Here is a 72,089-nt window from a genome sequence, read left to right as displayed (position 1 = left end):
GAAACAGGAGGGGAGGATTAGCATGTCTTTCATAAGACATCTGCCTCCTTTGAAGAATGAAATGCTAATATTCGTTTTCTTTAACATTTAGTGAAAATTTTCAGTCCAATGGGTAGCACACAATAAAATGCTCATAACATTTGAGATTCTACATAAGCATTTAGTCATATTTGTGTTCACCAGCTACAGTACCTGAATGTCTCTGTTACAAATTTTCAGACAAATGAACTCCTCTGTGTTTTAATTTTCAAGTCCTAAAATGGAATTTATTCTGGTCATTGTATAATATGTAGATAATAACATCTTAGAAAAGAAAAACCTTGAATGAACACATCATCACATATATTTTCCTGATATCACATCAAATCATTGCATTTTACCTTTAAACTACCTTTCTCAGGGCAAAAGTAAACAGGAGAAAGTAAAAGGATAGAAAAAAGAGAAAAGCGAAGTAAGGGGGCAAGAGCGGGAAGAGGAGGGAGGCCTGGTTCAATATGCTCCAGTGTGGGTGTGGGTGAACCTGGTCATTGTTCACACCCATGTCATCGTCTCCGAACCGAATACCGGAGAGGATTTGCACTGACTCCAATGGCACCACTTGGCCATGTTTCCCTAACTGTGTCCCAGGATGTGTTTGGGGTTGTGCTGCTGGGTGGAGATGAGGGGTCTGGAGACGGACTGGCCACAGAAAGGGGAAGTAGAAAGGCTCCCAAAACCAGCCTCCCAAGGCCGCCCTGGTCCAGACCTGCCCTCGTGTCTCCTGTGCCCACTGTGGGTCCTGCGTCGTGGAGGCTGTGGAAACTTGCCTGAGATCATTTTTTTCTGAGATTTTCATGCCGAGTCTGAACATAGCTGTTTATCTACAAAGCGGTTGAGTTTGAATCCATCAAAGTGCCAAGTGTTGCTACAATCAGGATAGATTACCTTACGCTGCGAAACAGACTCCCCAGCTTTCAGTGGTGATTTTGGTGGTGACTTTAAATAGCAGAAATCTATTTCTTCTTTATGCTGCATGTGAAATCCAGGCAGGAAAAGGCAACGTGCTCACCAGAGTTGCTCAGGAGGCCACTTTCATGGAGGCTCGGTTGCCGTCCGACCGTAAGGTCTCAAGGCTGAGGGGTCAAGAACGTGGAGAGCTGAGTGTGTGTGCTTCTGCTCGGGAACGTGGTCATCCCCATGGCATGGGCTAAAGCAAGTCCTGCCGCGATGCGGAGCTCACAGAATGACTGCTCCTGGGGCGGGGGAGAATTCTCTCTGGGAAATGAAGTTTGCTTTTCTGATGACCAAGGATTCTGTTTGCTCTTCGTCACACATAGAACGCACCCACCACCAACTCAGAGCCCTTCACAACCCCCGAGGAATGTGCGTGGTTCACTCATCAGGCCTTACCGTGGCGCCCCTGGGTCCGGAGACCAGTGAGCTGAAACGAGCTAACACGGCGCGGCTCAGCGATTGAGGTCAACCTAGGAACCAGGAGGTCACGGTTCCATTCCCAGTCAGGGCACAGGCCCAGGTTGTGGTCTTGATCCCCAGTCTGGGGTGTGCAGGAGGCACCCCATCAATGATTTTCTCTCATCATTGATATTTCTATTTCTCTCTCCCTTCCTCTCTGAAGTAATATATATTATTATTATTATTTTTAATAAAAAGAGCTAAAATGCACCACCTTCCCAACCAGATACGCCTACCATATCTGAGGGTGGAAGAGAAAGGCAATACATGCTCCCATTCGGAAAGGGAAAGAATGGATGACTTTCTATAAACTGGCTCACAGCAGCCCTAACATTTCAGTGGGAGCACACTCCGAGGCTCCCTCCCCAGGGGCAGGGAATGTTGCTTGGTTATGCCCTGATCTATTCTTTGGGAGAAATTCCTTTGTTCGTTATTTTTTAAGTCACCAGCTACACCCTCTGGGAGAGAGCGCCTTTTCCCAATATCTTTCTTGGCTGCCCCTGAAGTGGAAACGGGAATGCGCAGCACTGCTCTCTCCGCTCATTTCCTGCCTGTCCTTTAAGGCAAGATGCACAGAGGCCACCTGAAGCCTGGCGAGGAGCCCACTCCTCGGAACGGGCGGCTGTGGTCTGTCTGCCTTTGTCTCCAGGAAGGATCCGATACTGATGTTTCCTTAGCTGGAAGGATTTAGGGGTTTGACCTCCCTCATGTGCTCCTCCTCGCCCAGAAGTAATTTAATCAAGTACAAGGTTTTCCCGGATTTTTATTCCACAAAGTGTTTCTCAGCCTTATCTTTCCTTGCTTGGGTGGAGAAAGTCGTTTCTGGACTTATTCTATTTCCTTTACCCTCAGCTTTGGAAACTGGCTAGTTCTTTCCTGAGTTGATTTTTTTATATATATATATATTTTTTATTGATTTTTTTTACAGAGAGGAAGGGAGAGAGATAGAGAGTTAGAAACATCGATGAGAGAGGAACATCGATCAGCTGCCTCCTGCACATCTCCTACTGGGGATGTGCCCGCAACCCAGGTACATGCCCTTGACCGGAATCGAACCTGGGACCTTTCAGTCCGCAGGCCGACGCTCTAGCCACTGAGCCAAACTGGGGTTGATTTGTTTTTTTGCAATTTCTTGCCAAACACTCCAGTGGAAACCCACGCACATAACATGCTCACGTTGCTTCCCAGTCTGCTCCCCTCGAGCTACAAGTGCGCTGGGAACGCGGGCTGCCTTTCCTGCTTTGGGCCTTAGCAGGTGGCTCCCAGGCTGCAGGGCACAAGTCTCCATCTTGCCATCTCCCCCCACCAGCCGCTGGGTGTCTAAGACAGCGAGGCATGTTTTAGGTTTTACGAGGAAATCCGAATGCTTCGGGGACAGTGTTGATGTGCATCAAGATAGCTCACTGGTAACAAATAGCCCGCAGGTGTCAATGGCCTAAAGCAGCAGAGGCATCGGCACTTGGCTGTCCTACGTATCGGCAATAAACAGTTGGAATGGGAAATTTTGAGAAGAAAACCCCACAAAAACATTTACAATAGCACCAACAAGAAACATGAAATTGTTTTCAATCCACAAAATATGTATAGAATTTTATGTGGAATACTGCAAATTATTGATGAAAGAAATAAAGTAATTTCAAAATAAGAGGAAAGGAAAGCTATTTACATGGCCATGAATTGAAACATTTAATGTTGTTAAGGTGTCAGTTCCTCCAAGCCTGAGCTATAGATTTTACAATCCCATGCAAAATCACCACAAGCTTTGTGTAGATGTGAAAATACACAGATATTCTAGATTTTCTATGCAAAGGCAAAGGGCCAAGAATAACCAACACAATTCTGAAAAAAGGAACAAATTGGAATACTCTTCTACCAATTTTTAATATTTATTATGAAGCTACTGGAATCCAAACAGTCAGGTATTGACAAAAAAGAAAATAGATGCATTGATTAATAGTACAGAATAGAGAGTCCGAAAAGACCCACATGGATAGAATTAACTGATTTTTTACATAAGCACAAAGGTAATTCAATGGAGAATTACCAAATGGTGGCAACTCACTGTTACACTTACACAAAATCGACTCAAAATGGACCAAAGGCATAAATGCAAAATGCAAAACTATAACGTGCCTAGAAGACCTTGTGTTTGATTATAAATTATTAGATACAACACCAAAAGCACCATTCATTAATAAAAAGTACTTTATTAAAACAAAATTTTTCTCTGTGAAAGATGTTGTTAAGAGAGAGCAAAGAGCCTAGCTGGTGTGGCTCAGTGGTTGAGCATTGACCTATGAGCCAGGAGGTCAGGGTTCGATTCCCGGTCAGGGCACAGGCCCAGGTTGCAGCTCCATCCCCAGTGAGGGGCGTGCAGGAGGCAGCCGGTCCATGATTCTCTCTCATCATTGGTGTTTCTCTCTCTCTCCCCCTCCCTTCCTCTCTCAAGTCAATACAAATATATATTTAAGGCGGGGGGGGGGAGGGGAAGAGGAGAAAAGCCAAGCCAAGCCACAGACTGGAGGAAGTGTTTGCACCTCCCAGATTGGACACAGACTTCTCCCCGAGTACACAGAGGACTCTCAGAGCCACAGAGGCTGTTTGCCTGATGCTCCAGGGCCCTGCGGTCGGCAGGGGTGTTTGCGTGTCACGGCCTCTCAGGACTTGAGACCAGAGGCTCTGCAGGCGTGTTCACGCGAGGCTTCAGGCTCCCACCTGCCAGCTGAGGAGAGGTGGCCGCTTGGGCGACTTCCAGCAGTTCTCTGGTCACCTTTCATGCGCTAAAGAAAATGATGTGACCAGAGGAACTGGAAGTTTTGTCCAAGCTGGTTTGGCTCAATGGATAGAGCATTGGTCTGCGGACTGAAGGATCCCGGGTTCAATTCCGGTCAAGGGCACGTGCCTGGGTTTTGGGCTCAATTCCCAGGGGAGTGTGTGCAAGAGGCAGCAGATCAATGGTTCTCTCTCATCATTGATGTTTCCATCTCTCCCTTTCCCTTTCTTTCTGAAATCAATAAAAATATGTATCAGGTTATAAGCATAGACAGCTGAGAGGCCATTGAGATAACATTTTTTAATTAGATATAAAATGACATAGTTCATCATAAAGGAACCTAGTTTCATGCCATCCTTTCAGGAGATTGAAAGTCTAAAGCACTAAAATACTCAATTTTCGTTTTAGATGTTGGATTGTAATTTAATAATTATGTATCCATCTTAGAAAACCGTGAGACCTTTGAGAAGACAGAAAAAGATAAACAAAACAAATATGCCTTTTGAAAATGACTTGAGGGAACAAAATGACATTAGAGGACCGTCCAACAAAACCGTGTAACCCTCGGCGGTTTCTCCTGAAGTTGCCGGGTTTGGTTCAATCAAACCTCGAAGTGAACTTACACAGGAAGGCCACATGGTGGTTCTCAGCCAAAGGAACAAAGGACAGCGACCATGTGCAACTAAACTCTAGAAGTTTTTTGTTTGTTTTTTAAAATATATTTTATTGATTATTTACAGAGAGAAAGGGAGAGGGATAGAGAGTGAGAAACATCGATGAGAGAGAAACATCGATCAGCTGCCTCCTGCACACCCCCTACTGGGGATGTGCCCGCAACCCAGGCACATGCCCTTGACCGGCATCAAACCTGGGACCCTTCAGTTGGCAGGCTGATGTTGTATCCACAGAGTCAAACTGGTTAGGGCTGTAGGAGTTTTTATGTTTAAAGAACTTTTATTTGAGAGATGCAAACAAATTATTCATATTTTCTTCACTTCCATAGATTTTTTTAAAATAAAAACTTAATTCACTATTACAAACCACTGTCTTTTAAATATTTCAGTGCCTTTAAATCTTTATGCAATTTTCAAGCCTCTAGTACAGAAGTAGTTAATTCATGAAAACTTTCCTCTTTCAACAAAAAGTGTAAATGTATCATTGGAATAAAATGCATCAGTAATACGTACAAGTCTAGTGCCTGGGTGTCCAGAAGGAGAGCTCAGAAAGCATGCGTCCCACTCCAAAAACTTCACTGACAACAGAAGGACAAATTCCATCAATATTATCAGCTAAGGACACATTTAGAAAAATTGTCACTAATTGCTAATCAATGTGATGTTTCTTTTTCCATTTCTGTGCAATCAGGCATCCATCATTCAGTGCAATCATATAGCACATGAAATACTGCGGTGTTTTTCTCTTACAATAGTCAGCTTTTTAGTTTTGTTTTCATGGTTAGTACTGTCATAAATTGTTGGTCTGAAGAGAAACAAAATGAAGAGAAATTTCTATAGATCTCAGTTTTTTTGAAATAGATGAAAGAAACCCCAGCTAAGTTCTGAACAGAGTATTCCAGTTTGTGGTCTCTGAGTGATAAATTGTGGGAGCTTGGGAGAAACCATATGCTCTTTGAAACAAATGGCATGTTATGTGGCCTGGGAGATGCAAAGCACTTCAGGGTTTTGAGACTCACAAGCAAATGTACCCACAAAGCAATGGTTGCTTATCAGCGTTTCAAATACATTTTCAAAAACCGAATATTCCCAAGTTCAGCAAGTTGGTGCTTGGTCCAATCCATATTTCCATGTTGCCGTTTCCTCTCCATTAACTCTTAAAGTAACAATAAAGAAATAACCTCCTCCACATCTTCACAAATACACCATATTCCATTTTCTTAAAATGCATGGAAGAGAAAAATAATCATGGGCTAGGAAAAGTATGTTGAGTTATAAAAAGTAGGTAGTAGTAGCATATAAGACATTTTTGGTGTCAAATTCATCATTTGGCGCAATGGTCTTGGACAAGTCTTCTAACCACTTTGCCTCAGATTCCTCCTCTGTGAAACGTAGAATATAATGGAATCTCTCTCAAAGCATGTTGTGAGCATTAGAGGAGTTAATATATGTGAAGAGTAGATCCTGTCACACAGTTAAGAAAAGTTGAAGAGCGTTAGTCATTATTATTACATGTTTGTCTGATATTTATGAGATCAGTATGGTCAGTTTCTTTTACACTTTTCTATCCAGAACTTTTAAAAAAAAATTTTGTTGTTGTTAATTCTCACCTGAGGATATTTTTCCATTGAATTTTAGAGAGAGTGGAAGGAAGGGGGAGAGACAGAGAAAGAGAAACACATCAATGTGAGAGAGACACATTGATTGGTTGCCTCCCACATGCACCCCGACCAGGGCCAAGGACTGAGCCTGCAACAGAGTATGTGCCCTTGACCACAATCGAACCCAGGATCCTTCAGTCTGTGGGCCAATACTCTATCCATTGAGCCAAACCAGCTAGGGCTGGAATTCCTTTATATTGACAGCTCACTCTAGTACAAATCAGCTTCTAAAATACATTGAGTGTTTTACTCCAGGTCTTGATATTGTTCATTGATATTGTTCCCAACTGGTATTGTCCATTCTCCCGTTGCCATCCTTCTACTCAGACTACTATCCCTTCTTCAGTGTCTTTCTCACCTGTTTGAATGCATTCGAGAATTACTCATCGTCCAAAGATGAGATCAGTTTTACAAGTTGTTATAAACTACCTCAGAAAGAAGTGGTATTATCTTCCTTTGAGCTCATATAGCATTTGCTATATTCTTGAAATGTAGCACTGTCTGATTGGAGCCTCTGTCATTGTTGGCTAGGACAAGAATGGATATATATATATATATATATATATATATATATATATATATATATGCCTCAGTGACCAGCCGAGTGGCCGACCAGCCGGTAGCTATGACGGGCACTGACCACCAGGGGGAAGACGCTCAACACACAGGCATGGAAACATGGAACAGACTGATGAATCTCAGAGGGAAAGGGTGTGGGGAAGAGATTAACCAAAGATCTTATATGCATACTAGAGGCCCAGTGCATGGATTCATGCACTGGTGGGGTCCCTCGGCCTGGCCTGCAGGGATCAGGCCAAAACTGGCTCTCTGACATCCCCCGAGGGGTCCTGGATTGTGAGAGGATGCAGGCCAGGCCAAGGGACCCCACTGGTGCATGAATCTGTGCACCAGACCTCTAGTCTTAATATAACTTTCACATATGTTGGTGGATATTTTTTGAAGGATTGGAGGACACAATTTGACCTTTATTCCCAACTCAATTCTGATGATCTGATGTTTTCAAAATTAACTTTGCCTTAGTTTTCTACACACTTCTTTCTTTTTAAGGTTATTTTTAATTGTTGACACTATTACAGATGTCCCCCATTTTCCCCACCTTTGCTCACCTCCGTCCAGCCCTCCTGCCCCTCAATCCCCCCCCCACCCCCCCCCGCCTCCCTCTATCCTGGCCATCACCACACTGTTGTTTGTGTCTGTGGGTTATGTGTATATGTTCTTTGGCTAGTCCCTCTGTCTTCTTTCATCCAGTCCCCCACTCCTCCCCTCTGACATCTGGTCACTCTTCTCCATGTATCCGTGCCTCAGTTTATTTTGTTCATTCGATTCCACAATCCCGAATCAGATGCATGAAAATTCTCTACCAATGAAGAAAGAGGACAGAACTTGAAAGTTCTTGGTCCATGTGAACAGAGCGCTACACCGCACATACACAGGTGAAGCTGGAGTCATGAGAAACCAGAGGCATCGGTTGTGGAGAAAAAGCCGGCAGCTCACGAGAGAAGCAAGACTGTCCGGCCGCTCAGGTTCCCGGGCCCTCACCGCCATGGCCGCCCTTCTCCTTCCCTCCCCGTAACCTCACGGAGCTGGTTTCTGTGTTGGTGTTTCACTGCAGCATGTGGTACTGTCTGTACAAGGGATCCTCTGCATGGGAGGGGCAGCCTGCAGGGCTCGGGAACCTACTCTGGGGCAAACAGGATTAGGAACAGACTGTCTGTGAGTTAGTTAGCCCAGCAGCGCGTCGGGGACGGGCTTTCTGGGATGGCTTAGAAATAGAAGTTTTTCACTTGGCGGATACGTCAGATTTATGTTTGCCCAAGGAAAGTCCGGACAAATGCCACAGCAAAGCTATGAAAAATACGTTTTATTTACTTTTGGACAACACAGGTTGGAACTGCATGGGTCCACTTATACGTGGATTTTTAATAAATAAATAAATATAGCGGGACTTCTGCATCCCTGTGGGTTTTACATCTACAGATTCAACCAACCGCGATTGAAAACAGTATTTTTGCATTTCCAGTCGTGGATTCCCAAACGCAAACGCAGATTGGAAGTGCTGTTTCCGATCTGAGGTGGTTGAAGGTGCAGCTGAGGAAGGCCCAGCTGCAGATCAGAGTGATTCAGGGCCTGGAGGTGGCAGGCGGCGCCTCTAAATCACCCCCCCGTCCCCCCCCCCCCCCCCCAGGGCTCACGGTCACTGCAGCGCGCCCCTGCAGCTGCTCACCTTCCCAAAGAGGCGTGAGGCCGCATCGCAGGTGCTAGTGCTCTTACTGCTGCGCTAGCAAATGCCCACACGCTCGCTGGCTTTGCACGATGCCCATGGTTGGTTTGGTTTGTCAAACAGAAGTCACTGTGGGTGCCGGGTTCTTCGCTCAGGGCCTCAGAAGGCAGAGATGGAGATGTCCGTGGTTGAGTTCTTTCCCGGGGGCCCAGCAGAAGTGTTATTTCCACGCCCGTCTGGCTGGTCCTTGCAGTCAGAGGGCGGAGGCCCTCTTCCCTCGCTGACTGTCATTCCCTCAGCTCCCGAAGGCCACCGCATCCTTTGCCAGGTCCTCCAACATTTCCAACCAGCAGTGGTGTGTCAGAGCTTCTTGTGTTTGAACTTCTGACTCCTGTTCTGTAGCCAGCCCTGGCGAACTCTTGCCTTTTGAAGGACTTTTGTTGTTAGGCGAAGTTCACCTCAATAACCTCGCTTCCTCTGAGGCCCGCACCATACAGCACAACCTGCCCGTGGGAGTGACACCCACTTCATTCACAATCCTGGAGTAGGACAGGCTGTTTGGGGAGTCATCCTAGAAGCCTGGCTACCACAATGACACTTTCTATAGGTCTTTAGATACAGAGGCTAACAACTATATAATTATAATGTTAGAATGTGATTATTTAAAACATTGTAATGTTCAATACTTAATATTATTAAATCAACGGAAATGAAATATAATTTAGCAAATATCTTATATACAGAAAAATGAAATGTATATGTAAGTAGGGAAATCAGGTTATCTGGTACCCATTTCTAGCAATTTAATGAAAAGCACAGACAAAATATCTCAGTTACCTACTAATAATTTTGAAAGACACAATGAAATTATTGTATTGATTTAGAGAGAGAAATTAGAAAAATAAATTAGTTGGAGTCTGTACTACATGGACAGGAAGAAAGTTAACTAAAAGTGACAGTCTGATCAGTTTGAATACTAGCCACTGTACGCTACCGAGATAAGTACGTTTATATTATAACTAGGAATTGAAGAAGAAAGTACAAAAATGTTTCCGTTTTTTCTCCTTTACTTCATGCTGAGCAAACGGATGCAGAGGAGTTGCCACTTGCCCCAGAAGGTACAGTCATTTGACGGCAAAGCTGAGACCAACGTCCCCATCTCTGATTCTAGAACTTAGTTTTTTCTGCTGCCTCTTACTATCTTGGAGACAGACATTGCTTAGGCCATTGTCTCAGGTGGTTTCAAAGCAGGAGGGTACCAATCTGTTCAGTCCCTTTGTCTGTCTTGAAAAGAGCTGAATAAGTAACTATTGTAAACCCAAGTAAAATTGGGTTGATTCCAAAGAAATAAAAGCAGGAACTTGATTAGCAATGCGCATCGTTACCACAGAAAGGCAGAGAGAAAACACCCTGGACCTGGAGTGGAGAACAGGGGACCCCAGCCGTGGTTCTGCCACAGGCTGACTTTATTATGACCTCTGTCTTCCAATTTTAAAAAATTAAAATAATATTTTCTGCCTCACAGAATTTGTTTTGAGTATTTGCTGAGATATATGAGAAAGTACTGAGAACCAAAGTAGAATATTGAGTTGGTATTACCCTGATACTAGATGTAAGTAACTCCATGAACTATTGTATAAGTATGAAGGAAAGATGGGACATTAAACATGATGTTAAACTTCCGAGTGAAATTTTTAAAAATAGACTTAATTTTACCCTCATTGCACTAACTCTGAACCATAGCTATATTTCAAAATATTTCTCCACAGGTCAGTGGCAGCTAGAGTGGTTTCGTATGGTTTTCTGTAGTTAGCAAAGCCCTTTCTTGGTTAGAATCACCCTTATTCCATGAACTCTGCTTTACAAAGCATGATAGCCAACGGTGCTGGAATTATTCATGCGGACTGTGGGCAGGGATTCTGGTATCTGGACTCAACCTTAACAAATCTGAGCCAAGGCAAACCCTTCACCAACACCAAAGGACTCTAGATTTATTTTTCTTATTTAACACAGCTCTTAAGTATAAAACAGAGAATTTTGATCGCCACCGAAGGCCCATTTCGTTATGACTATAAAGGATGCTTACTCCCTCAAATAAAAAATATATACTTTAGAATCTGATTAAAATAATTATTCAGGATGCTTCCCAAACCAGTTATACAACGATGGAGCTGGAAAGAGTCATAATGGCCATCTGCCCCACGCAGGCATTTTCCAGGCGAGGAAACCGAGACGCTCAGTCTAATTTGTGGATGAAGACCCCGCGACCCGGGTGCCTCCGCAGGTTTAGCAGATGACGTGCATCTCCTATCGCGTGGCTCCGCCTGTCCAGCACACTTACTTATTTATTTTTATCTGAAACTATCCTCCAATTTAGGATTGAGGAACTGAAATATTAATCATTCTTCTCTAAGAAATTCTAAGTCTGTTGAAACCAGCTGTTTTAGTACTGTCAGTTCTTGAAATCTGCTTCGTCGTTGCGGGAGTGAAATAACGGGCCCTCCAGGTTGCTCTACAAAAGCGCTTTGCACACTGAGTTGCGCCTTGAAAGGAACAGGGAGCTTTAAGAAATACGGATGTTTGCATCTCACTGGCAGAGGTTTTGATTTCTTTAATCTTGAGACGCGATTTCAGTGGAATCTTTGAAAAACCTTCCTGGTCGGTTTTATTGTGCAGCCAAAATGGAGAGCCACTGCCAGGTCTACAGAGGAGGCAGCCGGCGGCCAGAGCCTCAGCGATGGGCAGCGCACGGGGTCTCCTTCAGCAGCCCGGGCTCCTCTGCATTGCTCAGAGCATTAGGTGGAGAATTGGCACGTTTTGTTTTTACTCTTGAAACATTTTTTAAAGTCCAGATATTTGCTAAACGCCGGTAATTAAATGCAAAGTACCTTATGCTCCCTGTTCTTTGGGGACCTCCTGTCATGGTGGGGTCAAATAGGAGGCATTCCTGTCATTGACAAGTGTCAGGCCTTGGGCGGGGTGTGAAGACGCGGCATGCAGGGCTAGTTTGCCCACGGATATCACCATCAAGCACTTCTGTCTATAATGCACGGTACCCGTTTGTGATGAGCAGTGAAAGGAAAGTGAGGTGGCTCTTGGGTAGGAAAGCTGGTTTTCCAAAGTCGCTCGACTCCCGAGGATGGAGAACAGGCACCTGGTTCCCTCGCTGCGCTGGAAGGGGTGTGGTTTTGCATGAGTCAGTTGGCATCGAAGGACAGTCAGTACGTTCAAGAAAAACACTCTGCGATCCCTGCACACACCCTGCTCATTCATGCTCCGCTCCCCCTGCACCTTCTCTCCAACAACAGAGCCGGCGGGTCCTGCCAGCCCGCGAGGCTAGAAGGTGCATTAACAGCGAGGAGCAGCAGACGAGGAAATGTGTTTTCATAAATGACCTGGAGCAGTTGAAAAGGGGAGATCTCTGCTACTGGAAGGAACAGAAGAACCAGCCTCCCTTCTAAGCACAGCATCTGTTTGGCATTTTATTGGATGTACATATGGGATGATTTTTAAAAAAACGGAAAAAGTGACACAATCAACTAGTGAGAAATCAAAACATTTATTTTGTCTATTAGGTTTGTTAGTGTGAACTATTAAATGTCAACCTCAAATACCATTTGGATAGAATAAGAATTATAATACCATCTCAGTGATTGAGAGTAAAATATATTGTGTGATGGGATTTACCAAAACTGACCTGGATGAAGCTCTTGAGGGAGGGACAGCGGAGCTCCGTGTGGTCTCGGCCGCTGTATTTGTTAATAAATGCAGAGAGGCCTGTAGTTTGTAAGCTAAATGGGCATTTGTTGTTTCTCTCATTTGCAAGTACTCAGAATCTGGTCTTAGTGCTTCTTCCTGTGTAACTCCTTTTATCGCTTTTTAAAAAGAGTGTCTTTTCCAAACTTTGATTTAATGATAGTAGCAGTAGAATGTCACCTAATAATTTCTTTATTACTTAATAGGACACATTCAGCTGAGAACTTTGTGACTAATAGATATTCAATATTACAGCCAATGAACACTTAATAAATACATAAAGATAAAAGTATAAAATACATTGCATTTATACACTGATTTCTAAAGAATTGATTATGGTAGGATATTAGCTATATAGCCTCATGGGTATAGATCAGCCGTGGGCAAACTACGGCTCACGGGCCGGATCCCGCCTGTTTGAAATGCATAAAACTAAAAAAAAAAAGACCGTAACCTTTTATGTAATGATGTTTACTTTGAATTTATATTAGTTCACACAAACACTCCATCCATGCTTTTGTTCTGGCCCTCCGGTCCAGTTTAAGAACCCATTGTGGCCCTCGAGTCAAAAAGTTTGCCCACCCCTGGTATATATTCTTGATCAGTGGCCTCCAGTTTTTTTGCAGGGCTTGCAAATAGCTCAACATTGGTAGAAACCATCCTAAATATTATAAACCACTGACAATAATGCCTCTCTTTGTGTGTGTGTGCCTCCAGTGTGGTGGCTGGCAGATCAGCCAGCTCTATTCAAGTCTTACCCAACACAATTAAAGCCAGATGCTTTCTCAAGGGCACGGAATGCGTAGCCCAGAGAATTCCCACCACTTCTCTCCCGTCACATTTAATTTGAAGTATAAAGTCCTGTTACTTTGGGGCTTAAAAATGTCAAAAATAACTCTTCCTAAATGTAAAAAAGACCACTCTAAATCTAAAACTCACCGTTGGAGATGGGGAGGGCCCAGGTCCTGTCAGTATTTTGTCATTACATTTCATGATAAAAACATGTGTATATATGTGCCAACCATGTGTTTCAAGTCATGGGTCCATATTCAGAGCCAGAATTTCTTCTTATGAAACTGGAGAATTAGGACAAGTTCTATATCACTCTTTCTTGCTCTGCTACCGACTAGACATTCAAACACATTACTAAGATGTACAACAGTTAGAAAATAGGCATTTTTTTGGTGGCTTTACTTGATCAAGATGTATCCATATAGACCAGTGGTCGGCAAACTGCGGCTCGCGAGCCACATGCGGCTCTTTGGCCCCTTGAGTGTGGCTCTTCCACAAAATACCACGTGTGGGCGCGCATGTACAGTGCGATTGAAACTTTGTGGCCCATGCGCGGAAGTCGGTATTTTGTGGAAGAGCCACATTCAAGGGGCCAAAGAGCCGCATGTGGCTCATGAGCCGCAGTTTGCTGACCACTGATCTACACCAAAGCTATAAAGTTGATTTTAAAAGGCATTTAATTAGTTTCCTATATCAAATTAATTAATTTCCATCTCTAAACAATTTTACATACCGTAAAAATGTATTAAGCATCAATTATATGACATAGGCATGTAGTTATGACAAAAACAGCCATGGTGCCGGCCATCACAGAACAGTACTGGGAAAGAGAGGTATGAACCAGATGATTACAGTCATTAGCTGATCCCTAACCACGCTAAGTGCTGGTGAATCGGCATGCTCGCCTGAGGGAAAGGTTTATTCCTTGTCTGAAGCGTGTTTGCCCTCAGGCCTGCGTCCCTGAGAGGATTACTTACAGGGTAGGAAGTGCTGGAAGGGGCGCCGCCCACTGGACCAGCGTGGGAGTGGGCGGGGAGCTCCTCATGCGATCACAGAGGAATCGTGTGGGGAGGAGCCGGGGGTCTGCAGGCTCCTGTTCCTGCGGCCAGAGCATTAGGAGAAGAAGACAGTGAAAGACCTGGTGATCCCGCCAGGGCTGAGCAGTCCTGATGCTAACTGTTCGTTTTGTGTCATCCAAAGTGAGTTTCCACGTTCAGCTGAGAAATGCGGAGTGGCCTGAACTGTGCTTCTCCTAATCGTCTGTCGAGGGCCTTCTGTCTTCTGTGGGATTCACCTGTAGTTTCCTTACATGGGATCACAGTACATTTTGTTGTTTTTAACTTTTTGAGCATGTTCTGCTTTCTCTGTTACTTTTGTCTGCTCAGGGTTTTATGGGTGATACTATATTAGCATTTAAGATTTAGTCATCCATTTTGAGTAGTAGGGTTTTTGGCTAATGGACAAGAAAGATGTTCAAAGGGTCTCCTACCCTTTGAGACAACATTGGAGGGACCTGGAGAGTATTATTCTAAGCAAAATAAGCCAGGCAGAGAAAGACAAGTATTGCACGATCTCACTCATATGTGGGGTCTAATGAATAAAATAAATCGAGGAACTACGTAGATCCGGCGGTGGGAGGTAAGAGAACAGCCAAGCTTCTGTGTGGTCTCCCATAGAGCAGTCAGCCTTCGCTGTTGTAGGTGATGGCTTTATAACAGGCTTATTTTCTCAAGATCTTGAGCTACAGTTAGATCATCCAACACCGAGAACTTGATCATGATATGGTCGATTGTTATCCTGGGACATAAACAGTACAAGTGTACATTAAGGAGCATTCCATGCACTCATTCCTATACATTTATAAATAGAACAAGACATGTCTGTATTTTTATTCCCTATTATGTGCTGATAATTGAACTTCTCCGTCACTCTCTGTGAGTCTGGAATGATCTTCCATACTCATCTCCTCGCAGACTGCATTCTCCAGGTGGCCTAGCACGTCATACTGAGCACAACGTTCACAGTGACTTGCCTGGAAGTAACAAGCCCTAAGTCAGTATTTATGGAATAAATGAGTGAGTGGATGGATGTTATATTTTCAATTGAAACATTTCCCAGATTTCTAAGGTGCTATTTGCCAAATGACTTATTTTTTAAAAAATAATTTTTAGCCCAGCTGGTGTGGCTCAGTGGTTGAGCATCGACCTGTGAACCAGGAAGTCACAGTTTGATTCCTGGTCACATGCCTGGGTTGCAGGTTGGATCTCCCAGTAGGGGGCATGCAGGAGGGAGCTGATCAATGATTCTCTCTCATCATTGATATTTCTCTCTCCTGCCCTCTCCCTTCCTCTCTGAAATCAATAATATATATATTTAAACGCATATATATGTCTTTAAAAAAGGAAAATATCACTTTTTGTTTTTTCATTTATTTAACATTTTTTAAACCCGGGTTTATGCCAGGCGTAGTGCCGACACATTCACAGTTCACAATGCAGTGTGAATTCTCGTCATGCTTCCGAATGGACTGTGCAGACAGCCAGAAAGTTCCTGGATGTGGAGGTGCCTGGCTCTGCCTGCGGGGCCTTTCTCCTTGCCCTGCATCCTCGAAAGAAGCTCGGGAATGGAAGTGGCAGTAACTTCAACGCAAATGTGTTTTAAAGATTATCTGTAAGGAGAGCCACAGAGAGCCCTGGGAACACATGTTTGGAGCAGAAAGTCTTGTTCTGCAGAAGACAGGTTTCTGGGAAGGTGCCTGTGCCAAGGAGGCTCACTCTCCAGCGGCTGCTGCTATGGAAGCAGGACTAGCCCAGCGTGTCACTAATGTGACATTTACAGCACCCTGGCTGTTTTTAGATGCACAGCTGGGCTTTCCCACTGGCACTCAGGAGGAGGGCCACCTGACCCACTTGATAGCATATACTGGGGGTCGGGAGGGATGTAGGTTTACAGTTGTAAATAGGAAAGTTTATTCTTGTATTATTATGTATTAACTAGAGGCCCGATGCATGAAGATTTGTGCAAGAATGGGCCTTCCTTCCCCTGGCTGCCAGCACCGCCTTCGCTCCGGCCCGGAGCCGCCTTTCCGCCTTCCCACACTGCCCAGAGGCCCGGAGCAGTTGGGGCAGTGTGGAACGCCTGCGTTGTCCCACCCCCGGCCGCTTGGTGCGTGCATATGCAAATTAACCGCCATTTTTTTGGGTTAATTTGCATACCCTCTCCTGATTGGCTGGTGGGTGTCGTGAAGGTATGGTCAATTTGCATCTTCCTCTTTTATTAGTGTAGATGATCATTTTATTTCCCATACAAACAGCTGTACCTACTGCCCCCACCCTGCATGTGTTATGCTACTCCCTCACTTGCTAGTGCACAGCACAGGTGAGTGAGCACTCACTGAGAGAGGCCTTCCCAGGGTCTCCAGATCCTCTCACATTTTCTTTCAAATTTGTCCCTGCAGCAGCTCATGTGGTTCTGTATGAAGATGAACAAACTGAGACTCAGAGATTTGGATCTTCCAGTTACTAAATAATAGTGTCAGAATTTCATTCTATTTCACTCGGAGTCACAATTTCATGAGTTTAAAGTGAATAAAAAAGATTTAATTCACAAAAACAAAATAGAAAATAACAACACATAAAAATAGGGAAAAAGATATTTCTTGTAGAGTGGAGTTTTTAGGATTATATAGGACACAATCAAGATGTCAACAATAGGAGAATAATTAGCTCATTTTACTAAATTTTCTTAATATAATATGCAATTATCAAGACACGATATAAATGTATGTACTTAGTTAAAAATCTGTGAGAATGCTAAGATTAATTTTTTTAAGTTTCTTTTTTTTATCTTTAATTTATTTATTGGTTAAGGTATTACAAATGTGTCCTCATCCCCCCATTAACCCCCAACCTCCTCCCCCCGCAACAGGGGGATGCTCTAATCCCTCTGTTGTCTGTGTCCACTGGTTAGGCTTATATGCATGCATACAAGTCCTTTGGTTGATCTCTCCCCTTACCCCCTCCCTCCCCTACTTTCCCTCTGGGGATTGATAGTCTGATCGCTGTTTCTCTGTCTTTGGATCTGTCCCTGTTCATCAGTCTATGTTGTTCTCTATATTCCACAAATGAGTGAGATCATGTGGTATTTATCTGACTGGCTTATTTCACTTAGCATAATGCTCTCTAGTTCCTTCCATGCTGTTGCAAATGGCAAGAGTTCCTTCTTTTTTACCGCAGCATAATATTCCATTGTGTAGATGTACCACAGTTTTTAATCCACTCATCTGCTGATGGGCACTTAGGCTGTTTACAAATCTTAGCTATGTTGAATTGAGCTGCTATGAACATAGGGGTGCATATATCCTTTCTGATTGGTGTTTCTGGCTTCTTGGGATATATTCCTAGAAGTGGGATCACTGGGTCAAATGGGAGTTCCATTTTTAGTTTTTTGAGGAAACTCCATACTGTCCTCCACAGTGGCTGCACCAGTCTGCATTCCCACCAGCAGTGCACGAGGGTTCTTTTTGCTCCTCATCCTCGCCAGCACTTGTAGTTTGTTGATTTGTTGATGATAGCCATTCTGACAGGTGTGAGATCATACCGCATTATTGTTTTGATTTGCATCTCTCGTATAATTAGTGACTTTGAGCATGTTTTCATATGTCTTTCGGCCTTCTGTATTTCCTCTTTTGAAAAGTGTCTATCTAGGTCCATTGCCCATTTTTTGATAGGATTGTTTATCTTCCTATTGTTAAGTTGCATGAGTTCCTGGTAAATGTTGGAGATTAACCCCTTATCGGTGATATCATTGGCAAATATATTCTCCCGTGCAGTGGGCCTTCTTGTTGTTTTGTTGATGGTTTACTTTGCTGTGCTAAAGCTTTTTATTTTGATGTAGTCCCATTTGTTTATTTTTTCTTTAGTTTCCATTGCCCTCGGAGCAGTATCAGAGAAGAAATTCCTTTGGCATATGCTTGCGATTTTGCTGCTTGTGGATTCCTCTAGTATTTTTATGGTTTCCCGTCTTATGTTTAAGTCTTTTATCCATTTTGAGTTTATTTTTGTGTAAGGTGTGAGTTGGTGGTCTAGTTTCATCTTTTTGCATATATCTGTCCAATTTTCCCAATACCATTTATTGAAGAGACTTTCTTAACTCCATTGTATGCTATTGTCTCCTTTGTCGAATATTAATTGGGCATAGTAGTTTGGGTCAATTTCTGGGTTCTTTATTCTATTCCATTGATCTATATGTCTGTTCTTGTGCCACTACCAAGCTGTTTTAAGAACAGTGGCTTTGTAATAGAGCTTGATATCTGGTATTGAGATCCCACCTACTTTGTTCTTCTTTCTCAGGATTGCTGCAGCTATTCGAGATCTTTTTTTATTCCAGATGAATTTTTTGAATGTTCGTTCTAGATCTGTGAAATATGCCGTTGGTAATTTAATGGGGATTGCATTGACTCTATAGATTGCTTTGGGTAGTATGGACATTTTGATGATGTTGATTCTACCAATCCATGAACACGGTATGTTCTTCCATCTATTTATGTCTTCTTCTATCTCTTTTTTCAGTGTCCTGTAGTTTTCCGCATATAAGTCTTTTACCTACTTAGTTAAGTTTATTCCTAGGTATCTTAATTTTTTTGGTGTGATGGTAAATGGGATTGCATTTTTAGTCTCACTTTCTGTAAGTTCACTATTGGTGTAAAGAAATGCCTTAGATTTCTTGGCATTAATTTTGTATCCTGCTACATTGCTGAATTCATTTATTAAGTCTAATAATTTTTGATGGAGTCTTTAGGGTTCTCTATGTACAGTACCATGTCATCTGCAAATAAGGACAGTTTTACTTCTTCTTTTCCAATTTGGATGCCTTTTATTTCTTCTTGTCTGATTGCAATGGCTAGTACTTCCAGTACTATGTTGAACAGGAGTGGTAAGAGGGGGCATCCCTGTCTTGTTCCTGTTCTTAGGGGAAATGGTTTTAATTTTTGCACATTGATTATGATATTGGCTGAGAATTAATATGACCAAGAGTTACCTCATAAGTTCAATGTGATAATTAAAGATGTAACATACAAAATGCCCAGCCTAGGGCCTAATAAACATGGCAACAACTATGACAAATACATTAAGGTTAATATATACATTATTCATTTTTGTAGACAATAGAGCTTTTATATGATATATTTATATGTAAATATATGCATATTTTATATGCAGACCTTGACACTATATTCCTATGTGTAAATATTTATGTGTATGTGAGTGTAAATCTTGTCATAGAGAAATGTAAAGAACTTGGAATAGCACAGAGTAGTAACAAATGTTATTATTAATTTCATGTCTTTATAAAATTTTTCTTTAAAAAGTTTTCTCATAAAAAGCTGAGAAAAAGATACACCCTGTAAGTAGATATCATTTGAAGGACTGGGTATGGATATGGGCAAGGTGATGGAAGTTATTCTTCTAAACTCATACAGTTTGTTTTAAAAATACATTTTTATTGATTTCAGAGAGGAAGGGAGAGGGAAAGATAGAAACATCAATGATGAGAGAGAATCGTTGATCAGCTGCCTCCTGCACACCTTCTACTAGGGATCGAGTCCAAAACCCAGAAATGTGCCCTTGACTGGAATTGAACCCAGGATCCTTCAGTCAACAGGCCGATGCTTTATCCACTGATCCAAACCAGCTAGGGCTAACCTCATACACTTTTTGTTTTAAGTGGTTAGATTTAGAGATATTTTTATTTTATAGTGCGTTCTAGTAATTTTCAAGGAAAAATAAAGAGGGGATATTTTTTAAATGTTAGAAGAGTTTTTAATTTCCAAATATCATAAAATGTTTGAACGGGAAGGAATGCTCCATGGAAACATGCAGTCAGTCATTCATGAAAAGACACGTATGCCATTGTTTGCATGATACTGGGATACTGGATTACCTCTCTTGCACTGGTGAGAAAATTCCAGCCTAGGAAGAAATGTAGGCTTTGCCTCTGGTTTTGAGGTTGGCAAACCAGAATAGAGAGTAAAAGTTTACCTGAGGGAATGGCACACGGACAGATATGTTTCAGATAAGCCTCTCGCAGACACACAGGACGGTGGGAAAGGCACGAGGAATCTGAGCAGCAGGGACCCGCCATGACCCTCTAGCAACAGCAAAAGCACTAGCCACAGGGGACAGCGCCTTTGTCATAGTTGTTGCCATGTTTATTCGGCCCTAGGCGGGGCATTTTGTATGTTACTCCTTTAATTATCACATTGAACTCATGAGGTAACTCTTGGTCATATTAATTCTCAGATGTGAAACTGTCTAAGAAATTTTCAGTTAAGGGACATGCCCAGAGTTCAGTGATATGATCCTAAATGTTTAGCCACCGGCTCTGTGGAAAACAAATGTTTGCATAGGAACCTCACACTGTGGTATTGATTTTTACTCTAATCACCATCATTTCCTTTATTCTATTTATAATCTGAGGATAGACCTAACCAGACTTTCTGACAGATACATTCTGGAAAGTAAGGGAAAGAGAGAAATTATAAACGATTTTAAAGCTTTTGATCTGAGAATTAAAAGGAGAGTTTTGTCTTTGACTTAGAAAGGTAGACTCTGGGAGATCCAGTTTGGGTGGAAGGAAGTCAAGAGTACAGGTTTGACTCCCTATGTTTGAGATGTTACACCATCAAGACAATATATCAAAATCATTGTATTTACATGTTTCAGATTCAACAGAGAGAGAGAGAGAGAGAGAGAGAGAGAGAGAGAGGTCTAGGTTGGGACTATAAATGTGGGAGATAGCATATAAATTTGTAGCTCTGATTGAATAAAATCACCAAAGTAGTGAGTAAAGAATAGAACCAAGAGTGAGATGGGGGGTTCGGGATTGATAGAAGTGAGATAACAAAGGCCCAGTAAAATACCCTGAGGCTGCAGTGAGCCAGGAAGTTAAGTGAGAAAAATAGATCCAGGGGGAGAGGGTGATCACCTTTAATTAATGCTCTTGATTAATAATTTAAATGAGGACTGTGAACTAACTATTGGCTGGAGGGACGTAAGGTCATTACTAATCTTGATAAAGGCAATTTTGGTGGAGAAATGGGAGTGAGAGTTTGGAGTGACATTAAGAGTACGATAGAAAAAAGTTAGAGATATTGGGTACAGATAGTTCTAGTGAGGTCACTCTTGAGAAGTTGCTGGCAAGGAAAAAGGGTGCATGGAGCTATTGCTGAACAGGAAAGTGAGGTCATGAGAAAGTTATTCTTTCAAATTTAAAGTGTGTGATGGTTAATTTTATGTGTCAACTTGAATGGGCCAGGGATTGCCCAGATATTTGGTTCAGTATTATTCTGGGTGTGTCTGTGAGGGTGTTTGTGGATGAAATGAACATTTGAAACAGTAGACAAAGACTGCCCTCCCCCTGTGAGCGGGCTTTATCCAAGTCAGTGGAGGCCTGAAGAAACTTAAAAGCTAAGCAAGGGAGAATGTTCTCCTCGGCCTGACCACCTTTAGCTGAGACACTGGTCTTTTCCTGCCTTGGACTCAGACTTAATTTATACCATTGGTTCTCCCAAGATCTTAGGGCTTCTCAGCCTCTGTACTGCGTGAGCGAATTCCTTATGCTACGCCTAGCCCAGGGGTGGGCAAACTTTGTGACTCGAGGGCCACAATGGGTTCTTCAACTGGACCGGAGGCCGGAACAAAAGCATGGATGGAGTGTGTGTGTGAACTAATATAAATTCAAAGTAAACATCATTACATAAAAGGGTACGGTCTTTTTTTTTTTTTTTTTTTTTTTAGTTTTATTCATTTCAAACGGGCGGATCCGGCCCGCGGGCCGTAGTTTGCCCACGGCTGGTCTAGATAGATAGATAGATAGATAGATAGATAGATAGATAGATAGATGATAGATAAAGATGATAGATATAGAGATGATGATAGATGATGGAGATAGATATAGAGATAGATAGATAGATAGATAGATAGATAGATAGATAGATAGATGATAGATAAAGATGATAGATATAGAGATGATGATAGATGATGGAGATAGATATAGAGATAGATAGATAGATAGATAGATAGATAGATAGATAGATAATAGAGATAGGGATGATAGATAGATGATAGATAGATAGATGATAGATAGATAGATAGATAGATAATAGAGATAGGGATGATAGATAGATGATAGATAGATAGATGATAGATAGATAGATAGATAGATAGATAGATGATAGATAGATCCTATTAGCTCTGTTTCTCTGGAGAACCCAGACTAATACTAAGTGGGAGAGATTGTAGTGTGCTTGTATTGGAGTGAAACAGGAAAGAGAGGGAAGATTTGTGAGGTTATGAGTTTTAGTAGGAGGCATTGAATGAGATTTATTGCACGAATGAAGAGATTGGAATGGCTCTTCTGTAGTAACAGATAACAAGCTATTCGCATGGATACAGATCCTGGTTGGTAAATAGATTTGGATGTGAAGTCTGAGTTTTCATCTTTGTTTTCTCAGTGAGGTGGAGAGCAAGGCCACTGCTGACAGTGAAGATGAGGAGGTGATGGTCTGGGGACATCAGAATGTAAAGTCATTTAGGGGAGTGGGATGGAAAATGCACCTGCAAATGTATTAGGCCTGCTGTTGAAACAAATAGGGGAGCAGGGTGATAAAGTGGGGGCTAGCATTAGCCTACAGTTCTTCCTAATGGAGTAAATCTGTTTTGTGCCTTCGCCCTTTTATTGTCTTTTTCAACAACCTGTTTTGCTACTTCCTTCCCCACATTAATAATCATCATGTGCCCAATACCCCAGACCTCTCCTGTTCTCCCATAAGCCTTTGCTTTAACATTATGTCATTTTATCTCTTCCGATCACTGTCCAGTTCACTCCAGGGTTTGCTCGGTATCCATTAGGCTGCACTTCATTCAACCACTGTTTAGTAATCAAGGTACTGATCAACTCACACTGGTTAAGAGGTGGAGGAATTCATTAGTTCATGTAATAAGCCAGATGTGAAGAGGGTTTCTGAATTAATTGACCTAGAGACTCAAGGATGCAATCATGAATCTAGTTTCTTTTAGTTTCTCCCTGCTGCTGTCCATTCTTCTAGCATCATCGAAGTCAATGTTTCTCAACTAGAAGAAAAATTTACCCCCAAGGAACAGTGGACAATATCTAGAACATGTTCGATGGTCACAACTGGAAAGTTTCTACTAGCACCTAGCTTGTAGAGGCCAGGGGTGCTACTAAATGTCCTACAACCCCACAATAAAGAATTATTTGCTCAGAGTAACCCTGGTATTTTGTTGAATAATTTTAGCAATAAGGGCTCCATGGTTTAATTCATATCCTGTGAGGGAAAGAGACAGTAGACTGATTTTTTGTCTGTAAGTTGTTGAGAGTGAAGAAACTACCTAGAAACCTTTTGAATACTTTCTCTTATGTCTCATCAGACCAAGTTGATTAGAAACTCATTCTTTTTTTTTAAAATATTTTTATTGATTTCTGAGAGAAAGGAAGAGGGAGAAAGAAAAACATTAATAATGAGAGAGAATCATTGACTGCCTGCCTCCTGCTCGCCCCCAACTGAGAATTGAGCCCACACTGGGCCATGTGCCCTAAATGGAATCAAACCGTGACCTCTTGGTTTCATAGGTCGACGCTGAACCACTGAGCCACGCCGAGGGGATAAGATTATCATACGTCTCTTAGAAATACCAGGTTCGGTTTTGGTCACAAAATTGTATTGGTGGGGCTTGGTAAGGTAGATGTCGAGGAGTCAGCGACAGTCATTATACCAGTTAAATGCTAATTAACCCATCCTAGTAAATATGTGGATAAATATGGTCTTAAGGAGTGAACAGGCAGTTCTGTTGCAGGATGTGCTAGTCAAGCCTCTGATTTTCCTTTTACACCGAGAACGCACACTGGAAAGAGCGCAGACCCGAGTTAGATGGTGCTTCCCTCTGTGTTCGGGAAGCACCAGCACTCCCAGGCGTGGGCAGGTGGATACGTAGCTTTTGGATAAAGAAGGTTGGGAGGAGAAGGAAAAGCTCCGCAGAAGGGTACGTTCCAGATGTCTGCTGGGAACATCCCCCAGATGCAGGCCAACGTGCTGCCTACCAAGGGGACTGCGGAAAGCATTTCATTAGCGGTTGCCTGGCAACCAAAACACCAACAGCACTGCCAACTCACGGAAAGTGTGCGGCCAGGCATTGTGCTTTCTCCTTGCAAAGTCCTGGATCGCCGCTGACTTACTGTATTTACATAATTAACAAACTCTGTATTAGAGTCCTCCAGAGGAACAGAACCAGTGGGATATAAAGGCACCCCACCATTTGCCACTTGCAGCCTGGGGACCCAGGAAAGTGGGTGGGATAATTCAGCCCGAGTCCAAGGTCTGAGGACCAGGGGAACCAGTGATGGACATCCCAGTCGGAGGGAAAGAAAGAGGAAACGAGATGCCTGCGCTCTGGCAGTGAGGCGGGAAATGGGGCTGAATTCTCATGACCTCCGTCTTTTGTTACAGTCCAAACTCCATTGAATTAAATGATTATTTTATTGTCCCTTAAATAATTTTTCAAGGCCTTATCACTACTTAGAACTGTTTATTATATCTCCAGGCATCCTAGCATGTTAATTAAAGCCGTGAGTTCTGGACCAAGGCTATAACTTTGAGTTCTGATTTGCCACTTAGTGATAATCTTGAATAGGATGTGTAACAATCTCTGTATTTCGTTTCCTTATGCACAAAATCTGAATAGAAATAGCATTCACTCTAAAGAAATGTTGTGAGGGGTGTTGAGAACAGTGCATGGCACATGTGAGAGTTGTGTGTTTTTAATTAGCTATCGCTATTATTTCCTGCTCTTATTTTATAATGTAAGTCAATGGAAAGAGGACTCATAAAACTACTTGACTCTAAACTATTTTTGTGAGATATATTAATTTTATTTATAATTTTTGTAATTTATCTATAATAATAAAAGCATAATATGCTAATTAGACTGGACAGCCGAACAACCTTCCGGACATCATTCCGCACGTCCTTCCAGGCGACCTTTGAAGCTGCAGTGGCGGGGGCCAAGGCAGAGGTGGTTAGGGGCAATCAGGCAGGCAGGCAAGCAGTTAGGAGCCAGTGGTCCCAGATTTCGAGAGGGTACAGGCCCAGCTGAGGGACCCCCCCACCCCGTGCATGAATTTTGTGCACCAGGCCTCATTCATCTATATATATATATATAGATGAATGAGATGGCTTAATGTTATAACATAAATCAAAGGTGGCTTCTGTTGAGCCTGATACATACTTTTGCTCAAGGGTATATCATTGCACACTGGTGTGAGCATCTGTCTGCCTACCAGGGCCAGCACTTTTCATTAGCTTATCTGTGTAAATCTGGGTCTTTAAATCAGAAAGGAATTTTCCAGAGCAGAGCTCCTTTGACATGGTGCTTTACTTCACCGAGAACCAGGAGAACACAAGCTGTGATTCGAAGATGCTCTTTGCGCTGGGCAGCCGGACTTGGAGGGGAAATGGGGGATCAGTTGATGAGCTGAAAAGAGTGAGTTGACATACTAGAGAATGGTGTGTGGGCGGAGCAGGGAACGGAAGGGGAAGATGGGCCTGGAGCTTACTGGGAAGACCACAGTCAGAAGCGTGTTTTGGGGTGAGTGGTACTGAGATAAAATGTGGTGAGTGGCCGTTTCCAAATTCACACTCAAAGTTGAGAAAAGGCAGCACCAGGAAGTGCTGATGTGTGCATTTGGGAAAATTGTTTAGAAATTATTCATTTTGTTTAGACCCAGACACAGGATCTGAGCTGGAAGGGACTTAAAAATTCTGTCTCCAAAATCATCCAAAACAGATGATGGCTGTCTATGCTAATTACGGAGCCTCCCACGGGAGATTTTCCACAATGTAATGGAACTCCAGGCTCTACATGACAGCCATCATCAACATATGTACATGTTAGTAGCTATTAAAGCAAATATGGGAGCACTGGAATTTACTAAATTAACATTTGCATCAAACTGGGCAATCTTATTATATCATACTTTCTCTTGCCCTGATTTATATGTCATCAATTTAAAGTAAAAAAAAAAAAATCCTTCCTTTGTCTTAAATTAGAGAATGCAGGAGGTTTGTGCCTCCCTCATTTGTCCTGCTGGCTTTAATGTCAGACTTTTGTTCTCAAACACTCAGATTTAGAATTAGGTCCTGGGCCAATTGCATTCTCTCCTCATGAAAATGGTTCAGGGCTGGAAAACCATAATGAAGTTAAGATGTTGCCTTGTCTGTCATCTTGAATTATTTTCTTACAGGATTTTGCAGAGGAGGTGGAAATGGAAAGAATAAAATCAAAGGGCCAAAAAAAAAAAAAAAAGCGAAGACAAAAGAGGCAGAATAAGGATATGTCAAAATAAGTCTGAGGGACATGTTTTCTAGAAAATTAACGTCATAATCAAACAATTTGTTTGGAACTTGCGCACCCTTTCTTGCGTGAAGGTCGTTGGCATCTTTGTCGTGAGGCTTTCAGACCAGAGCTTAGACCGCTGGCTGACTCCCACTTCCCCTTTCCTGAAGTTTCTAGAGGTAGACTAGACAGATATGTTGTCTCCATGGGGCCGTTATGTTGCATTTAATGAGAAGCCTTGAGAAGCAAGGAGAGCTGAGTCCTAAGGATATGGAAACGCAGTGAGGTTTTTTGTGTTGTTTTTACTGGTGGTTAAACACTGAGTAATAGGGAATAGCATGGAGGTTCCTCTGAGGAAAACCCCTAATCACATTCCTGCTCCTATTACAACATTCTAATTCCTTCATTTGAAATCTGTTTCTTGCCACTGTGCAGTGAACGCTTCCATCCCTGTCCGGTCTACAGTGGCAACCTGGACACACCCTCACGTATCTTTCCTCCATCCATAGATCCCCAAGAAAGGCAGTAAATACATTTACAAAGTGAGTTCCTGTGAACAAGAGAGGGTTCCTCCGGCAAACGGCAGCTTTGACAGACTTGTGGGGCTCCGCAGTTAGAAGGGGTGATACCGAGAAAGCAGGCTGGTGAGAAGAGCCAGAGCGTGGGCAGATGCAGGAGGACGGTGTGAGTGAGAAGCTTTTCCTCCCTGAGCCACGGAAATCCCAGTTCAGAGCTGGCAGCCCTCCAAAGAGCAGGCTCGGGCGGAGTCGCAGACATGCAGATGGTCGGAGGTGTCTCCTCATCCTCCCATGCAGTTTAGAGCGGCATTCTAGAACATGTGTTCACAGAGGGAAGTCCAAGGCACACAGACTGGAGAGGGGTCCATCAGAGTCGGTGTAGCGGAGTGAAGGAAGTAAAGAAGAACTTGCAGGGACATCATAAACCCACAGTAGTACAAGAAGAGACAGTGCCTGTCAGAGTGTGTGCTGGAAAACCTGTCTACTGGGTGGACCGGTTAATAATGCAAATTCTGTAATCAAAGAAAACAGGATAATTTCAAGAGAAACATCGAAAGTGCTTTATTCAAAGTAATGTCCGTCGCTAGCTACACATTCCCCCATCTTCCAGGTAATTTGCGGAGACCGTCCCAATAGAACTTTTCTTGTTTGAGGCAAACCATTCAGAGACCCAATTTTCCACTTCTTCGCACGTTGTGAAGTGCTGCTCAGAAAGTGGGTGTGCCACTGATCGGAACAAGTGGTCATCTGAAGGCACAAGGTCTGGTGAATACGGCGGGTGGGTTAATACTTCCCAGGCAAGACCTTTTAACGTGTCTTTAACTGGTTTTGAAGTGTGTGATGGTGCGTCATCATGAAGCAAAATTACTTTGCCGTGTCTTCTGGCCCATTCTGGTCGTTTCACCATCAAAGAGTGGTTCAAATTGATTATTTGTTGTTGGTGGTGATCAGTATTAACGGTTTCACCTGGTTTTAGAAGCTCATGATACACCACACCTTCCTGATCCCACCGAACGCAGAGCATTGTCTTCTTTCCGAAGCGATTTGGCCTTGCAGTCGATGTTGATGGTTGACGTGGATCAACCCATGATTTTGTGCGTTTGGGATTCTCAAATAAATCCACTTTTTATCGTCAGTCACAATTCGATGCAAAAAAGACTTTCTTTCGTGCCATTGAAGCAACATTTTACTGATGACTTTTCGGTTTTCCATTTGTTTTTTGTTCAGTTGATGTGGCACCCATATTCCCTCTTTTAAAATCTTTCCCATTGCTTGTAAAAGATCGGAAATTGTTTGCTGAGCAACGTTTAATCTTTCTGCAAGTTGTTTTTGAGTTTGACATACATCTTCATCCAATAATGCTTGTAATTGTTGGTCTTCAAACTTTTTCAGTTGACCTGGACATTCTTTGTCTTTCACATAGAAATCATCACTTTTAAAGCATTTAAACCAGCATTCACAAGTACCTTGAGATGGAGCATGTTCACCATAAGCTTCCCGAAGTATTCAGCAGCACTTTTCTTCAAAATAAAGTAATGAATTAAAACTTCTTGCAAATGCTTTTTTTTGGCACGAAATTTGACATTTTTAAGTGTAAAAATATTTATGATGTTAACACCTTCAGCAAATTTGACATATGAAGTTTTGAAGCTTGTTGTCAATATAAGAAAATAGCATACATATCAAATCGCATATATATCAACATATGTGTAACTCCATCTATTGAAAAAATCCGCATTTTTAACCAGTACACCTAGCCACCTATGCTTCACTTTGGCATTTGAGGGATTCTTGAGCTGGCTTTCTGCTCCCAGGCGTGTACCACAGAGGAAAGCTAGTGTTTCAGTAGGATCCATCAACTTGCGTGAGGATCTGTCAGCCCTTCCTACCAAAAAAAAAAAAAGTGTATGATAGCAATTATGTTGAGTCAAATCAAATTCTGTTTATCTACATGGATTGTTAACCAAGGAACCCGGACTTCTGAGGAATATTTAACAGCTTGGAAGAGAAGGACCAAGATGGACAAACAGAATAATAAATCCTATACATAGAAACAGTACAAGAAATAGTAGAGAATTTAAAAACTCTAATATGTATCCTTAGAGATATTTGAGATAATATATCCTCCATGAAGAAAAAACAAGTTATTAGGGAACAGGAGTAGTCATAGACCAAGAAGAATTCTTAAAAACTGAAAATATGCAGAAAATTAAAAAAATAATAGTAGAGATATAATTTCTTAAAAAGAATGAGGGGGTTGGAAATCAAGTTGAGCAAAATGAGCAGACAGACCTCAGCAAAAAGAAAATACGGAGCCGAGCGGCACGGAGGAGGAGGGCAATCAAACAAGTGGTCCGTCATCGGAGGCCACAGGGAGAAGGAATGTTCGAGCAAGAAGATGAGGGTGTGAGTCTCGAGAAAACCGTGGGCTAAGCTTTCAAAGGAGAGAGGACGGTCTCTGCAAAGGCCCAGAGGTGGACGTTGGAGGAATGGCAAGGAAGTGACTGCAACTGGACCTGCGTGCGGGGCCCACAGTGAGGGAGTTGGACACGAGATAAGAAGGCCACAGGGGCCAGATTTCCTTGTCCCTATGGACCGTTGCCAACACACCCGAAGACGAACAGAGAGCCGGTGGAGGCTGAAGCGGAGGAATAAGTCGCTCTGACCTACTTTTTAAAAGGCTGACGCTGGCTGCTATTCTTAGTTAAAGTCTGTTTTGAATAAGTTCTTGTTTTCATGAAGGCTGTGTGGGTTATGCTCCGAGTTCCTGAGTGTTTGAGGCTGTCTTTCTATTGCTTCTATTGAGTGAGTAACAGTGTCTTGCGTTCTAAAGTTTTCACCTGAAAAGTCAGTCCATATTATGCTGGTATCTTCCAGCACTTAATGTGATACAGGAGGGATGACATTTTTTGTGTGGAAAATGTTTATCATATAATTTTAGAGAAATCTCCATTATTTACTTTTGAACCTCAAATATTTCACCAGATATATCTAACTAGTGGTTGTTTACCATTAATTTTATACACAAATCCACCTTTTTCATAGTAGCACTGCAATATTGATTTGGTCCTTATCATGTGTAACCATCTTATTTACAATAATCCTCACAACAGTCCAGTAAAGTGGCTACTATTTTTAAAAAGTATTATTTTATTTTTTAATTTAATCTTTATTGTTGAAAGTATTACATATGTCCCCATTCCTCCCCCTCCCTCAGACCACCCCTTCACTCCAGGCCTTCACCACCCTATTTTCTGTCCACCAGTTATTATATCTATTTTACAGATGAGCTAAGTGAAGCTTAAAGAGATCCATGTCTTGTTACAGTTTTCAACACAGTGTGCTGTGTACTTGATGCCTCCACCTCCTGGTGGAATCTTCCTGAGGGTGAGCGGGAGGAGTCTTGCTCACATATGACACCTGTTGGGCTCCACTCAGTGGTAGAGCATCGACCTAGGAACCAGGAGGACACGGTTCGATTCCCAGTCAGGGCACCTGCCCGGGTTGCAGGTACAATCCCCAAGTGGGGTGTACAGGAGCAGCCGATCAATGATTTTCTTTCATCATTTATGTCTCTCTCTCTCTCTCTCTCTCTCTTCCTTCCACTCTGAAATAAATAAAAATATATTTTTTTTAAAAAAGAAAGAAACCTGTTAAGGAGGAGGTTCCAGAGGGAGGGAGGCCAGGCCTGCTGACTACGGGGAAGGAATGTTAGGAGGGAGATGGGGGGACTCAGCGGTGTCCTCAGCATTGGCCAAACCCTCCAGGGACCCGTGACACAGTGATGTGGGCGGGGCCTGAAGACACTGAGCCCTTTCTTCCGCCCAGAACAGCTTTGTCTCTCATATACCTCCGTACATTTTACATTAGGCTGTCTGGTGTTATTTCCTAAAACATATCTTCCCCAAGGCATGTGTGGTGCCTGTTTAAATGGCTGCCTGTCAGCAGCCACTCGCAAGCCTGTTCCTTTCATCCTCCCAGCGTCAGTCTGTTGACGTGGGACGAGAGGCCTTGTTCTCCAGACAGTACAGCGACCTGCCAAGCCTAGGAATGAAGTGTGGCTCGTTTGTGCCAGTCATGGTGATTGATTATCGTTTCATAGGAACTGATTTTTGCACACTTCTTGAAGAAGGGAGTGACCACGTGATTAGAGAGAAATTCTCCTGGGAGGAGGTGGATCGGAAAAGAAATTTCCCATCAGAGAGTCAAACAGGAGGCTACTGTCAGGTGAGCCTCCTCTGCCTCCTTTCTATTCCGGGATGAACGTAAGAATGTCTTGAGCGACGGCAGACATCTGTCAATACGAAACATGAAAACATGGCCGAGCAGAGAGAGAGAGCCTGGGCCCTGATGACATTCCTTAGCTGCTAAACGCAGCCGTGGGCAAACTATGGCCCGCGGGCCGGATCCGCCCGTTGGAAATGAATAAAACTAAAAAAAAAAAAAAAGACCGTACCCTTTTATGTAATGATGTTTACTTTGGATTTATATTAGTTCACACAAACACTCCATCCATGCTTTGTTCCGGCCCTCCGGTCCAGTTTCAGAACCCATTGTGGCCCTCGAGTCAAAAAGTTTGCCCACCCCTGTTAGAGCAACGCTTAGAGGGTTGTGTGTGTTTTCTCAAAGTAAACAGCACATATTTTTATGTTTCAGTCACTGGCAGTCAGGCATTGTTACCTGTAGCCAAAGATGGCCATTTAGAGAACAGTATTGATGAAAGTATTGGCATAGTAAGTATTTTAAACCAAATAAAAAAATGAAGGTAGATAATAGCAGTTTCCTCATTAATGGGCATACTTAGACTTGTTTTTAGCTGTAAGGTTCAGAGGTACATGAAACAATAGTCTAGAAATCTATCCATCTCTTATATGTTGGGTTGCTATGTGCTTGAATTTGTCATTAATGACAAAAGTCAGTGCTGGGCGCTGGCCCTGGGAGATTACTTCTAGCTGCTTGACCGTCGACTGCCTCCCGGGGGACCCATGCAAAGTCTAACTCCAACTCGACTGGGAGCAATATTCGCAGGATAGCTCATCCTTCCTTCCTTCCTTCTGAACGTGCTCTCCAACGTGGAACTCCTTTTCTTCTCTATATTTAGCAATTGAAGAGAATTGAGCTGCCTGTGGATCTTTGCCAGGGGCGGTGGTGATGTTTTAACACCCTTTATATACAGACAGGCCTGTGGACATCGGATTGGTTCTTGGTCCAAATCAAATATAAATATGGGGGGGGGGAGGACAAGCGTGGGTTTGCAGTTGTTCGTGTGGGAAATAATGCCACAATTAATAAATAATTATAAACTGGACAAGCGTGGGTTTGCAGTTGTTCGTATGGGAAATAACACCACAATTAATAAATAATTATAAACTCTGCTTTGTGTATTCACAACTGCAAGCCCACGTGTGCCCGCCCTGTATCAGCTGCTGGGCCTGAGCTGAGGTTAAAGGAGCAGACACGGGAGAAGACGCCTGCGTGAGCACACCCCCACGCGCTGCTGGGAACGGGTGAAACGACACGCTCGGTGTGAGCACGCGTTTCAGCCGTGTGTCGCCCTCGCCATACATGTGAGGCAGATGTGGGAAAGCTGTCAGGGCCCCAGAGAAACCCTCCAACAAGCACTCCTCAGGAATGGCCGGTCCTTTCCAGACGACGGTGACGGCCTCGCCCCCTATAACAACAGGGAGGAAAACATTGGCCAAGTTTCAGGGATCCCCGTGGTTATTAATGACCTGGGGATAAAAGTGATGAGTCAAGCCCCGAGAACCGTTCTTGTTCAGTCCCGTGGAGCAGGGAGGGCTGACCTGGGCCCTGGGTGTAGAAAGGGAGGGCCAGCTGTTCCCTTCTAAGCTCCTTCCCTTCTGGTGACCGAGACGGCAAAAATGGGCCCCAGGGTGATTATCTGGGGGACCCCGGCCTGGGCGCGACCCAGTGTTTGTGTGACGCAGGGATAGGGGCCACTCTTTTCCTCAAACGGATATTCTGGGATGTTTGGCCCTTTGAAGAAGCATTTCAGCTCCATTTCATGATGATAAAAGACAACCAAGTTATGTTTGAACAAGATAAAAAAAATAAGCAAGGAGAAAAACCACGTTCAGCACGTTAACAATAACACGCAGCCCGGTTAGTCACCACGCCTGTTCCTCTGAAAACGTTATAACTGAGAGTGAGACAATGCGGGGAGCAGACCGTCCTGAAGATTACTGAAGGCTAAGTACATAGAACCTGCAGAGGCTGACCAGCCGCAGTATCTGGTGGTGAAATAAGAGCTTGGTCTGCTGAGGCTGACATGGAGGCTTGGCTCTTGGCTTGCCCTCTTCTTCCCCCGAGTGTGGAGGAGGGACTGTCCCTAATGTGGCTCAGAACCGGCCGGGGCTTCTCTCTGGAGCGGTTTTGGCCACATCGGGGGGAGGAGCGCCTCTCAGTTCACCTCACCTGCACGGACCGCTTCTCCAGCAGCACGTGTTTGGAAAAGTCATTTCTCTCGTTTGTCAAAGGCGTTTGATGTTTGGCCATATCAGTGCTCCTCACAGCTCTGCTCTCCCTGCTTTGGGTTGGACGTTCCTATCATTCTCAGAAAGGTCTCATTGTCCAGCTACAGCTCAGAGTGAGGGCTGGGTCGAGCATGACTTGACTTCTCCGTCGAATCTGGAGAGAAGAGCGGCGTGCTCCTGAGAGCTGGCAGGCTTCCCTCCCGTCCTCGCCAAGAAGCGGTTCTCCTCACACGATTTCATGTGTCCAGTTCAACCCAGGTCAGAAACCAGAAATGCAAAACATTCGCCAATGTTTCTAGACCATCAGAAACGAGCAGATCCTTGGGTGGCTGAGAATGTGTTTACTTAGGCGTGATTGACCCTGCCTGATGGTGATAGAGGGTGTGGGAAGCAGAGCGCCCACAGAGAATGGTCTGTAATGTAACAATCTGAGTTCTTAAAAAAAAATATTTCTCAGTCTTGTTTTATTTTTTGGAATTTAGTAAGAATTCCATTGTATGTTAGATTTAAAAAGCCTAAAGTGCCCATCAGTAGATGAGTGGATAGCAAAGCTGTGGTATGTGTACACCGTGGAACACTATGCAGCTGTGAAAAAGAAGGATCTCTGACCCTTTGAGAAGGCATGGAGGGACCTGGGGGAGTATTATGCTAAGTCTGTGGTCAGCAAACTGCGGCTCGCGAGCCACATGTGGCTCTTTGGCCTCCTGAGTGTGGCTCTTCCTAAGCCTTAGGAGTACCCTAAAATAATGTACCTACCTATATAGTTTAAATTTTTAAAAAAATATATTTTATTGATTTTCCACAGAGAGGAAGGGAGAGAGTCAGAGAGTCAGAAACATCGATGAGAGAGAAACATCCATCAGCTGCTTCTGCACATCTCCCACTGGGGATGTGCCCGCAACCCAGGCACATGCCCCCGACCGGAATCGAACCCGGGACCCCCCATTCCGCAGGCCGACGCTCCATCCACTGAGCCAAACCGGCTCGGCTATATATATATATATAGTTTAAATTTTAAAAAATTGGCTCTCAAAAGAAATTTCAATCGTTGTGCTGTTGATATTTGGCTCTGTTGACTAATGAGTTTGCTGACCACTGTGCTAAGTAAAGTAAGCCAGTCAGAGAAAGATAACTATCACATGACCTCACTCATATGTAGAATCTAATAAACAAATTAAACTGAAGAACAAAAAGGAGCCAGAGATATGGAAGCACGGAACAGACTGATGCATTTCAAAGAGAAAGGGTCTGGGGATAGAAAGAAATTAACCAGTGAACCAGTAAGCATATAGGCATAACCCATGGACACAGACAATAGTTTGGGAAGGGTCTGGGGAGGAGATGGAATGGGGTGGAGGGGGTCAATGGGGAGAAAAAACAGGGGCATCTGCAATACTTTCAACAATAAAGAGAATTAATTTTCAAATAAAATATAAATACTTAATTTCTTGATTCAGTAAGCATATTGGTGAAAAGGGAATACTATGTATTTGCTGGAAACAACAGGGACTCTTTGGTAGTGGTGTGTACGTGACTCCCAGGGTCATGGACAAGGAGGACGAGGTGTGACTCGTGTGCTTTTACCTGGCAGCTATCACTTCCTCCTGTTGCTCAGGATTTGAGCAAAAGCTGGACTTCCAAGAAGAAAGCTCGGGAAGTCTGAAGGCAGGAGTCCTGGTGATTCCAGCCAGGGCACAGGAGGGGTCTTTGTAATTTCTTACCCAATTCGCCATACGGGCAAAGGACAATACAGAGTTGTTTTTCAACTCGAACTTCCTTAGGGAAGTTGGGGGCAGGGACAGACACTGGGCAAGTTTACTGGCCATTACTATCTAATTTCATCATTGTTTTAATTTAATTCAAATATGTCTGACACATTCAAAAAGTAGCTATTTTAAGCAAAACTAAACGACTTCTTGTTGGTAATCTCTGAGGACTGAACTAGTTCCAGTGGAATCATCAGAGACTGTTTCCTTTCTCTCCTCTGCTCTTCCCCTCTTTCTTCACTGAGGCCTCTTATTTGGGCCAAATGTATTGTGTTAGCAACTCCTTCAGGTCCCCTCTAAAGCCCATGACTAACTTTGAAAATGGTCATTAGGCTCCATTAACAGATGGCAGTATGGTCATGGAGCTAGTGGACTGTGATAGTCAAAATTGATCACTAAGGCTTTTCATATAAACAGACCAACCTTGACTTTGACTTTTTTTGAATTATCTAAAAATCCAATCATCCTTAATAGTGATTGAAATTTATTTCTAAAATGTACTTGTTAAATGTAAACAGCTCTGCATTGTATTTACTTTGTTAAAGATGGTGCTTATTTGCCCGCACAAATGGCTTTTTAGAAATGAGGTTTAGGTTCATCAACTTGGGAGCAGGTTTCCACGGACTGATGTTGGCTCTCTGCTTTCATATTACTTCATTTATTACATTCTTAAATCAAGTCTTACTTTAGAAGCCAAGAAAATGTTTTATACTGCAATCCGGTTGCCTCCCTAGAGTTTCTTAGCTCATTTTCCTTCAGTTAACCCTGTAGGTGCTGCACCTTCCGAAGTCTGAAGTAGTATCGCCCATGTGGGCTGGGCACCCGGTTTAAGATGGAATCCGCAAAGACAGTGAAAACTGAGAAAGAGCACAGGGCATCTCTCCACCTTCTGCTTCCCTGAGGCAAGGTCACATCATGCGAGCCGTAGCTCAGTATCCATTGTTGATTAACCCTGGGAAACACGTGGACCCATGGAGAAAGCTGGTCTGCCTTTTCAATGACCTGTTCATTGGGCTTTTATGTTTTTAGGGCTTTCCCACAGACTGAACGTGGAAAGCGGGGTTGGGCTCTTCCTGGGGAGTTGTAGAGCTAAGTTATGCTGGAGCTAAAAATGCTTTGCTTTGATTGATACCAGTAGTCTTTCAATCCCATCAAGATGCATAAATAGCCAAGTTATATGTTCATATCTTCCCACAAATTTGGGTTTATAAATAGAGCAAATGAATAACCCCTAGAGCAGCGGTTCTCAACCTGTGGGTCGCAACCCCTTTGGGGGTCCAATGACCCTTTCACAGGGGTCACCTAAGACCATCGGAAAACACATATATAATTACATATTGTTTTTGTGATTAATCACTATGCTTTAATTATGTTCAATTTGTAACAATGAAATTGGGGGTCACCACAACACAAGGAACTCTATTAAAGGGTCGCAGCATTAGGAAGGTTGAGAACCACTGCCTTAGACAATAATAAACTGAGCTTTCTTTTTTTCTCTTTCTTTTTGGCTATCCATTTATTTATTTATTTATTTTTATTTTGGGTCAATAGGATCATATAGGTTTCAAGTGTATATTTCTATGACACATAATCTGTGTATTGCATTGTGTGCCCACCACTCAACCAACTAAAATGCACCAATGTCTTGCCGGTAGGTTTAGTTTAGATCAAGTTTTTAAAAATTGAGTTAAAAATACATACAACCTAGTATTTTTAAACCCATTCTTCCCAAAAAGTCATTACCACTTTCTCTAACTTTTAGTATTAATTGCCTTGTGAAATTAATCAATATGGAAAGCTTATATGAATGAAAAACTCATATGGAAAACTTTTTAAAGCTTTTTAATTGCTTTTTAGAGAGAGGAAGGAAGGAAGGAGGAGGGAGAGGGAGAAACATTGATGTGAGAGAGAAACATAGATCTGTTGGCTATCCCCCGCACGTTCCCTACTGGGGATGGGCGCCTGCAACCCAGGCATGTGCCCTGATGGCCAATAGACTGGCAACCCCTCGGTACATGGGTGACCCCCAACCCACTGAACATACAGCCTCAAATCATCTGCGTTCCACCTAGGTCAGCACAACGAACATATCACTTGCTTATGCTTGAGGAAGTGATGGCTACTGACCTCAGTTTTTGGCCTATCATCTCTTGGATAACACTGTGTTGAGCAATAAAAGTGCTTTCACTACCTTTTCCCAGGAAATGTATTCTCACCAAATTTAAGACCAGAGGTTTATCTTAATGTTTTAAAAGTTTATAACTTTATTTTTTAAAAACAAATAAGAGCAGATGAGGGTCACTTGTAATGAGAGATGCTTCTGGATACGACTGAGGTTACAAAGGTTGCATTTTCTTTTCTAGCCAAATTAGCAATTTGCTCCCATTCCTTGTTTCTCTATCTGAAAGGGAGGCTGCATATGCTACGCTGTCAGCTTTTCCAGCAACACTCACAAATATTTTCCTTATGCTGCAAACTAAACCCTTGACTCAGTGTTTCGCCCAGAAGACATTATTCATTTCGAAACAACACAGCTGCAATTCAGACTTTATGTCTGATACCTTTCCTCCCTGAATTAGGTTGCAAAAGTAGGCCAACATATTGAGAGAAGTACTTTAATACATTTTATTGAGAGAGAATCATCAATAAAGTCAACTTTCAAGGGCTGAGAGGAGGGGTGTTCCTATTGTTAGCAGGGTAATCACAATCTTTGTAATATATATGAAACAGGATAGATAGACAGTATTTATAGATTTAAAAATACTGCTGACTCAGTTGGTTTATTCATTCTTAAATATCACACCTTTTATAAAATGTGTAAACAAATAGGTCAATCAGTTGATTAATTCTCATCTTTTTTCTTCTCTCCATAGTTAATGGTGAAGGGTTGTGTCTTGTAATATGAAAGTTTGTGAAATAGTTCATGAGGCTGATGGCATCATCCAAGAGGAGCTGGGCTGTGGAGCTAGAGTTTATGAGAGGTGTGAGAGCTGTGGGTGAACATGTATCCAGCTGTAGGAGACGGACACAGTCAGACAGGGGGAGAGCTTGGCATCCAGAAAGCAGTTGAAAAGAGGTGATTCCATTAGAAGTCAGTATCAAAGAGGTTCAGACAGTAACACTAGATTTTTATGAGACCAATAAGACACTGTAACGAGAATTTCTGTGGAAAATAACATATCAAGGTCAGAGGTATGCCTCAAGATGGTCTTTGTGACTAAACAAATATGACATTAGTCACTGGGATCGAAGAGCAGAGACAAGATTTCAGCAATGACAAAGGAGTGGAAAGCAAGGCAGTGATACCTTGCTAGGAAAATGTTCTAGGCTTTCTAGACTCGATCTCTTACTCAAAAGGGAAGAAAAAAATGACTCTAGTAAATTGGGGGCCAAGATGAGGATTTGTTCCCACCTCCGTAAAAGTAAAAGATGAGAGATCAACAGCAACACTGACTTCATGCGGTTCTAGATTTTGCAACTTTAATTTCCGTCAGAACTGATTGCAGTGCAAACACGAAAAATAGTGGGGAAAAACATGGAAGAGGAGGAAATTAATCAGAAAAACAGCAGTATAATGAAAGGACCCAGAAAATCTCTGAGACACTTCCTGTTTCTGATAATGATAGACTAGGTTATTCATCCTGCTGGAAGCAATTTAAAACTTAGGTAAAAGTTTGAAAAATAGAATTTCCTCTAAAAAACACTTAAGAAAACAACAAGATTGCAAACAATTACCAGTGACAAAGTAAAGGGAATGCTGGAAATCAAGGAGTCAAGCACGAGTAGAAGCTACTTTTGCCCTGTAGGCACTTGACCTAGAAAATTAAAAACAAACAGAACAAAACTGCTTTGTGATGAAGGGGACAGAATCCAAAGCCGAGGGCACATGTGAGTGGAGATTCTGACAGGAGAACCTTGATATCTTGGACTGTAAGGGCTACACAATCCAGATGAACATAAACCAAAAGAGAGCCAGTCTTTGCATATCATTATAATCCAGGATTCTACCCCATTGGTGTTCCAAGAAATTTGAAATGTTGGCATGGTTTAACATGGACATGGACAGGGAGTATCCCTAGTCATTTGTCAGAAAAGAACATGAGTCATGTCTAAAGAAGAATCTTTTTCGTAGGGACAAATTTTTTAAAATATAACCAGTAATAGAAGATAATTGGTTACAAGGAAATGACTGTGAACCAGAACAAACAAGAGAAAAAGGAAGCCAACTGTAAAGACTTCAGATGATCAAATTATTAGATGTAGACTAATTATTCTCTTTACTGTAATTAAGGAAAAAAGACAGTATTTTGGATATTAACACTTTATCAAATGTATCATTGCCAAATAATGTTCTCCCATGCAGTGGGCTCCCTTTTCGTTTTGTCGATGGTTTCTTTTGTTGTGCAGAGCTTTTTATTTTGATACTAGAGGCCCGTTGCAGGAAGAGATTCGTGCAATAGGCCTTCCTTCCACTGGCTGCCGGCACCGGTTTTGCTCCGGCACCTGGGACCCGGGCCTTCGCTCTGGCCTCAGTGGAGAAGCCAAGCCTCTTCAGTCTTGAGTCATCTTCAGCCTTAAGTCACCTTTAGTCTTCACTCCGTGCCTGCATATGCAAATTAACCACCATCTTTGCTGGGTTAATTTGCATACTTACCCTGATTGGCTGGTGAGCATAGTGGAGTGACACCAATTTGCATGTTTCTCTTTCATTAGTGTAGATACTAGTAGTCCCATTGATTTATTTTCTCCTCAGTTTTCTTTGCTCTAGGTATAGGAGATGTATCCACAACCATAGTGCTATGTGAGATGTCTGAGATTTTGCTGCCTATGGTTTCTTCAAGGATTTTTATGATTTCACAACTTACATTTAAGTCTTTTATCCATTTTGAGTTTATTTTTGTGTATGGTGTGAGTTGGTGGTCTAGTTTCCCTTTTTTTTTTTTTGCATCTCCAATTTTCCCAACACCATTTATTGAAGAAATTGTCTTGACTCCATTGTATGCGCTTGCCTCTTTTGTCAAATATTGAGTGTAATGGCTTGGGTCAGTTTCTGGGTTCTGTTCTGTTCCATTGATCTATATGCCTGTTCTTGTGCCAGTACCAGGCTGTTTTGATTATGGTGGCTTTGTAGTATAACTTGAAATCTGGTATTGTGATTCCTCTGACTTTGTTTTTCTTTCTCAAGATCTCTCACTTTCCACAGGATGTCAGGCCACACGACCGCTCTGCTGGCTCTGACTTTGGCATCTATGATTCTTCTGAAATGAGGCCTTTTCCCTGCTTGACTGTACCAGGCCTCCCTCATAGATGTCCTGGCAAGGACTCCCTGTTGGCATGAAATCACCTCATAGATCAATTACTCCTCCAAAAACCTCACTCCTTTGGCATTCTCAGCTTATCTGACCCACTCGTCACATTCCAGGCCAATGTCCAGAGAGGGGAGGCTTGGACCCATGACTCTCAGCCACCAGCCGCCCCTCCACCCTCTCATTTGTGTGACCGCCGCTTCGGAAATGGGACGTGGCTGGCTGTGGCCCAGGATTCCCTCTGCTTTCACCTGAATTGACACCTCCTCCGTCTACTTCCCTGAAACTGAATTATTGGATGAGGCCTGGGGAGAGAACAATAGATTGAGGATTATTTGTAAAAGATGGCGCGTGTTTCACAAAGATGGACAGTAAACACCATCTTGTTGGACTCCAGCCAGTACCCTGCACGGCTGCCTCTTCTCGCCCTCTTTCCCGACACCGTTCCCATCCTCCCCTCTGGCCACTGCAAGGTCTCTGTGAGGATGACCTTTTCCCTCCTGGTAAACGCTGGTGTCCCCTGGGGTTGGTCCTTGGCGCCTTCTAGCCTCGGTCTTCGATCTCACCAGTTCCCACAGCTTCCAATAGCATACATTGATTGCGGTTCCCTGGGAAGAGAGATGTTTTACTCTCCTACCCCTACATTGCTTACGTATTTACTAGCAGGTGATGGGCACTCAACAAATAAGTGAGAGTGAAATGAGTGCGTGCTCTGCCATAACTGAAAAATTCTTGAGATTGTTCTGCGTCAAGTACAGGTAGATAATTACATGTAAACAAAACGCACCCCACACATACATTTAGTCATTATAGGGAAGGTTGCTTTTTTTTTCCAATATAGAGAATTTTCATGTAATGACAGGGAATTTAGATGAGAAGCTAAACATCTCATTATGGACTTTTGGGCTTGGCTCATTATCCTCCAGTCTGTACAACGGCATGATTCATAGTCACACACAGGCCCCACGTGGGTCCAAGTCAGACAGGACAAACGGGCCCATTTATTCCATATTGTTTCATTTTAACTCAAGGAGAAGGAATAGCAAGCAACCAAATGTTTAAATTATTTCTTTCATTTTCAGAGCTTTTTAAAGCTCCTAATTATTTACACCTTTAATTTTAAAGACACACACACCCAAGCTACAAAGGATGATTTCAGAGTAATTGCTAACCAGGCGTCAGATTCCCACCATGAAGTGTGTGTTGGAAATTCACTCCTGACCTTTTATCTTCTCGTTCACAAGGGAATGGATTGATTAGCTAATGATTTAAGAAACTTAAAATCAAGCCCTAGCCAGTGGATAGAGCGTTGGATTGCAGGCTGAAGGTTCACAACATGTCTCACAAATCAATGTTCTCTCTCTCTCTCTCTCTCTCTCTCTCTCTCTCTCTCTCTCTCTCTCTCTCTCTGTCTCTCCCTTCCACTCTCTCTAAACATCAGTGGGAAGATGTCCTTGGGTGAGGATTAACAAAAAAATAAAAACTTAAAGTAAAAACTTTGATTTAATTTCTTTGAAGGTAACAAGAAATCACATTCTCATTTTAAATGCTAACGAAATAAAAACATTAGTAGCTGATTAGTGAAAAGATTGCAGGTTGGGGGAAACGTCCCTCTATTCATAAGTTTTTTAAAAAAAGTAATTCAGGTTGTTGAGGTTATTTCTCAACTGTGAAGTAAAAATTAAAGGTTTTCAGTTCCATTTTCTTAGCACAGAAGAGACCCACATGTGGGCTCATAGCTGTGGTTTGAGTATTGGTGTATTACTCTTGTTTTAGCTTTAGCCCTCATTAATGCACATGTATGAATATGATTATATTGTACACACAAAATTTTAAAAAAAAATGCCGCAAATAAAATATTTAAAATGTTTGCATGTCTTCCTATTGTAAGAGTTCAGTTTGCTATATTATTTTTGAGACAACATCTGATAAAGAGGGAGGTGCTTATTAAATATATAGAAACCACCTTAGTAATAAAAGGGAGCTTATTTCTAAATATGGGATTTGATTTATGATCCCAAATTGCACTGATAATTTCCATTTAAAAATTTCTTGAATTAATTGAAATAATTACAAACAGAAAGATACCACATGTCCATTCATGAGGAAAACACAAATCATGTGAATGAGGCCATTTTCTTAGAGATTTACTGTTTCACAAATTAATTTTTCTTTATCAGCAAATAGCCTTAAATTGATTTTTAATCAGTATTTATATTCAAACTCAATAAACAAATTTTGTACAGTTTTAAATAATGGAGCATATGTGAATCTGAATTCTTATTTGCATCTTCAATTGGTGTATGGTAAACATTCTGTAGTAATTGATCTAATGCATCAAAACACAGAGTGTAGCCCTAGGCAGTTTGCCTCAGTGGTCCTGGGTTTGAGTCCAGTCAAGGGCACATGCCTGGGTTGTGGGCTTGACCCCCAGTAGGTGGTGTGCAGGAAGCAGGCCATCAGTGATTCTCTCTCATCATTGATGTTTCTGTCTCTCTCTCCCTCTCCCTTTCCCTTCCTCTCCGAAATCAATAAAAATATAGCCTATATAATAAAAGCCTAATATGCTAAGTGTCCGGTCATCTGGTTGGCCATTCAACCAATCAAAGTGTAATATGCTAATGCAGCGGTTCTCAACCTGTGGGTCGAGACCCCTTTGACGGTCGAACAACCCTTTCACAGGGGTCGCCTAAGACCATCCTGCATATCAGATATTTACATGACGATTCATCACAGTAGCAACATGACAGTTATGAAGTATCAACGAAAATAATTTTATGGTTGGGTCACAACATGAGGAACTGTATTTAAAGGGCCAGAAGGTTGAGAACCACTGCGCTAATGCTATGCATAGAAGCTCAACCACTCGCTATGCCATGCACTGACCACCAGGGGCAGACAGTTGACTGGTTGACCAGTCGCTATGCCATGCACTGACCACCAGGGGCAGACAGTTGACTGGTTGACCAGTTGCTATGATGTGCACTGACCATCAGGGGGCAGATGCTCTGACCGGTAGGTTCGCTTGCTGCTGGTGTCCAGCTGATCGGGACTGCGTGAGACAGGCCGGACATACCCTGGAGCCCTCCCGCAGTCCCTCCCCGGCTGGCCCACCTCCTGCATCCCTCCTCGTCTCCGGTCATGCACCAGTGGTCCCTCAGCCTGGCCTGTGCCCTCTCGCAATCTGGGTCCCCTCAGGGGATGTCGGAGAGCCGGTTTCGGCCCGATCCCGCAGGCCAGGCGGAGGGACCCCACTGGTGCACAAATTCATGCACCTGGCCTCTAATTTAAAAAACAAAACAAACAAACAAACAAACAAACAAACAAACACGGAGTTTATTTCACTGCTAGGAGAACTTCCATGACATATTTCCAAAATTTTAATTACCTTTTCCTCAGACAGACTTCAGCTCTCTGATGCTGTGTCTCCTTTCAAAGAAAGCACGCAGGTTGTATGGGGGCCTCCCCCAACCTCTATCATATCCCTCCGTATTACAGCTCCATATATTCTTTTTAATTTTTGTTATGAAAAATATATGTGTGTATATGTAAATGAGACAAAGAAACCTGGTTAAGTGGAACTCTGGCTTACTTGAGGGTAGCTTGCACATTATTAATGCTGCAGTGATGGCTTAGGGGGGACTCTGTGTGTGTGACTGTGTGTGTGTGTGTTAGAGCAAGAGGAGGAGAGAGTGTGAAGAGATTGCAGACCAGCCTCTCCGGCCCTCCCCATTTTAAGAAGCAGGATAGCCTGTGTGTTTTGGGCTGGTTGTAACCAAAAGCTTTCTTTTTTCACTTGCTTTCAGCATCTGTCTGTCTGCCTTTCCTCAGGCAGCTTCTACATGCACAGCGTGGCAGTGCCCAGCATTGCAGGGCCAGACTTTGTTTGCTGTCCTCCTGTTGACCACCCACAGGATGAGGCAGGGGTGGCCTTTACGTTTTCCTATAGCCAAGACCACAGGGGACACACTTCCGGGGCCTCTTTCCATTCGGGAAATTAAACCCTTCTTGGAGCCCGTCTCCAGCAGCACCAGATGATCTGCTTGTGAGTACATCGCCGGCATGAGCACATCTCCAGGGAATGTGGTGTGGCTGACCTAGAAAACTGCAGCCTCACCAGACACAGTCACGGATCTCAGAGCTGCAAACGCCACGGAGGCCGAGTAAAGTCCAGCGCTTCTCCCTGGCGAGGAAACTGAGGCTCAGAGAGATGGAGGTCTGGCCCACGGTGAACAGGAACCAGATGGACTCGCTGAGCTGGTTTTCAGCCAGCGTCCACTGCTTTGAACTAATGCATCCCCACTGAGCACATCAGGACACCTAGCCCAGCAGGAGGCCTGCCCACTTGCTCAGCTGTACACTCACTCCTCCTCATTCCCTTCCATGTCATCCCTGAAAGTGTCAAGTAATCGCAGATTCGGTTTCAATACTTAGCACGACCCAGCGCTTCTGCCTTCAGCCCAGTTCAGGATCCTCTCATCTGGGATGAGCGGCTGGGATGTTGCCTTGTCCTGGCCCTCGCATGAGAGTGACGCCCGCTGACCTTCATGCTGGAGTTAAGTGGTTAAGGCCATCGTATCAGAGCATTGGAGCCGTCTGAACTCGACTGTATTCTTACCTTTACCAGGCTGTTGTATATTTTCACATGGTTCATGTTACTAGTTAGCATTGTATTTTCGCCTGGGGAAGTCCTGTCAGCATTTCTTGTAAGGCAGGTTCACTGGTGATGAACTTCCTCAGCGTTGGCTGGTTGGGCAAGCCTTTATCTCGCCGTCATTTCTGAAGGACAGCCTTGCTGGGTGGACCGCTTCCTTCTTTCAGCACTGAGTCTATCATCCCATCCTCTCCGCCTGGAGGGCTTATGGGATTCCCTTGGGGGAGATAATTTGTTTTTCTCTTGCTGCTTTTAAAAGTCTCTTTGTCTTTGATTTTAGACAGTTCTATTACAATGTGCCTTGAAGAAGATTGATTTTGATTAAGATTTTGAGGTGACCCAGTCGCTTTATGAACTTGGATGCCCACATCTCTCCCCAGATTTGGAAAGTTCTCAGCCATTGTTTCTTTAAATAAGCCTTCTACCCTTTTCGCCCTCTCCTCTCATTCTGGGTCTCCAGTGACGCACACACTATATCTCTTCATGATGTCCCAGAAGTCCTGTGGGATTTATTCATCACTCTTCATCTTTTTCCCTTCCTTTTGTTCCTCTGATTGTATACTTGCAGTTGATCTGTCTTCAGGCTCACTGAATCTTCCTTCTGCTTGGTCAGGTCTCTTCTCTATTGAATTCTTCATTTCGGCCATTGCATTCTTTAGATCCAACATTTCTGTTTGGTTCTTTTTTGTTTTCTATCTCCTTGTTGGACTTCTCATTTTATTGTCTTACTGTTTTCCGGATGTTGTTAAGTTGTTTATCTTTGTTCTCTTATAGTTTCCAAGCATTTTTAGGAAATCGTTTTGAATTCTTTGTCAGGCAAGTCCTGGGTTTACATTTCTCGGGGGCCAGGAGCTGGAGTGTGACTGTGCTCCGTTGGTGGACTCCTGTTTCTCTGAGTCTCTGTGCTCCTCGAAGCTCTGTGTGGGTGTGTGCGTATTCGAAGAGGCAGTCACCTCTTTCAGACATTAGGGACTGCCTTCGGGAGGAAACGTTTAGTGGTGGTGGCAGGCTACAGTGTGCTACGATCCCAGGTCTAGGGGTGTAAGGTGCCAAGTGCAGGGAGGTGTTGTGGCACTGGGTCCATGGGAGTGCGATTTCTCTTCAGTGCATATCATTGGGGTTCACAGCTTCAGCGTCTGTGTGGTTCTTGGCAAGGGCTATGAGGGATCTGCAGTGGCTGCAGGGCTATTGTCCGCAGTGGCATCTCCAGGTCCTGAGGCTGGGAACCAGAGCAGGCAGGGGTTGTGGCCATAGCCCAGTGTACACGCACTGCTGTGGGGCAGGTGCAGGGTGGTGTCCATAGCCGGGTGTACATGCACTGCTGTGTGGCAGGTGCAGGGTGGTGGCCATAGCCCAGTGTACACGCACTGCTGTGGGGGCAGGTGCAGGGTGGTGTCCATAGCCGGGTGTACATGCACTGCTGTGTGGCAGGTGCAGGGTGGTGGCCATAGCCCAGTGTACACGCACTGCTGTGGGGGCAGCTGCAGGGGCTCGAGTAGTAGGAGGAGCTGTTTGCAGACACATGCAGTGCAGTGATGAGAGCCAGTGCAGGCAGCAAGGTCTGGGCCACCTGCGGGCCCCTGGCAGCTGGAGAGGGCTGGCTGTCGGTCTGCACTGCTTTGTTTGCCGGTCCCCCCACAGCAGAGGTGGTGCAGGAACATGGCTGGAAGGGCTAGCTGAACGTCCCTGCACTGGTGTGGGCCAGCGACAGGAGTAGCGCCTGATCAGGCCCACAGGCAGCAGCAGGGCCTGGTGTCAGTGTGGTCTCCTGGGGGCAGCAATAGCACGAAGGACACTGAGGAGCTGGAGGGCTGGCCGGGCCTGCACCAGGCAGTGTGGTTGGTCACGGACATCTGAGCTGGCATTTTGCACTCAGCACAGAGGCTAGGGTTGGCTGCTGGGCCGTTCCCAGACTAGCGGGGCCAGAGGGGGTCACTGGGGGCCAGTGGGAGACAGAGGGGGCCAGTGGGGGCCAGAGGAGACCAGTGGGGGCCAGAGGGGGCCAGTGCGGGGGAGGAATAGGAGGCACCAGGTGAAAGCTGTGGCAGCTGCTGAAGGTTGGTGGCGGCTGAGCTGGCCGTTGGTTTTCTCAGTGGCAAGAGCTTCTGGGGTTCCTACAGAGCAGGTCCCTGGGGGCCAGGGTCACTCCCTCTGAGCAGCGGCCATTGGTCACCCTGCTTTCTCCCTTGTTCCCCCCCTCATCTCTCTCCATCTCAGCTCTGCCAGTCTGAAGGGATGATGCCAAAGTAGGACCTCGGTGGGTGCCCCAAAAGGCTGCGGAAGCTGGGTGCTCACCCCACTGTCTTCTCCTGGCGACGTGAACTCTCTAGTTGGGGAGTGAGTTCCTTCTTGGTGCTGAGAGCGCTGGCCTGGAGTATGGGCGGTGCGGGCAGTGCGGGGTGTGGGGGGTGCGGATGGTGCGGGTGGTGCGGGTCTGTCTTCCTTCTCTGTCTGTGTGGTTGTCATCAGGGTTTGGTGTCTGTATCCAGGGGCGTTTCTTACATGAACCCCGAGCTCCTGGAGCTGCGGTTGGAGGCGCCTGTTGCTAGAGGGAGGCTGGGTCTCTCATGCCGCCATTGAGGTGGCATCACCTCCCCGTTACTGGTCGTCTGGAGAACATTAAATTTTACTTTAATAGATACAAAGTGGGTTTAAACAGAACCAGAAGATATTCACCTTAATAAGCAACATGTTCCCTAGTTATTACTATCTGTGGTCGTTGTAAGAGGTTCCTCTGCTTTGTCCAAATGCAACATCTACCTCATTCCCTTATGTCCCAGCTACTGTCCATGGCACACAGGCTCGGCCAGTCAGCCCTAATGCCCTTGCCCTGTTGTCTTTCTGTCCTACCAGCCTGTCAGGCTAAACCCAGCGTGGCTGTACCCACATGTCTACCTTCCCTGGCTGCTCCTAACCAGCTAACAACTGCGGAGAAGGTCACAGCATAGGGCAGCCTGGGTCACTACACACTCATTTCCCATCCTCAAAGGACCCTTGGCATGGCCAGACAGTCCTACTCCGCCTCTGGGCTAATTTCATACTCCAGGTGCGATAACGAGCAGCTAGGCTGCTCCCCAGGAAACCTGCCTGCAGGCACTCGCGCGCTTCATGGGCTGGACCTGGGGTCTAAGACTGGAGGTGACAGAGGGAAGGGATGCCCCTCCTGAGATCCGGTCACATTCACATGGGCTCTCGTCTCGCTCTCAGTCTGGGCTCTTCTACCAGCTGCGTCTAGTCTGGCTCCCTGCAAAGCACTTCATCCGGCAGCCAGAGTGAAGTTTCCCACAACAACCAGTCCAATTTCCATTTAAACTCCTCTGTGGCTTCCCACTCATTTCCGACGAACTGCTCATCTTGGTAAGCAAGGCCCTGCACGGTCTGGCTGCTCCCCGCATCCCAGCCTCATCGCCACTCAGCTCTCCCTCCGCCCTCTGCCCAGCCACAGTGAGACTCTCTCCGTCCATTGTGCTCACGAGGCTGCATCCCCTGTAGGCCCTTCAAGCATGCTCTTCTCCCTGCCTGACATGTCCTTCAGTCTTCCTCTCACACGGTAGCACCTACTCATCCTTCAGCTGTCAAAAACCTCATTGCCTGCAGGCGGCCAGTTCTCTCCAATCACATTTCCTTCAGAGCATCTTCCAGAGAACAACTGGCCCCGTGGTTCTGCCACTGCTGCTGTCCGTTCCGCTGGCGGGCAGGCTGCCTGAGAGCAGGGCCTGTGTCTCGCTTTCTTTATCTGGCAGCACCGTGCCTCGCCCAGAGCCCAGGACAGGGTTTATTTAAAATCTGTTAAACAAGCGTAGAGATGGTCACATGCCACCCGTATTCCTTTTGCTGCTTTTGTGGCTCCTCCAGTCAACAACTTTGCTTCTTGGAACTATGCAAGTTCCAGGAACTATGCGTGATGCCACCCCTTCGGGCAACCGGACCCTTCTGCCAAGTACCTATGATCCAAGTTATCTTTTTACAAAGCGCACTGGGAAACATTTCTTTTTATTTTACATTTTTAAAAATTTATTTTTATTGATTTCATAGTGGAAGGGGGAGGGAGAGAGGGAAACATCAATGATGAGACAGAATCATTGATCGACTGCCTCCTGCATGTCCCCTACTGGGGATGTAGCCTGCAATCGGGCATATGCCCTTGACTGGAATCAAACCCGGGACCCTTCAGTCCACAGGCCGACCCTCTATCCATTGAGCCAAACCGGCTAGGGCAGTGGTCGGCAAACTGTGGCTCGTGAGCCACATGTGGCTCTTTGGCCCCTTGAGTGTGGCTCTTCCACAAAATACCATGTGCGGGCACGCACGTACAGTGTGATGGAAACTTCGTGGCCCATGTGCAGAAGTCGGTATTTTGTGGAAGAGCCACACTCAAGGGGCCAAAGAGCTGCATGTGGCTCGTGAGCCGCAGTTTGCCGACCACTGGGCTAGGGCAACAACATTTCTTAATTTATGATGTAATTTAACCCTTCTGGGTTCAGGGCAAACTCATCATGGACTGAAAGATGAAGACTTGGCATCTGGTTTGGAATTTGTCTGGCTCAACACATTTACCCCCAAAATTAATGTTAAGGCGTCTTTATTTGAAAGTGGCACCTCTCATTTTTAGCAAAGGGAGGGCACACAGCTGGGTGACAGGTGCACATGTGTCAGAGCTCAGAGGGGAGCCAGAGCATGTTGGCACTGTGGTCCTGTTATTTCAAGTGGAAAGATTTTCATACATTAGCATCATGCATTCCATCCGGATGCTATGGCAAACTCACACTGCCTGTGTGTTACATGTGTGTGTGTGTGTAAGTCATGCAATGTCTTGACACATTTTTCTTGCTACTCATGTGAATCTGAATGTGGGCAGTCATACCTCCCACAGATAAAAATTCTAGGTAAACCTTCACTCAGAACTGAAGGGAGATGCTCACCACATTCTTTAACTTTTTATTAAATTGATGTAATGTTTGTGTAGACACATCCTAAAGTTAAGTGAAAACTTTATTTAAATGAGTCTATTTTTAGATTCTGGCTTTCTCTCCCATAGAAATTTTAAAATCTGGTTGTTTTAACATACATATAAATTATATGCATTAAGTTAATTAGACTGAGTATTATTCTAGTAATATGATGGCATAATATTTAATACTTTTATAAACAATAGCCATTCACACACACTAATGGGAGTACGGGGGTGGGGATGACGGGGTGAGCCTGACGGTGTGTGCCTGTTTTAAGGGAGTCAGTCAGACACTGTTGTTGTCTTGCCAACATGGAGCAGGTACTGTGAGACCTTTTTGATTTTTCTAGAGAAGTCGAAAATTTAGATCTTATGTGAAATAGCCCAAAGATAAAATAGTCGTATGAAACTTTGTAAAATCCGTCGGATAAATCTGTGCGTTTTATGTGATATAATGACCTTTTCAAACTTTTTGGTCTAGTGAGAACATTGTGTATTGAATGTGCATGGGTTTTGGAGAGAAACAGACCAGAGTTTGAACTTGGACGCAGTTTCTTGTGTGGCTGGACAGTTCTTCCAGCCCTTTTGAAACTTTGTGTCCTATTTGGAAATGAAGATGTTATAGTGTTTTTTAAAATATCTGTAATATCTATAACAATAAAAGTGTAATACGCAAAGCGACCCCACGGCCGCCCGGACAATCGTCTGGACAACCTTCCAGATGAAGTCGGGCTGCGAAGGCCTACCCTTGCACGAATTTCATGCATTGGGCCTCTAGTAAGTAGATAATGAATGAATAGAAGTTTCTTCTCATTTCCAGTCCCTAATCTTTAATTACTTGCACCCAAGCTTCCTTTAATAACCATAAAGCAAAGTGACCACATCATCATAATTGCTCATTTTACCCTGTGCACCCAGGAAGACATACTCCACACTTTCCAATGGCAAAGTCAGTTTTAAGTTGAAAACTAAGACAGGTCAGTGCACCTGGAAGATGGTCCCCTGGAGGGACATCTTTAAGCACTTTAGGTATTTTTATAGGGAGGATGGTGAGCAAAGGTGCTTCACCATCACCAAGGCATGACCTAGAGGCATGAACAAGCTGTGGCTCTAGGAATGAGGTAAATGGGAGAGAACGAGAGAGCAAGAGGCTGGGAAGTGTGACCAGCTAGGATTACTGGTGGCATTCGAATGAAGTCTCCCAAGCTTTCCAAAATCAAAATGATAACCTCATAGGAAACCAGGTTGGCTGTCTCATCCTCAGACTCAGCTAGGATATTCACAGAGTCATTAGTGGGAATAGTCTTTCTGTTTCTTGAGTACAAGTTCAACAAGATTCTGGTGTTTCATTCAAATTCACCCAGCTCTTGAAAAGTTGTAAGTAGTTGCAATGAAAATGCAGGTATTAGAACTTTATACATAGACTTGCTTACTGGGAACTGGATACAAACTATTACTTGAGCTGATGTGTTGGCTGGCCAGGCCTGTCAGTCGTGCCTACGTGTTAGGTCCAGTGAGTCCAGCATCCAGTTCTCCCAGATGTTTGGTGCCAAAGAGAATCTTTTGATGAAATGGATGCAATGACTGTGCAAACACATCCTAAACGAGGCATATTCTCTGTAAGATGTAAATAGCAAACTCAACAAGCCTAACGAAGCGTTATTGAGCCTGAATGAATTTCGGAGACTTTCTAATGTGATCCATTGCATCGCAGGTGAGGGAATGGAGACCTAGCAAAAATAAGTGATTGGCCAACATCAAATGACTTTGATTCTCCGCCTCTTATTTTAGTGTTCTTTCTGCCATAGTTGTGCTGACCATATTAATAGGAGAGGACAGAGGACTAACGAGGAAAAATATCTCCCTCCCCCAAGAAAACAATGAAAGAATATGAGTGGAAAGAATGAGATAAACATGGAGAACTAGAGATCAAAATTAATGAACTGAAGGGATGGAGAAAAGGAGAAGAAAAGTGCAGAAGTGGCACATAGAGTAAGGGAAATCATAAACAGACCGACTGTCTTGGGTTCCTCATTGCATTCAGTGGTCTCTACTTCATGAACGACTGCATCCTCAGAGTCAGAGCTCAGAGCTCTAAGCAGGCCATGGAGCATGGAACTCCCATCAGGGCGTTAGCTCATAGGGTTTAAGCAAGTGCAGCATTCCTTTAAGTTCATATAGAAACAGCCCAAAAGGAATTTGCCTTGTTAAAACATAGACATGATCAACTCAGTAAAAATGCTTTTATTCCTCCAGACACTTCTCTCCGATTTGGTGCCAAGAAACCTCCTTGACACAGTTTCAGATCAAAGCGAACAGTGTAATGAAGTCAGCCTCAGGGCGGTTTGAGAAGCGAGCGTGGTAGTCAGCCTATCTGGGTGGGAGTCCCGGCTCTCCACCTTCAGCACGTGATGTGACCGTTCTCTAGCAATCTGACCTCCCAGTGTCACCTGCTTCTCGCTCCCACCGCCTTCGTTTAGGCAGGCAGCGCAGCAGGGCCTTTTCCGTGCGGCCACACCACTCCCCGCCAGCTTCATTTCGACGTGGCGCCCGCCGCACAGGAGGCAGCTGTTCTCCGGAGTCTGCTGCACGGGACTCAGCACAGCATCAGCGTCCCGTTCCCTCTCATTGACCCTGATACGTCCAACTCCCCTCCACCCGGGGGGCAGCTGCAAAACGGGGAGACAGAGTGTGTCCTTTGCCTGTGCTCTCATTTTTCCCATCTGCTTCCCACCCCCACAGTTCCTACTGTAATTGCTCGTGAAACACCGGACTGTGGACACATTGTTGAGAGCTCTAGAACATAGAAATGCATTTACACTTGTAATTACTCTAGAAGTCTTTATTACTCAGAGTTATACAAGAAATATAGACTTAAGATATGATGCCATCTTATAAAATTTAACCTAAAAACGTAAGCCTATAGTTAAAATTTTGGGAAAATAAACCTCCTACAATTTTTTATACAGATGCCATATATCATGGTGCCCCCATGGGTCACTATGTCACATACTGTGGGCAAGTGTTACCAAGTATTTTTGGTAAAGATACAATTCTCTGCAGCTTGGGAGGGAGGATGTTTTGTTGTTTGTGTTGGTGTTTTTGTTTATTATTAATACTAGAGGCACAGTGCACAAAATTCGTGCACGGGTAGGGTTCCTAGTCCTGGCTGGTGATCAGGGCTGACTGAGGCTTTCCGGATGCCGGCCAGGGCCTTCCTTCATTTCATGTCACCCCCTGGTGGTCAGCGCACATCATAGCGAACAATCGAACTGCGGGTCTCCCAGTTGAACTCCTGAGGGAACACTTTGCAGATTAGTCTTTTATATATATAAATGTTTGGCTTGGCATCTGATTTTTAATAAATTGGTTTTGCAGTATGATATCAGATTCATTATTTTCCAAAGAAGTTTGATTGATATTAAAATAATTGGCAAATACTCCTCATTAAGAGGAATGTACACATCGGATTGTATTTTTAAAAATCTATCTTGTTTGTCTTATCACAGCTCTTTTAGTGTAAACACGTTTCATAGGAACTGTGAATCTGCTGGCTCCTACTTTGAGGCATCAGCTAAGGTCTCTCTCAGTGCTTTGTCTCCAAAGGCTTCTTCTCAGCCTCACTCTCACCACACCCGTGTCGCGTCTCATCCAAAAGGAATTCACATTTCTCAGCAAAATGATTGGGGATGGGAGCGTTCTGGCAGCTCAAATGCATCTTTAGGGTAAATCCTGACTTGGGGAAGTGTTTCTCACTGATAAGCATAGAACAAGTTCAGAGAGTATTTGTGTCATTAGAGCGGCTCTCAACATGTCGTTTATGGACAGGACGCAGTAATGGAGAAGGTTCACTTAGTTTGCAGGGCTGTCCCTTTCTTGTTTGAAAGGATAAAGGCAATATTGTATTTTCTCTTTGAACGTGGTCATTATAAATTTGGCTTTTCCTCTAAGTTCCTTTGGTTGTCTATATTCCACAAATATTTTTTCTTCTCTTTGGAATGTACATAAAGTTGATGTGAAAGAGGAAAACAGAAAGGAGTGAATGTTTCATAATATAAGTCAAGAGTTTAAAAAATGATTCTATTGAGTATATTGTCAGAATTGCTGGCTGTGATCATTAGCTTTAACAATAAACCACATGGTAGTTATAATTAATGAGTCTAAATTGCAATAAAATTGTAACATAATTCACAAATTTTCCCTATGAGCTCTGTATATAGCAAACCATTGTCTGTGGCCTGGAACAAATTCCTTGACCACTGTTTATCTCAATTTGCTTATCTGTAAAATGGGAATAATAGTTGTAGCTAACTCACAGGGTTTTGTTTTGTTTTATTAAGGCTTAATAAACATACTAAGTACTACTTAACTATTATTATTATTAACATCATCATTATTATATTATTAGCCACTGAGTTGTAATGAACATTGGTTCCTTAGACACTGTTTATGCTTATTTTCACTTTGGCTTACTAATGCTCCAAGAAAGGGGGTGAGCCATGTGTATTTGGGATATACACCATATCGAGGATACAAGTGGCACCTCAGCTCTTTGTTTGATCTTGTTCATAGAGGAACTCCTGGTATGGATTGGTCGGTGTTAGACAATAAGAAGTGAGGAATCTCTCACACAAAAAGAGCAAATAATTCAATCATGTGGGATGAGGATGGTCAAAACAGGTGAAGCAAAGAGCATCCAGGGCTGGGAGCTGGGCCATGTAACATGAAGAATAAAGAGGTGTAGAGGGTCAGGATTGCCCTGGCCGGTTTTGCTCAGGGGATAGAGCATCAGCCTGTGGACTGAAGGGTCCCGGGTCAAGGGCACATGCCCGGGTTGTAGGCTGGATCCCCAGTGTGAGGCACTCAGGAAGCAGCCAATCAATGAGTCTCTCTCATCATTGATGTTTCTATCTCTCTCTCCCTCTCCCTTCCTCTCTGAAATCAATAAAAATATATTTTTTTTAAAAGCAGATGCTAGACGGACAGATCTGAACAACAGGAAGTCAGAATCCTAGAAAGGTATTTTCTTTCATTGAAAAATAACAGAAATTACACCAGGGAAGCTTGTCCCTGACCTAGCACGGAATGGTGCCTGCTGTGTTCGTTCTGCCCTGAGCAGGCTGGGGGAGAATGTGGGTGAGCTTGGCCCAGTCAGGGAGGACATAGTGGCTCGATCCAATACTCTTTCTTCTACAGGTGAGTGAAGGAACCATAGCAGAAGACATGTCGTTTGTTTTCTATGTGTTTGGAGGCTTTGACATCTTTCAGAGTCTTCCAGGGATCGTCTACCTCTAGATTATTTTGGAAAAGGGTGTTAGGTAACATTCATTCTAATCCTGTTCCGTGCCACACTTCCTAGTCTATGTCTGTCTGTGTCCCACCTTCAGCCTCTCCTTGCTTTGCTGCTACCACCCAGATATCCCCTAAACCCGTGGCCGGCAAACTGCAGCTCGCGAGCCACATGCGGCTCTTTGGCCCCTTGAGTGTGGCTCTTCCTAAGCCTTAGGAGTACCCTAATTAACTTAATAACAATGTACCTACCTATATGGTTTAAGTTTAAAAAATTTGGCTCTCAAAAGAAACTTCAATCGTTGTGCTGTTGATATTTGGCTCTGTTGACTAATGAGTTTGCCAACCACTGCCCTAAACCATCAACCCAACGGCATTTGTAGAATTTGATGACAGCTTGGAGATAAATGAAAGGACTGTGCTGCAAAGCAGCCTAGACGTTCCCTAAAATGTCCGTGCCTCTGAGTAACTGGACACAGCGTTTACCTCCTGGAGGCTCAGTGACTTCAGTGTAAAATGCGGTGAGATGCATTGGTGCCCAAGTTCCTTTCTGCCACGAAAATTACCTCTGAATATTTTCCCTGTGTTCCCTTCCCTTTAGTGAGTGCATGAAGGAAGCTCACAATAGACACGCCTACGATGTTCCCAGCCTGGCGAGAGACAGCGTTTATAAACGATGCCTGCAGAAGCAAGGTTTCCCCCCAAATGTTAGCTTTCTCCTAACATTTATAAACTTGGTCACAGCAATCAAGCAGTTGACAGGTTTTAAGCTATGTAGTAAATATTTCTCCACCATCCAAAATCACAGTCCATAGCAGAGTTCTCTGACTTTGAGACAAATATTGGCCATAAAAATGCCACGAATATCTCATTCCATGTAGAAGGACAGCAAAAGCAGTGTTAGAAAGTTATGAAACACTCAGTTATTGGCTAAAATCCCATATAATTGTTTCTCCTGGTACATCTGCCTATGACCCATTGACCTAAAGAGATAACTGCTCTCTCACTTTAAAGAGGAAAATGCTGTTAATGCCAGGTCTACGAAGCCTTTTCCACTTCCAGAAAGAGCCATTCTGACTACTTCCAGACAAGCGCTCTGCACGCTCTACCCTGAGGGTCACTCAGATGGCCACAGTGGTCAGAAAGGCACCCATGAGCTCAGGAGGCCGGTGCCGGCGGTGGAGAGAGTGGACATGCGCCGCGAGGCAGGGGGTAGAGAATATTCGCTCCCTGCAGGCAGCGGCCAGAGAGCAGAAATCGGCTCCTGGTCCACAGGCCGGTCTCTGATCCCCCTGAGCATCTCCTGCAGTGCCTCCCCAGCCATCGCTGCCCCTGGGGGAGGCATGGCGTTGACTTGTGCTCATGAACCGTGAGCGAGACCGACCAACACCGTGTCCGGGCTGGACCACGAAGCCCACCGCACTCTCTCTTCTCTTCCTTCTTTCCCCGCTGGACAGATGGAGCCCCGCAGACCTAGAGGAGGTGGAATCAGAAGAGAAGGAGTTGCTCCTCGCGTATAGATAGCCCTGGGGAGGGGACTGTCCGGAAAAGGTGCCCGGCCGGGAAACACCTGTGCTCAGCTAGTGCTTGGAGAAGAAGCAAATAGCTACTATGTTAAGCTACTAAAAACGTGCGTTTCATACAGAGCTCAGCCCCGCCTGATTAATTTAGTGGCCACGCTGCAAGCAGGCTGAGTCCCACCTCAGTGTTTTAAGACGAAGGGGGAGTCTGCAGTGTAATGTGACATCTCCCGGAGATTAAGTGCTGACAGGTAATTCAAGCATTTCACAAACACCACGCAGCCTCAGCAGACATGTTAGAAGCTAGATATGATCTTCATGCTGCACCCTTAGGCCTGTGCTGGTCATGCAGGGTCACTCATCATTTCCGGAACATTCCCCATTTCCTGACTCACCCAGGCATCCGCGTGGCTCTCGGTCTGGAGTCTCCTCGCGTCTCTTTCTTCAGGGAAGACATTCCTCACCCTCCAGGTGGCCTGCGGAGTGAAGCTTGGTTTGGATAGGAAGGGGGTATTTGGCATGATGTTGAAGTTACTTGGTGAGCACATGTAAAAGAGCCACATGTATAGTATAGTCAGCATGAAGCAACTGAGACGCAAACTCTCCACAAGACAAATGCGGACAGCTTGGGAAGTGCGCACAGAAAAGACATGAGGGGGCGAGTAGAGGAGGTGCAGGGACTCCTGTGACTCGCGTTCCCTCGGGTGTCCCATGAGCGTTGCAGCTGCGGTCCGGTCACCAGCATCTCGAGCAGAGCAGCTCCCACACCAGGCTGGGCGCCATGCAGTTGTGTTCGTGGAGTTTCTATGTGTTCAGCTCAAGAGGTCACTGCAGCCCCCCCCCCCCCCCGCCCCCGTCGCCTCCGGCTGGGAATGGAGAGGCACATTAATGAGCAGGCTTCTGAGGGCGCACAGTGTTGGGAAAGGCACAGGAGAGGGTTAACAAATCTGTGAAGATTACATTTTACTTTCATGTTTTAAAATCCACCTAAAACTCTTCAAAGACTGCGCTTAATCATGGTCTTCCTGAAGCATCACATGTGTCTGTTCCACATCACGAGACATGCACAGGCCGGGCGGGCGGCGTTAGGAAACCCTCCACGGCCATGTGTGCCGAAGCCTTGCTCCTGGCTCCTCTCTGCGAGCCGCACGCCAAAGGCGCTGCTGCCGGGCTGGGGACACCATCTGTTTGGCCCCGTCCCTGAGGGTCTGCCACGTGTGCACCCTGACAGCACAGCACGGCGGTGAATGGAGCAAGAGATTGCTAACCCTTTCACACCCAGGTCCAGGCCCAGACTTTACAATCCAGTGTGCACACGATGGAGAACGGAATTATTTGTTAGTCAGCAATTGTTGAATATTGATATTGTGCTCAGAGCATACCTGCCAAACACATACATTCCAAACAAGTCACAAGGACACTTGGGACAAACAAACGGACCTTGAGTTGTTTACGGTGTGGAGAACAAAATGAAAGGCCGGAAGTTTTTTTGTTTGGCTTTGTTTTGTTTTAAAATATATTTATATTAATTTTAGAAAAGAGGAAGGGAGCGGGAGAGAGCGATAGAAACGTCAATGATGAGAGAGAATCATTGTTCGGCTGCTTCCTGCAAGCCTGTTGCTAGGGATCGAGCCCACAACCCAGGCATGTGCCCAGGCCAGGAATCGAACCCGCCATCTCTTGCTGCATGAATCGACGTTCAACCACTGAGCCACACTGGCTGGGCAAGGTCAAAGTTTTAATGTTACCTAGAATTGAAAGATTGCATGAATTTAATAAAATAAAAATAGCTAACTAACAAATACATGAAAAGAATTAAAACAAAAAAAGATTGCATGATAACCATTGGGGCCTTTAAACTTCTTGAATATGTCTTTAGAGAAAGAGGTGGGTAAGAATACTACTTTTTGAATATTCAACATATAATATCTTCTTAATTGAGAAATTATGAGAGAATTTGGTTTTAGTCCGTTTCCTCCAAAACAAAGGAACACTGTTATCAAAATGGCTCTCTGGTGTCCAATAGAATGGCTCAAAGGATTTGCTGTCTTTGTCTTTGACTTTGGTTTGGTTTGGTTCGGGTCATAGTCTAATGCAGCCGTGGGCAAACTACAGCCCGCGGGCTGGATCCGGCCTGTTTGAAATGAATAAAACTAAAAAAAAAAAAAGACCGTACCCTTTTATGTAATGATGTTTACTTTGAATTTATATTAGTTCACACAAACACTCCATCCATGCTTTTGTTCCGGCCCTCCGGTCCAGTTTAAGAACCCATTGTGGCCCTCGAGTCAAAAAGTTTGCCCACCCCTGGTCTAATGTTTGGGTAGCAAGTAGTCTCAGTTGATGACTGCCTCAATGTAAGGGAGTAATTAGAAAGAACGTGAGATTCTTACTTGTATGCCTCACAGGCCTTAAAAAGCATGGCTGTTAGTAATCTCTCTAAAATGATAAAGAGAGAATTAAAAACATGCTCTCTCCTTTATATTTTCATCCATTTATTGGCAGCTTCTAAGAGCCATGGAGCAGTATGTCTGGATCTTTACTGCTGAATCCATAGATAAGAAACTGAATCAGACAGACCATGTGGTGGTTGAGTTGACAGGGCCCTGGAAATACTCCCTTGTCTGAGGGCTAGACTCTGTAGTTGATGTCAAGCTGGCCAGGGGCCCATCAAAGGGGGTCAAAGGTACAATCCACACTCTCTCTACGGCCTCTGATTCTGAAATTTGCTTGAAAAGACTGGGAGAATCAATACGTCGTGTAAACTTCGGAAACCCCAGCGAAACTCAGAGAGCAGGCTTTCTTGCCTCCGTTGCTTCTGCCCCTGCCAGTGCGTGGGCAGGAAGGTGGCTGAGTTCGTTCCAGGTCTCTGCAGCGTTTCATGTTCTCAGTTCACCAGGAATTGTCTGCCAGAGATATGTTGGTTTACCCATTCTTCACTCATAGGAGCGTATGTGGAAGCTGCTGCTCAGTGCTTGGCATTCCCGTAGGCCAAGGAAGTTCAGCAGTGGTCAAGACAAGCATGGCCCTGACCCAATGGAGCTTAAACCCAGATATGAAGCCATTACACTTAAAACAGTTATACAAATTGGTACTCACTAAGAACAGTATAATTTGGCATTAACAACCGTACTGGGAGCTTTGTGTGCCTGTTACTGGAGGGCCTGAGCTAGTCCTAGGATTTATGGGAGGTTTCCCTAAAGAGGGGACAGTTATTTCACTTAAGGTTTGAAAGGTGAATACAAATCAAGCAGACAAAGAAAGGCTCAGAATGGAGAGTGAAAGTGTTTGACTCAGCGCTGGCTTTCTGAGTAGGGAGGCTCCTTCCTCAGATTATTGCATCAAAATAAAATATTCGAAGGCCCAACTATGATTTAGAAAAAAAAAGTGCATTGGAAATCTTACCACTTGTAGGGGCACAGACATACACAGAGGAAATACATTATGGAATAGCCAGAAAATGCTGACATTGGGAAAAGAAAACATATATAATATTTGGGGGATTATAAAATTAAAACATGGATAATATTATAAAATACCCAGTAGCCGAACAGGACTGTGTGCTGACTAGCAGGAGCAACCCGGCAGGGTTTTGTGTTCTCCCGCCAGGGAGAGGTCTGCACCGCTGGAAGCCGATGTGAATGTAGAAATGTTGCCGCTGAGACCACTGTGGGATGAAAGCCTTGCTCAGGGTCCCGGCTGCCGCCTATTAACCGATGTCTCCCTTGGCTGAGCAGCCCCTCACCTCCCCTGAGGAGGAGCGGGAAAGTCCTGCCCAACTTGTCCCAGGGACGTTCTGCGCAGCTGCCCTGCCCCCTCCTTTCTGCTGACGGCCCGAGCCCCACACGCTCCCTTCCGCCCGTCCCCTGAACCGCCGTCAGGCCCCGCCGTGGAGTCCGGTGTAATGACACTCATGAGTGTAAGTCATTGGGAGGCATTGGTGTGTTCCTCTCCACAGGGACTTGACAAGGTTAGGAAACCCGTCGGTAGAACCAATGAACCCAAATACTTCCTTGCCACACAGGCCCTGTGGGGTGCAGGTGCCCCTGCTGTCCTCCAGGCTGTATCTCCAAGCTGTGGTTGGGGCCACCCTGTCTGCCGAGCTGTGGGTTCTCTGACATTGCTGCTGGCCACTGGCCAGGCAGATCTGAGGGTAGTCGAGAGGGTTCTGAGGCCTCCGAAAGGTCAGGGTGACCTAGGGCATGAGTCAGCCCTTTGGAAACTCAGGAGCCTTCCCATAAGTTCTCTCTATTCTCCGTCTCCAAGTCCAAGGCATGGAACACATGGTTTGAGACGCTCAAATGCAGCCACCGGGGAAAGACCCAGCTGTGTTTGCTGGCTGGTAACCTCACGGCTTTGGCATTCAGAGGCCAGCGAAGGAGGGTGGGGAGCACCGCACAGTCCGGAGGAGGGAGAGCCTGGGCGAGGTGCTGACTGGCGAGGGAGCCAGATGGGAAGGTCATGGGGAAAGAGCTGGAAGTTCCTTAGGAGCGACTGATCTCCAGCCAGGAGCTTTCAGCAATGGCCGGGGGGTGGGGAGGGCGGTGCTGGCAGCACATTGCGAGGGAGAGCCCCTCTGCTCTCCTCTGACACATTAAATGCAGAGATCGCCAGCCATTTCTGATTTTTGGGAGGTGCTTCCCCCCACCCCTCTCTCTCTCTCTCTGTCAGCGGTTCTCAACCGACCCTTTCATACGGTTCCTCATGTTGTGGTGACCCCCAACCATAAAATTATTTTCGTTGCTACTTCATAACTGTAATTTTGTTGCTGTTATTAATCGTCATGTAAATATCTGATATGCAGGATGTATTTTCATTGTTACAAATTGAACATAATTAAAGCATAGTGATTAATCACAAAAACAACATGTAATTATATATGTGTTTTCCGATGGTCTTAGGCGACCCCTGTGAAAGGGTCGTTCGACCCCCAAAGGGGTTGCGACCCACAGGTTGAGAACTGCTGCTCTAAGTCTACAACCATCTAAAGCAGGAGCTTTTATTGACTTCGTAAACCACTTTCACCCAAGTAGGCAGTATTTCCCTTCGTTTCTAAAGCTGTAAATGTTCCCTATGGGTTGCAATATTAGAGAAGTTCTAGAAGTTTCCAGACTGAACAGAAAGTCAATTCAGTATAAGCCAAGGAACTGAGTCAGGAACAGAGAAACCATCTTAGAAAGTCCCAGTAATTTTGTAAACAGTCAGCAGGGTAGTGGTGATAATAATGCCTTCCCTTTATCTAGTAGGTTTTCCAGAACTTTCACACCAACCTCAGTCGTTCACAAACCCCAGGGAGGGGAATGGAACAAGAGTTATCATCCACATTGTACAAATGAGGAAACTGAGGCTCAGAAAGACCAGTATGACCAAGGACAGCGTACAGGTTAATGCCAGGACTAGAAGCCAAGCTTCCCAATCCAAGCTTTCTCATTTTTCCATGACTCGATGCCACCTCTTCCTCTATCTTACAGAAGTCACCCAGGATTGTTTTTAATTTGAAAGGAAAGGGGGAAGAGAAGGATTAGGGAAATGGCTTTAATATTGTAAGAATTAAAAATAAAAGCAAAAGTGAGTGTGGGCCATTATATAGTGAGGTAGTGCTTGGCTCACCAATAGGCAGATTACCTAATGCTTGGTGGGGGTTGAGTGGAAGAAACCTGGTGAAGACGGGTGCCATTAACCCTTGTCCATGCTCAGCGTGGAGCCCAAGAGACTGAAATAATTCATCTCTTGCTAAAAATAGCCACATAGTATATTCTGATGCCCAAAGACATTTCTAATAGTCAGCCTCCCACGCCCCTAATCATAAAAACAGCTCCCACTTCTCGTTTTAGTTTCAAAACACAAGGTCTGAGATGGGTGCTTTTCAGGTCATTGGTCTTGTACTTCCTGACGTTTTCCCCGAGGACTAAAGTGCCTTTACAGATCAATGGAGTCAAGGCATAGAACTTCTTTCCTCTTAATATCTTTTAATATTTTCCAGAAGGACTGAACAGTTATTAGCTCACTAAAATAGGACAAAATCATTTTTAATATTCTGGATCACTTTGTCCTAATATAATGAAAAATATTCTTGTTAGAATTCACAATTTGAATGAGGATCCAGTGGCTACATATTAATGCAAGAATGCAATTTGTTGCGTGGCTACCTAAAGAAAATCCTTTCATTTGTATCCAGGCAGCCCTCAGGTTACGTCGGACTCCACCTCCATCGTCTCGTGGTTATGTCACCATCTCCCATTCATGTATATATTTGAAAAAAGTTCTGTCATTTTGACGTATGCGCTTTATGTTTTTTATTATTTATTTACCACAAGTAAAGGTCAGGAATTGTTCTCTTTCTTTTACGTTTTCTTGCTGTTTCCCTTCATGACGCTGTGTCTGTGCTCCATGTGAGTGACGCAGGCGCTGATGTAGGTGGTTCCCACTTACGGTGAAAATCCGCTATGTCGCTGTGGGAACGGATCTCCGACGTCACCGAAGACCTACTGTACTTACGTCTAATGGTCTACCCCAGGGTTCAATACATTTACCGAACTGCAATTTGACTTAAAATTCTGTACTTTCCTCTTTGCTGGGTGGACAGAAAACAACAGCTTTATCTTGAGAATAAAGAAGCTCTGTTTTTGTCATCCTATTGATTTTAAAGAGAGCGCAGGGAGGAACATTGACGGGATGCCTCCCGTATGGCCCTGAGTGGGGATCGAATCAGCAAACGTAGGTCTGTGCCCTGACCAGGAATTGAACCCGAAACCTTTTGGTCCACAGGATGGCTCCAGCCAGCGGGGCGGGCGGGCCAGGGCAACCTCTGTTAACCTATAAGGAGCAGGAGGCACATAACGCAGCGACGGACAGCGTGCAATGTGAGGGCTCCGGCCGGAGCGGCCAGGCAGCCCTGGGATCCAGGGCAGGAGTGCCGTTCTCTCCCTGCCTTCGATGGAACACAGTCACCGGAGAGAAACTGGAAACCTGAGAGCACGCTGCAGAGGATGTTTTCTCAGACTGGAGGACACGGAGCAGCCATTTATCACTGAAACAAGGAACTGTCCTCCATCAGGCAGGAAATTGCATAACTTCTCGGAATGTGAGTCCAACTTCCAAAATGAACAACTTAATTTTTTCTCTACAAAAAAAATGAGAGTATCCTGAAGCAGCTTTAAATGTTTCATGCTGGTGTCTTAGACACAGAGAAGAGCACCTGGGAGGCATGGAGCCATAAGCGCTGGAACAAGAAGAACCACATTCTAAACCAGTGGTTCTCAACCTTCTGGCCTTTTAAATACAGTTCCTCATGTTGTGACCCAACCATAAATTATTTTCGTTGCTACTTCATAACTGTCATGTTGCTACTGTTATGAATCATAATGTAAATATCTGATATGCAGGATGGTCTTAGGCGACCCCTGTGAAAGGGTCGTTCAACTGCCAAAGAGGTTGCAACCTACAGGTTGAGAACTGCTGTAAACCATGAAATGTGAAATTTTATCTTTAATTTTTTAAATGAACACTTTTTAATTGAAATGAAACATACTGTAGAAAATACTTAAAATCAAAGTGTATAGGTTGACAGATTGTCACAAGGAGAACATATCCATGGAGCTACCAATAGGGTCAAGATTTAAAACCCCACCAGCATCTCAGAACTGCCTCCTCGCCCCCCACCCCCCACCCCCATTCTCTCTTTACACAGAAACCACTACCCCGCCTTCTAACACCAAGAATTCCATTGGCCTCTTTTCGAACTTGACATAAAAAGAATCACACAGTTTGCATTATTTCGGCGTCAAGTCATTCACTCTGGTTTTTGATGTGAGATTCATTCCTGTTGCTTGTAGCATGTTTGCTCATTGTCTATGCTAATTGTGCCCCTTGCAGCACTGTGCCACAATTTAGTTATGAATTAATTTCTACAGTGGAAAAATATTTAGCTTATGTCCTAGTTTGGCTATTATGAATAATGGTGTGAACATTCCTATACTTAAACAATTTAGGGGCTGACTGGCTTGGCTCAGCGGTTGAGCATCGACCTAGGAACCAGGAGGTCACAGTTCAATTCCAGGTCAGGGCACATGACCGGGTTTTAGGCTGGATTCCCAGTGGGGGTGTGCAGGGGGCAGCCAATCAGTGATTCTCTTTCATCATTGATGTTTCTATCTCTCTCTCCCTCTCCCTTCTTCTCTGAATGTAATAAAAATATTTTTTAAAAATATCTTTTATTAAAACAACTGGTGGGGGGGGGGGGGGATGCACATCACTGTTCGGTCCATTCATGGACGAGAATGTCTTTCCTAACAGCATGTGTGCGTGTGCAGAGGCTGACATTGTGTCAGTTCATACTCTCATCACATGCCAGTTGACTCCTGTTGTCCTCACCCCTAAAATAATCATTTAAACATTTTTATCACTTGAATTTGCATTTCCCTGATGACTGTGTGAAGAAATCTTTCACATACTTACCAGCTATTTGGAAATTCTTTCTTGTGTAGTGGCCTGTTTAAGGCTGTTCTCCTTTTTATTAAATTCAACTTCTCTTTGCTTCCTACTTCTTTATTTTCTCTGGAGACTTCTTTGACCCATGGGTTATGTAGAAGTATGTTGTTTGGTTTCTGAAAATTTAGGATGTCTAGTTTGGTAACTGGACAACCGAGCGGCCCAGGCTGCCTGTCACTACTTGAGCCACTTAAGCAGAGACAGGGTGGAATCATATGAACATTTATTCCAATCCTGCCGGCAGCGTGGGAGAGCAGCAGGTCATCCACAAACATCTGCTCTGCCCCCTGCCATCAGCCAGCTGCTTATGTAGGGTAGAAGGACAAAGATTATGTGGAGAAGTGGGAATTACAGGTATGGGAAAGTGGGCAAGGTATAATGGTTACAGGTTACAAGTCATGTGGGCTGGTCGGGGGGTCCCAGAGGGTGGGTGCCTCTGGGCACCCCGGGACCAGATTACAGGCCATGGGGGCTGGCGGTTGTAAAGAGCAGGTGCCTCCGGACTAGATTGTTTTGGCCACGAGGTTGTAAGTCTTTCCATGATGACAGGCAGTTCTCGGAAGGAGAATGGACTGCATTCTGATGTGAGCTCCCCTGTCCCGGGGCGCACAGCTCCCAGCCAGGTTTGATGTGCTTTCTCTAATCAGAACAGAGCCATCGTGGTCGACAGAGCATGATTAATGTCCATTTATATAAAAGGCTAATATGTTAAGTGTCAGCCTGGGTAATGAGGTCACGTAGCAACGCCCGGCTTCCTCTCCCTGGTGACTAGCCTGCTTGGAGTTCTTCAGCCCAGGAACACGACTTGCTTTATAGCCAGGTGGAGACAGTTCACACTGTAACCAAATGTCTGTGCAGCGTTTTCCCTGCCTCATCTCATTTGGTCCTCACAGAAGTCCTGGAGTAGGCAGATAGGAGACTCGGTGGAATCCTATTCTCTTTTCATTAGCCGGAAAAGAGAGATTTAGAAAGATTAGAAACTTGACCCGACTGAAAAGAAGTAAGAAATGGTGGACCTTGAAAATGACTTCAGGTTTTCTCACTGCTCAGAATATAGTCAAACACGGCTGCAATTAAATATTTTACCCTTTGTTCTCCCTGCGTGATCTACAATAATAATCTGCTTTGTATTGATATTTAGTGCTGTGTTGCTGACAATTACCTGAAAAAGAAGTTGGGGTGCTTCACTGGGCTGGAAAAAGTTTAGCTAAATCAGAATGTAGGTTTAATTAAGCAAGTTTATTTATGTATATAAAAGGCTAAGTTGACTCATGCATGTGTGATACATATAAAGCTCTCGGTGGCACCAGTCACACACCTGTGTTTCCATCTGTCATTGTCGATCATGAATTTGGTTGACACTTCTATTATAGAGAAAGGGAAAGTAGCAATATTAAAATATTTCTTCTAATCAATTTCCTTTCAATGTGCACGAATTCGTGCACCCGGCCACTAGTTTCTTAAAATTGTAACTGGTCCCCAAAATTCTATTTGTCCTAATAGTTCTAGAGGTAATGGAAGGGCCCTTGGAGCTTTGGAGCGAGGAAGCTAATGGTAACTGCCTGGGGGGCCAAGTGGAGGGGAGGGGAAGGCATGGGCTGCTCCCAGGAGGAAGAGCACACTGGGTCCTGTCCTAAGGGTTTAAGGGTGGAGGTGTAAGGGGAGGCTCCAGGGGAAGATCCAATTCAGTGGTTCTCAATCTCGGCTGCACATTAGAATCACCTGGGAATCGTTTTAAAATCCTGATTTCTGGGCCTCATCCTCCGGAAATTCTGTTTCTCTCTTACTAATGTTGTGGCCCCACCCCATAACAAAGAAACAGAATTTCCGGAGGGTGAGGCCCAGAAACCAGGATTTTAACAAGATTCCCAAGTGATTTTCATGTGCAGCCAAGGTTGAGAACCACTGCAATAGAACATCCAGCACTTTCCAGGTGTGTCTTCTCAGGGTTGTGGTCTCCACTGATTGGCCGGCATCAGGGTGGGGGTCATTATCCAACGCCCCTGGTCCTGGGGGCAGCTGGGCTGGTTTTGTTGTTTTTCTGGACCTGGAGCCAAAACACAACTGAGGCCTGGATGTCATCTCCAGGGGGTCAAACCACATGATCATCCATATGCAGGGGAGGAAGGTCACCCTGGGGGCGAGGTACCCCTACAATCGTCATTGCTAGGCAGTGGCGGGGGAGGGTTTCCCACCTGGTGACCTTTTGTACCTGGCCCACAGTCATTGTTTTGCTCATGTCTGTCTAACTGCCTGCTGCACTTTCATCTAAAAGCTGTATCTTTTGACTTCTCATCTCTCCAGCTACACTGCCTCTGTGCATGAGACAGCAGTCCAGGTTACTTGTTTTCCATAGGGTATAGATATATTTGTACATATAGTCGAGCTGGCACCTTCGTTGAAAAAACAAGACTGTCTTGACTGCCTTGTATGCTCTTTCCTCAGATATTAGTTGAACGTAACGGCTTGGGTAGATTTCTAGGTTCTCTATTCTGTTCCATTGATCTACGTGCCTGTTCTTGTGCCAGTACCAGGCTTTTTTCATTACGATGGCTTTGTAGTATAATTTGATATTCAGTATTATGATCCCTCCTACTTGTTCTTTCTCAAGATTGCTGAGGCTATTCAGGGTCCTTTTTGGTTCCATATACATTTTTGGGGTGTTTTGTTCTAGATCTGTGAAATATGTTGTTGGTATTTTAATGGGGATTGCATTGAATCTACAGATTGCTTTGGGTAGTATGGACATTTTGATTATGTTAATTCTTCCAGTCCCTAAACACGGCATATCCTTTCATTTGTTGGTATCTTCCTCTATTTTTTCCCAGTGTCTTGTAGTTTTCCTAATACAGGTCTTTTACCTCCTCGGTTAAATTCCAAGGTATCGTTTTGTGCTTGTTTTTGTGATGGTAGACAGGATGGTGTTTTAGTTTCTTTCCGAGAATTCATTATTGGTGTATACAAGTGCTGTCCCATACCCTCATTGGTTGCTCCCAAATACATGTTCCTTTAAAACATTCGGAGATGAAATTAAGTCACTCTGTACTTTTTCTAAATCCTATTTTTAGACTTTTGTTGAAAGGTTTGTACAGGTGGTATGTCCATCACCGCCCTTTATTGATTTCCCAGAAGCCGAGGGACCGATTTGGTCTGCCTCACTGGACGCCCTGAAACGGTGTCGGCTGCTGTAAATGCAGCAGAAACTGATGTCAGGCCGCCGCGCTGAGGAGGAGAATGTACTTTGGCTCTTGCACAAAGCACATCGCGAAGCAGCCAGGTTCTCTCTCCCTCGCTGCCAAGCGGATTCTCTCTGAGGTAATGACTCAGCTCAGGCAGCTGGAGGGAGAGCCGTGCCGTGCCGCTGGGCACAGCAGTGTGTTGCCATTGTCTCGCTAACTAGATAGGAAACCTGTGAGCATTTATTCCAGGTTTGCTGTTATGTGCTCACTTTCTTTGTAGCTTTCACCATAAAACTCGTTCTACTATATGATTCTTAGAGATCAGATAAACTGCCAATTCCAGCCAGTTTAATTCTCTCCCCCGGTAACAATAACCGCCATGGGAATGTAGTTACTGGTGCCTCCCCTGACCTAATGTCACCAATCAGATCTAAACAGTTACATCACAAAAGCCAGGGCTATATTGAGTGGACATGCATTAATAGTCTACACAACGTGCCATTACAGCAGAAAGGAATTGAATACAAAATTTTCCTTGATTTTTGGTGGTTTTCAAATTCTATGGTACAGATTACAGAAAACAAAAGCAAACAAAAACCTGGAAAACAGATTTTAAGTATTTTCAATAAAATGGTGAAAATTGAATAAGCCTTTATGCTTTTATGTTGGGCTGAAGACTTAAACCATGAAGCGGGCCCCAGTCTGTCCAAAATGACAGCTCAATAGTTACAATGACTGGGCAGGCTTTCGCTACAATGGCACTGAAGGACAGGCCAGCCTGGCGGAACCTGTGGGGTTAATTTCTCAGCGCAAACATTGTCAGAGGGCAGTCAGGTGACCTTGGCAACACACTTGAAGTTAAGACAGGGATGAAGAATAGCACACAACTCCGTCTCATTTCTGACCTGTCACCATAACGCCTGCTCGCCCAAATGCCGCCCAGCCCTGCTCCTCCACATAAGCTGAATGAAGGAGGGTAGAGTGAGTGGCCCCTCGAGGCTGGCATTCTCCTGCGGATTGATCTCTCACTGCGCGTCAAGGCGAGGCTCAAGCTCTGTTAACGTGCTTCTCTGGAGTGTAAGCAGCGGAGCACCAAATTTATAAACTGATACAGGGCAACCCAAAGACCGGCACACCTTTCCAACAAAAGCAGACATTCCCCTCGTTGTTAGTTCTATGTGCCACGTTCTTCTTAACCTACGTAGCTGCCAACATGAAAAGCGTTGGGGAGCTTTTGCCCATATCTTGTACTTTTCACCACGGCTACAGTGCAAACTGTCTCCACATCGCTGCCCTTGGATGGGAAGACACTGGAACACACATCAAGGAAGCCACGTGGCAGAGCTAATCCCACAGAAGGCGTCCTTAACCAGGCCCGTGGGACGACCTACAGCCAAATGATGCTTCTTTCTTCAGCGCCATCACTAGGCGAACCGAGTTCGCACAGAACGTGAGCTTTTGTTTGATTCCCTCCCAGGATCCTCTTTGAAATCAATAAAAATATTAAAAAAAAAAAAGAATAAGTATTGCCGTAGCTGGTTTGGCTCAGTGGATAGAGCATTGGCCTCAGGACTGAAGGGTCCCAGGTTTGAATCTGGTCAAGGGCACATGCCCGGGTTGTGGGCTCGATCCCCAGTAGGGGGTGTGCAGGAGGCAGCCAATCAATGATTCTCAATCATCATTGATGTTTCTATCTCTCCCTATCCTTTCCTCTCTGAAATCAATAAATATATGGTAAAAAAAGAATAAGTATTACTTAAAGTTAAAGCAATTACATTTCTCTAAACAATATTTATTCCTATTTTCTTCAAATATATGTACTAAATACTAAATTATAATAAAGTATCATAAGGCAATTACATGTTTATGTACATAACATCATATATGTTTACATTACATGGGTGTACCTGTTTTTCATGTATATGATACATATGTATATAAGTGAATTTAAAAATAGCTGTTTAAATATTTTCAAATCTTCAAGTATACTAGTTAGGACCTTTCTTGCAGCGTTTCCCCCATCATTTCAGTTTTAGTGTGGTTTTTATTACAGGAAAAAACCTCTATCCCGGTATTCCTCACCTCCCTGTGGTGAATGGTGCTCCCTTAGTTATGATGTCACCGTGGTCTCAAGTTCACAGGCATGGCCATGGCGTGCTTCTGCTTTTGCAATTACCTACACCGGGTAGCATTTAAACACGACGAAGGGGAGAATTCCTGTTCGGTCAGAAACGGGAAATGGAGGCTTCATGCTGCGTTTACGGTGGAGCTCTAAGCCCAAGTCCGGTTTACGATTCCTGCACGCCTCGGCCCAGCGAGGTCTGACCGCGCCGTCGAGGCACATTTCCTGCCTTAAGTCAGCACAGGCCCAGCCCCAGCGGCTCACAGTCCTGACTGCAGACTGTGGTCACCACCAAGCCCGTCTCAGCGACGCGTTCCAGCCCAGTCCCCTGGCTGAGGGGAGCTGGGGCGTCTGGCCTGTTCCGCCATCGAGGTTTACTGCTGAGAGTGAGAAGTTATCTGTCCCCTCGCCCCGGGTGCCAGCCGCCTCTGTGCTCCCTCGCTCTGCAGAAACACGAGTCAAGTAGACGGTGTTTCTCTGGGAAAACAATGGTTTCGAAAGCCTCGTTATAAGCATTCGAGCCAAGTTGGAACTTAGTCATTGGGAACCAGGGAGGGCATTTCAACATTTAGGAAAATCCTCCACATAAAATTGTAGCTCCCCGCAGGGCTCTGGGAAACATGCTGGCCACTTACTTGCCATGGCGAGAGGACCTGGAAAGTTAATTTAGTCTCTTTAAAGACACCGGCGAGAAAGCGAATAAATAAGGAGATGCTTAGTCAAGAGAACCACAGTTAGTCATCAGAATACTTTCCTGCCTGTGACAGACCCATGCGGTTTAAAATGGTCTTCTTCTTTATACATGTGGTTTTCTGGGCTGTGTGTGTGTGTGTGGCCTCGGGAGAGAAGATTTTCGTAGATGACTCCATTCATAGAGATATGATGGAGCATTAGGGAAAGCCGGCTGGGAACAATGCCTCCTAAAGAAAAATCCACGCCCCTCCCCTTCATTAAACAGCAGCTCACAGACTTACCGATAGGACGTCCTCTTGCAGAGCAGAGGGTCTGATTAGGGTCCCCTCAGCACCCCGTGCTCCC

Source organism: Myotis daubentonii, chromosome 7 (assembly GCF_963259705.1).
Source record: "Myotis daubentonii chromosome 7, mMyoDau2.1, whole genome shotgun sequence".
Taxonomy (NCBI): Eukaryota; Metazoa; Chordata; class Mammalia; order Chiroptera; family Vespertilionidae; genus Myotis; species Myotis daubentonii.
Note: the sequence above shows the minus strand (reverse complement) of the source record.